The 69,305-nt window shown below is 52.9% G+C and overlaps 2 protein-coding genes and 1 long non-coding RNA gene across 6 annotated transcripts; 2 read left to right on the top strand and 1 right to left on the bottom strand.

Moving 5' to 3' along the window:
- The first annotated feature begins 20,795 nt into the window (after positions 1-20,795).
- LOC107035231 (uncharacterized) lies at positions 20,796-31,426 on the top strand. 4 transcript variants are annotated; one of them, XR_012078014.1, is made up of 6 exons: positions 20,796-20,847; positions 22,388-22,642; positions 24,429-24,467; positions 25,601-25,687; positions 26,096-26,173; positions 31,062-31,426. XR_012078014.1 is itself a non-coding variant. In XM_072972317.1 (6 exons), the coding sequence occupies exons 1-6, from the start codon at positions 22,813-22,815 to the stop codon at positions 31,275-31,277; spliced, it is 768 nt and encodes a 255-aa protein (XP_072828418.1). In that variant the 5' UTR covers positions 22,772-22,812; the 3' UTR covers positions 31,278-31,426. The 4 variants fall into 4 exon arrangements, 2 of the variants coding, with proteins under 2 accessions (XP_072828418.1, XP_072828419.1); XR_012078013.1 differs by lacking the exon at positions 20,796-20,847 and adding an exon at positions 22,148-22,266; XM_072972317.1 differs by lacking the exons at positions 20,796-20,847; positions 22,388-22,642 and adding exons at positions 22,772-22,983; positions 26,636-26,812.
- Positions 31,427-33,579: 2,153 nt separating this feature from the next.
- LOC140699291 (uncharacterized) lies at positions 33,580-36,740 on the bottom strand. Its single transcript, XR_012077338.1, has 3 exons — positions 36,591-36,740; positions 35,236-35,300; positions 33,580-34,254 (listed from the first exon to the last, which is right to left on the bottom strand). It is a non-coding gene; the product is annotated as an uncharacterized lncRNA (long non-coding RNA).
- Positions 36,741-38,688: 1,948 nt separating this feature from the next.
- Positions 38,689-56,577, top strand: LOC140699290 (annexin A8). Its single transcript, XM_072971182.1, has 12 exons — positions 38,689-38,844; positions 43,905-43,995; positions 45,132-45,226; positions 46,571-46,684; positions 47,428-47,518; positions 48,290-48,369; positions 48,807-48,866; positions 49,369-49,462; positions 49,752-49,847; positions 51,572-51,630; positions 52,949-53,071; positions 55,480-56,577. Exons 1-12 carry the CDS (start codon positions 38,824-38,826, stop codon positions 55,537-55,539), a joined length of 984 nt encoding a protein of 327 aa, XP_072827283.1. The 5' UTR covers positions 38,689-38,823; the 3' UTR covers positions 55,540-56,577.
- The last annotated feature ends 12,728 nt before the right edge of the window (positions 56,578-69,305 follow it).

The following is a 69,305-nucleotide window of genomic DNA, read 5'->3' as shown; positions in this document are numbered from 1 at the left end:
CTTTCCAAACGAAAGTAAAACACTCCTGAATTCATCTTATAAGGCTGGTTTTACCTAATATCAAAATCAGAGAAGGACAGCACAAAAATAAAAAATTACAGGAGAGCCTCTCTCATGATTATTGGTAAAACAATGCTGAACTAATAGTAAGCTCAATCCAGCAGTGTTAGAAAAAAATTATTGTGGTCAATTGTATTTATTTATAAAAATGTATAATTGATTTTACATGCATTCCTTCAATTAACCATATTAAAAATTGGAGTCATGGAGAAAAATATATATCCTCACTATATATTCAGAAAAAGAATTTAGATAAATTCAACATTCATTCATAATTTGTAGAAAACCACAAACAGTAGGGAAACATTCTAATCTAGATAAAGGATTTATTAACAAAGCCTTCGATAAGTATTATTCTTAATGGTTACATGTAGGGAGTGTTCGCTTTAAAATCAAGAATGCCTTCATCAAACATCCCAGTCAACATTTCATTGGAGAGCTAGTCAGCACAATGCTTTGGGGCTTTTGTTTTTTATTTTTATGGAAACCTAAAGGATTCTACAGATCAATTTTTAGAATAAGAGAGCTTAGCCAGTTGAGTGAATATATCAATAAATAAATACATTTTTTCACATTGCCAATAAACAGTTTAGAAACTTTATTTTAAAAATGAGACATCAAATCACAGGAAATTATATAAAAATATGACAATACCAAGTGTCATGAAGGATGTGAAGTCAGGAAAACCTAATAGGCTGTTGGGAGAAATGCACCATATTTCTCAATTCCAAAATATCCTTTATTGAAGATATTCCATTATTTTAAATATCACTCCCCCCAAAAAACTGCTAACGCAGTATTTTTTATCACTTATAATTTTGGAATATATTTAAAAGGTCTATTTTGGACTTACTAGACAAGAATTTTTAGCAAGTATCACTCTTGTGCATACAAAAATGAAGAAAATTAAACAAAATAAATGGGTTAAGATATTTCTAAAAACTTCTTACACCCACAGTCTGAGTTTTTGAATCACTTTGACTCAGGGGAGCATAATAAAACGATTCTTTTGTTGCCGTTCAGCTTGGAGTGGTCTGTTACACAGCAGAGGGTAACTGTCGTGTCTCTCATTCACAACGGACTTTGACATCCTTGCAGGACCTGCTTTCTTTTCTAGAGCCTTCCGTGCACTGGGTCACACCGATGACCACTGCAACACTCTAGACTCCCAGTTCCTTGACATCCTCCCCAACAGTGACATCCTCATCCAAGCCACCTCAGCTGCCCTCTTTCAGTTGGCAAAAAGGCAGGGTCTCTCCAGGGTTTGAGGGCCACCTGAGAGGGTTTGGGATGAGGAATAGACAGAGGCCTCGTCCTCCCACCCCTCCAACGATCCTTTCACGCTCCCCAGGATTGTCAACAGGTAAGACGCTGAGCAGAGCTGCAGGTCACAGGGTCACCATGCCAACCTTCCTGTCCATCAAAAAGGACATAACAGGGAATTCTGCCTCCTTGGGGCAGAGGGAAGGGCCACACTGAAAGTGAGGCCATCGCCAAGCTTGCTTCTTCCACCCCCAGGGCAGGGACAACTTGGTCAAAGGGCTGGAGGGACTGAGGGCCCTGGGACTGGGCAGAGGCAGCAGAGGCCGCCTCCTGAGGTGGCCTGAGTGGCCAGCATTCAGTGGGGCCTCAGGAGCGGCCAAAAAAATGGGGAGCGGTAGGCCCAGGATGCTGGGACCCACGCTTTTCCTGCTGCTGCCTCCAATGCTGAGCGCGGGGAGCCTCCGGCAGAGCGGTCCAAGCTGGAAAGACCTGCCCCACCTCAGTCTGGACTAGGGGAACCTCTACCGCCACCTCAGCTAGAACGCAGGAAACTTCCAACACCTCGACGGCCCAAGTGCCAGGGCCTGGAAGAGCCGGGCACAAGATTCCTGCCAGAGCTCATATGACCTCTACTTCGTCTTGGTTTGAAGGGACTTGGCTTAAAGGGACATAGCTTCTGTGAGGGGAGAGGGAGGAGTGGCCTCGGTCAGATCCAAGGAATAGACCTCTGTGGCCTCCTGGTCCTAAGACAGAAGGAATGTCCCAGCCATTTATTGCCTGGGACTTTTCCTTTTGGCAAGGGAAAAGGGCCACCAGTTCCCAGACGGCTCTCAACTTGGCTTGGATCTATGAACCACATGCCTCTTAAACAGCTGGAGAGGCAGGCGATTGCTAGGAGCTGCCTTCTTAGCACTTGTGAGAAGCTCACTTTAGATTTTGGGTTGTGGTTTTTTTTGTTTTGTTTTGTTTTGAACCAAATGACCCTGATTCTCACTGGGCCCCAGAGAGATTACTGTGTTTTCTTGGGTGTTCTCTTAATGTCACTGCTTAAAATGTCCTTTGCTTTGCTGGTTCTGAGTTTTGCTTCTTTGTTGGATAACTTGGACACCCATGGTACAATTTGTTGCACTTTCAGTACAGTTTGGTCTGTCTGCGTGTGGCCCTGGGACAGCTGGGCTGTGCGTGAGGCTCCTTCTGGCCCTCAGAGAAGGAAAGGGAGGGGAGTGGGTCCTCAGGCTGGAGAGCTTGGTTCCATTTTCCACTCCTCTGTGGGGCTGAGGATAAGTTTTACTTATTCGGTAGTAGCAGTGGTATGACTCCCAGTATCAGTCAGGCACTTTACAGTTCCCAAAGCCCTTTACTGCACATGTGTCATTCTCAAAACAGTCCTGGGGTATAAGGCAGGGAAAGTATTTGCATATGCAATCTCCTGGAAAGAGGGCTGGGCTCCCAGAGGTTGGGTGAAGTGTGTGCTGAACACTAAGAACACTGGACAGCTGAAGGAAGTAGGTTCCACTTCCCTATTTTAGGGTGATGAGACTGTGGCTGGGAGTATTAAATGATTTGCTCAATGTCAATCAAAGTTAGTTTGCAGTAAAATACTAAATACTGGGAGGGTGCTCCCCTTTCCTCTCCTCCAAGGACGGTGTGAGGTAGGGGGGACTAGAAAGGCACCAGAGAAATGGCTTTTTGAGCTGGGTTATCCCTACTGACCACCCCTTACCTCCTTTGGTTTCTGAAATGCCAGGAGGCATCGCTGATCCCTCTGACCACAGCTGGCGCGGATGTAGCTCAGAGTGCAGGGTATGAGTCTTGCCACGAAGGCTGAGAGGGCAGCAGGGAAGGGAGTCCCCGCTACCCCCATTCAGGCTCCAGGACTGACTGCTCCACAGACCCCGCCCCCACCTAGTATTGCCCATGAAACGATATTAAGTCTGCTAATCCATGAATATATAACGTTCGCTGATGAAAATTCAATTAACAATCAAGCAAAGTAGAAAAATTAGAGAATTTTATTCTAGCGACGCTGAGGATTATATACCCAGAGACAGACTTCTCCACATCCTGGCCAACATTTGTTACTTGTAGTCTTTTTGGTGATAGGTGCGAGGTGATGTCTCACTGTGGTTTTGATTTGCATTTCTCTGATGATTGATGATGTTGAATATCTTTTTATGTCCCTATTGGCCATCTGTATCTCTTCTTTGGAGAAATGTCTATTCAGATCTTCTGCCCATTGTTTAATTGGAATGTTTGGTGTTTTTCTTTTTATATTAAGTTGTTTGAGCTGTTTATATATTTTGGGTATTAACCGCTTATCAGTCACATCATTCGCAAATATTTTGTCCCATTCAGTAGGTTGTGTTTTCATTTTGTAGATGGTTTCCTTTGCTGTGCAAAAACTTTAAAGTTTAATTAGGTCCCATTTGTTTATTTTTTTGCTTTTTTTCCCCCTTTGCCCTAGGAGACAGATCCAAAAAATATTGCTACAATTTATGTCAAAGCGTGTTCTGCCTAAATTCTCCTCTATGAGTTCTGTGGTTTCCAGTCTTACATTTAGGTCTTTAATCCATTTTGAGTTTGTTTTTGTATGTGGTGTGAGAAAATGTTCTCATTTCATTCTTTAATAGGTAGCTGTCCAGTTTTCCCAGCGCCACTTACTGAATAGACTGTCTTTTCTCCATTGTATATTCTTGCCTCTTTTGTCATAGATTAAGTGACCATAGGAGTGTGGTCTCTTAATGTGTTCTTTTATTTTTTATAAAGATCTTAATGTGCTCTTAAATTCAGTTTGCTAATATTTTGCGGAGAATTGTTGTGTCTATTCATCAGGGATATTGGTCTATAGTCTCCTTTTCTTGCAGTGTCCTGACCTGAGTTTTGCATCATGGTGATGCTGGCCTCCTAGAATGAGTTTGCAAGTGTTCCCTCTTCAATTATTTGGAAAAGTTTCAGAAGGATTGGCATTAATTCTTCTTTAAATATTGGTGAATTCACCAGTGAAGCTGTCCGATCCTAGAATTTTCTGCACTGGAAGGTTTTCGACTACTGATTCAATCTATTTACTCATTATTGGTCTGTCCAGGTTTTCTATTTTTTCCTGATTAAGTCTTGTTAAGTTGTGTGTTTCTACAATTTTTTCCATTTCTTCTAGGTTGTCCAGTTTTGGCATTTTGCTGTTCATATATACTCTTATGATTTCTGTGGTCTGAGTGGTAATGTCTCCTATTTCATTTATAATTTTATTGATTTGGGTCCTTTCCCTTTTTCTCTTTTTTAGTGTAGCTGTAAGTTTGTCCGTTTGTTTATCTTTTCATAGAACCAACTCTTAGTTTTATTAATCTTTTTCATTGTTCTCCTGTTCTCAATTCCATTTACTTCTGCTCTAATCTTTATTCTTTCCTTTCTTCTGCTAACTCTGGGCTCATATTGTTCTTCTTTCTCTAGTTCCTCGAGGCTTAGAGGTAGGTTATTTATTTGAAATCTCTTTTATCATTGTAAACTTTTGTCTCAGAATTGCTTTAGTGGCATCCCATAAGTTTTGATACATTGTATTTCTATTTTGAGTAGTTTCAAGATATTTTTAATTTACCACTTGATTTCTTCTTTGATGCATTCATTGTCCAAAAGTGTGTTGTTTCATTTCCACATATGTAGATTTTTCAGTTTTCCCTCTTGCTAATTTCTTGTTTCATGCCATTGTAGTTGAAAAGATACTTGGTATGATTTTAGTCTTTTTAAATTTGCGAAGACTTATTTTGTTTGCTATCATATGATCTCTTCTGGAAAGCAATCTGTATAGACTTAAGAAGCATATGCATTCTGCTGCAATTGGACGGAATACTCGGTACATGTTTATTGAGTTCATTTGATCATAGGACGGTGCAATTCCAACATTTCCTTGTTGATTTTCTGTCTGGATGATCTATCCATTATCCAATAGTTATTGAAGTCACCTACTATTATGGTATTGTGATCTTTCCCCATTTCAGATCTGTTAGTATTTGCTCAATATATTTTGGTGCTCAGATGTTGGGTACATATTTATATATGATTGTTGTATCTCCTTGTTGCATTGACCTCTTTCATTCTTGTTACTGTTTTTGGATTGAAGTCTATTTTTCCTAAGTATGGCTACCCAATTTCTCTTGGTTTCCTTTGCATGGAATATCTTCTTCCATCCTTTCACTTTGAAACTACATGTGTCTTTAAGGCTGAGTGAGTCCCTTGTAGGCACATATAATTTGGTCTTATTTTTTTATCCAGCCAGTCACTCTGTGTCTTTTGTTTGGTGAATTCAACCCATTTATATTTAAAGTGATTATTGATACGTAAGGACTTAACTAATGTCATCTTACTGATTGCTTTCTGAGTTATTTTTATATTTCAATTATATCTTTTCCCCTCTGTTTCTGCTTATCTTTGTAGATTGGTGTTCCATAGTAATATATTTTGTTTCTTCTTTCAGCCTTGTTTGTTTGTTCATTGATTCCATGGGAAAATCAGGGCTTAGAACTTCCAAGTCTGCCCTTTTGTGGACCTCAATCTGCTACTAGTTTTTGTTTATAATTTCATTTTTACATTTATCAAGAAAACACTTGAACATACATTTAAAGTAAAACAATTTTACAAAGTTGACAACAAAAAAACTGAAAGCTCCTGCCCCATTCCTGCCCAATCTGATTCTTCTCTCCAGATTACACCCACTTTCAAATCCTCCAGATTATCTTCTGGTATGATGACCATGCTTTTAATACCATGCTTACACTGACTGCTATTTCTTGCTATTTGAGGTTGCACGTTCTCTATTCACTACTTACTATAGGGAAAGATAATTTAGTTTTCTTGTAGCTCAGCTCCCCTACATGATTCTGCCTCACCCATTTCCATTCTTCCAGCAGAGTTATATCACTTGGATGTTTTGGCTTCATGTTTTAATGGTAGAGATGTCCTGAAATGCCTGGTGATCCTTAACTCTCCATTCTCATTTAACAGTGGGGCACTGAATCATGATTGGAGCTCTGTGTACCAGAAGCCCACATGGTCGCCCTTGTTCCATACTGCTTCCTTCTTAGCGACCTGTAGTGGTTTTCCCATGACCCATGAGCACTCATGTTCTTCCATGTTCCAGAATCTTGACTTTCCTTCAAAATAATCACAAACTGGAAACTTACCCAGAGTAAGTGAGTTGGTTGAAGACTCTTGTTTCCTGTAAATCTTCTTTGGAAGATCCTTTCACTTAGAGGGAAAGCAGAGGAGAGTAGTAATGAGAAGGAAAGTTTAAAGTGTTACCATTAGTAAAGAAAGGAATTGTCTTGCACTTTAGCATGGAAGCTTCTGAAAGAAAGTTTATATTGTAGGTCTGTTGTCAGAGTCTAGTGTTTGCTACCCAGCAATTGTTGAACACAGATAGCCATGTCACACACGGCTGCCTAGTGCAATGTGTAGGGTATGGGTTTTGAGGTTAGATCTGGGTTCAAATTCATGCTAGCTATGGAAGTATGATAAGTTCCATGACTTGTAAAAGCCTCAGCTTGCTTATCTGTAAAATGGGAACAATGCTGACATCCTGGGGTTATTCTGGAATTGGAAATCATGTTTGTAAAATGCCTGGTACATATGCCTCAGTGAATGATAATCTTGATAATGTTAGAAGAATCTACCCTTAGTTTCATCACTGTCTGTTGACAAATTTAGATGCAGCCTAGAGGAGGCAGAAGGAATGGTAGGCAGGACCAACTAAGAGACTTTTGTTGGAACGTAGTGCCAAAGAGCCCTGACACCACCACCACCCACACACACACACACACCCACACACACACACTTTAAAAGGGCAGGAGAGGAGCAGACAGCTGGGAAAGGCTTGTTCCCAAGGGGAACTGAGGGACTAGAGGAGTCATATCAGAATCACTGGAGGCTTTTCCAACCAGTGTATCCTACATCATTTCCTGTGTGACAGCTCCACTGAGTCTGATCAACCATCCTGGTTTGCCACCAGAAGTCCCTCACCCTTCAATGTTCCTCAGTCCCAAGCGCACACGTCTGGTTGGTCACCCTTCCCACATTCATAATGACAAAGTCACCACCAGGGTGACCCACTGTGGTTGCTAAGGGAGTGTGGCAGCTTGCAGCTATGTAGGGTGGGGAGGAGTTGCTAAAATGTCTGTTGAAAGCTGGGGAGGCAGAAATTCTGCCCACACAATGGATGCACCTCACCCCTCTAACTCAGGTCTTTTCATTTTCAGGTCAGGCAGTGTGGACAACTTCTGGATAGCCATTTACAACCTCATGGAGGATTTGGTCGGGAAGTTCAAAAAGTACGGTTTCTCCAAGTTGCATGGTGTTTCCCCTGCCAGGCAGAGTACACGGTTGTTTAGACTCAGTGGGCATAGGGGACTCCCCCGTATCAGGGAGGTATTCTGAAGCAGAAAAAAAGGACAGAGCACACTGGTTCCATCAGGTCTCAGCAGCCTTCTTGGCTCCTGCCTGGGAGTCCGGCCATATTGTAGGGAACACAATCTGCCCTGGAGGACCTCACAGATTAGAAAACAGGCAAATCAGTGACACAGTGACTAAGCACCAGGTTAAATGGTGCCAAGGGCCAAAAGAAAAGGACAAAGTTATTTATTAATAAGGCAAATTGAAGGAAAAAGCAAGAATTCTTTAAAAAAAATCAGGGATGGCTTTTTAAGGGATGTGGAATTTTGAACTGGGTATTGAAGGATGGGAAAAGACAGGGTAACAGGAACCATCAAGACTTCTTGTGCAGTGAGTGGTCTATTTGGCTGGAGGACAGGGTTAACTCAGAGGAAAGCTGGGAGATGAGGCTGGACAGGACAGACTTGGTCCCAGGCCACCAAGGCTCATAATGCCAAGTCAGGGGGCTTGGATTTCCTGCTGTGAACAATATGAAGCTATAAACAATTCTTGGGCAGGGGTCTGACATGGTCACACTTGTGTGCCAGGAAGGAAAGTTTAATATTGTTGGTAAGTGTTATAACAAGAGCAAGGAGGAGTGGAAAGTTTACCTAGGAACCACTGTAGCAATTTAGCTAAAATATGATGAGGGTCAATGGACCACAAGACAGTGGCCTGGGAGAACATAGGGAGGGGTGTATACGAATAGCTGCCAAGAAGGAGAATAACTTTTCTGAGATGAGAGGAGACAAGGCAGGGAAGGCTGTAAAGAAGGGAAGATGAGTGAAGGTACAAAGAATTTTACAGACCAGGAGAGGCCAGTTGGGAAGTCCTCATGCAAGAGTGCATAGGTGTCTATCTCCTGGTGTGTGCAGTGTGCAAGTGCATGTGTGTGTGTTCGTGTGTGTCTGAGAGACAGAGTGAGATGCTTTGTGGGGCACTGGAGTATGAGGTTGGAGAAGGATGCCATCCTGGCACTCTCTTCCAAGAAGGCCCACATCTCCACAGGCCTCCTTCACCAGGATTCCTAAAATCCTTCATGAAAGTTACAGGAACTTCCAGGGTTTAGGAAATGGACAGCAAAGCAGAAGAGTTGGGGTGGAGAGTAGAGTGATGGGCATGCACCTCCTTCCTGGCTACTCACTGGCTTCATTTTGAGCCTGTGTCATTATCTCACGAGCATGTGCTTCCTCCCCAGCCCTAGGCTGCAGATGTCCTTCATCACCTACTCCACACGTGGCCACATCCTCATGAATCTCACCTCAGACAAGTAAGTGATGCTTTAATCCCCTGAGGTAGGCATGGTGGTCCAGGTCCAGGGAAACCCAGGGAGCTGAGGGTTTCCACTGGGTGCAGGCTGGGCTGTCCTGGGCTCCCCTCAGGGCCCATCCTGACCCCAGCCTGAGAGCCCTGGCTCCCACTGACCCCCGACTGGGTGGGCATTGGCAGGCACCTGTGCTGCTAGGCCATCTCCTCCCCCTCTATGCCCTGCCCTCCACCTGTCCTGTGTCCCCTGAGTGCTATTCCCTTTTCTTAGAACAGGCTGGCTCTGAGGACTCCTGGGATCTGCTGGAGCAGATGTGTGAGCCCTTTATGAACACTGGCCTGTACTGGGCACCTGCTGTTTGTGTCCTTCTCTGCTCTGGGCTAGTGGGGGAAGTGGGGAGGCAGATTCAGAACCAGGAGGCTGGGTTAGGGGTTGTCAAAGTGCTGGGGGCTTCAGTGGATGGAAGCTGGGTCCCTTGGTGGGTCTGAGACGAGGTAGCTCATGAGTGTGGTTCTGAACACCAGGCTGGGCTGGGGTGCAGGAGGGAGGCATGTGGTGCCGGAGGGAGCCAAGCATCCTAGGTGAGACATAGGTGGACAGCAGTGGGCTCAAAGGCCTGGAGATGGGAAGATATGGAGCTCCTGAGTAGCTGTGAGGTTGAGAGTCTCATGATGCAAGTGACTGGATCCCAGTTCAGTGGGTGAAATACCAAAGAGAGTTTGAGGACATCACGGACTGAATGCGTCCAGGATTTGCGGCGCAGAGCCACGTTCAGCACCTTGGAGAGAAGCTCAGACCAGAAGAGGAGCCCAACAGCAAGGCTGCAGGGGAGGGGACGTGGTGGTGCCAGCGCACGGAGACAGCACTCCTCAGGCCTGGCTCCCAAGAGAAGCAGGGGCAGGGCTGGCCCCTCAGTAAGCTGGGGGACGGTGTGGTTCTGTGTGTCCCTGTGGCCTGCATTTCAGAGAGAGAGACCTGAGTGAGTCTGAGGTGGAAGAAAACAAGTCAGTGAGGAGCTGTCAGGCAGGAGGCAGGAGGCAGAGGCAGCAGGGGGCTGGGCGTGGGCCTCTGGTGGAGGAGCTGCCCATGGGGAAGAGGGGACCACGGCCTCCTCCAAGGTAGGGGTTCAGAACCTGAACCAAGGGAGCTGTGGGGAGGCCCTTGAGAGTCTCCCAGGTCCTCTCTGGAGAGTGAAGGTGGGGACACATTCCTCAAGGGAAGGTGTCAGAGTAGGGGTGGGGCTCAGGGGAACGGAAAAGACGTGAAGCTGTCTGTGATGGGTGATATATTACAAAGCGAACGGCTTGATGAGGGCATAAGCAGCCTGGTGTCCTCTCCACCTGCAGAGCTGGGAGTGGGGATTGGGGTGCAGGGGGAAGCGCAAGAAAAAGGCCCGCTCAGGCAAGAGTGAAGCTGGCCGAGCTGAGTCCCAGGCCAGAGACTGTGACATTCGAAGTGCGGTCGACAAAGCAGACATCTTCCCACAGGTGCCAAGAAGAGGGGCGGGTGTTTGTGCTGAGGTGGGCAAAGCTGGGTTTGGCCTCCACTGGCCCTGGGTCTCAGGCTCCTGTGCTCCTGGGTTGGGTCAGGCTGGGCAGGACCTAGGGCCCTGGGATATCACCACAACTTGGCATCTCTTCGGCCCAGAGTGAGAGCCCCTTAATCTTGCTGTGATAGCTCAGTCCTCACACTGGATCAGCCTGATCTAATCCCCCACCTCATGTGTCCCAGCCCATCCCTCACCATCTGCTTTAATACAGGCCGACAGCCCATCCTGGTGAGCCTGAGGTCGCTGCTCTCCTCCTGCGTGGACCGCCCTCAGGCCTCTTTTCCAGCACATGAAGTCCAGGAGCCCCAGCACTCTAATGAAGCGGCCTGGCCACTTCCTTAACACGGATCTCAAGGGGAAGTGGCTTGGAGGGACCAAGTGGACTCAGGGGTCCGTGGCAGGGGCTGATGGGAAAGGGCGGGGTGTCAGCAGGATGCCTTTTTCCAAACTCAGCCTTGTCTGTTGGAGGACCATGTGCCCTCACCAGAGACATTGTGAGCACTGGATTCCCAGGTGCACGGCCCTGGGTGACGCCCTCTCACCACGGAGAGTCAAGGCAGGGCCCTTGCTGAGTCCCTGAGATCTCCCTTCCTGAGACAGGGGTGAGCACGTTGGAAGCCAGACCCTTCCCATGGGACCAGCAAAGTAGCTTCCATCACGCCCACCAGACAGGGGGCAGAGGAGTCCTGAGCGGCCAATTCCTAGCGCTGCCTCTTGGAGCGAGGTCCTCGCCCTCTCTGTGTTGCCACTTCCTCCTCTGAGCAGTGAGGATGAAACCACCCCCAGGAAGCTTTCTGAGAACCAGATGGTTCTTATTAGATATGAGGTGCTTGACCTACAGTTGGGCTGCATGAGACAGAAAAGGGAAAATACAGGGGCCACGAGGAGACAGGGATCAGCTGAGGGAACAAAGGCCTTGATGTCCCCCTGGCTGCCCACACCTGTGTCCACCCAGTTCCAGCTCCACCTCCTTTCCCTTCAGCTTCCGCCCTCGGGTTGACTCTCGTCCTGTGACTCAGTCTCCGCCAGTGGGAAAGGCTGTGCTCGGCCCTGAACCCTCAGCACCTGGACTGCAGGGTGTGGCTCTTGTCAGGAGAGACACATGGGTTGCAGGGAAAGGCAGGCAGCTGGGTGGGGGCTGCTGTCCAAGCGCCTTGACCTCGAGTCCTGAATGGCAGACCCCACAGAGCCTGCAGGAAAGGCCGCAGGCGCCACCCGGGCCGGAGCCCAGCTCCTGCCTTTGCTCACCTGAAAGGCTGGTCCTCGTCCAGGGAGGTCGCTGGAGAGGCCTTTCAGGGCCAAGGCTGTGCCATCTGGTCATAGTGAGGGTTCACCAGGAAGAGCTCTGAGCCGCTCTCAGCCTCCTCATCTGTCAGGTGGGTCCTGGGCCTCGGCCCCTTCTCCCTCCAGGCGCTCTGGATGGCGGATGCTGGGGTCGGGGGGGCCTCTCCCCAGGGAGGGGTGTGGGGAGCAGCGCTGTGGGCCTGGCAGCCTGAGGCGGGGCCCTCCAGTGCCTTGCTGACCAGCTCCCTGCTTCTGCAGACAGGAAGGCTGCCAGCCTGATGTTCACTGTGGCCGCTGGACCACTCCTGCCAACACCTTTATGGGAACCCAAGAGCCAGGTGAGTCCAGTCCATCATCACCAGCTTTGTGCTCCGTGTGCTTGTGTGTTTTATTCTCAAAGCCTTTCTTTCTCTTAGGCTAACAGGGCTCGGAATATGAAGGCCAAGGTTTACTGTCTGGGTGTAAAAGACTATCAGAGAGACCAGGTAATTCAGAACAGGTAAACCAGCTGGGGAAAGCTTTCAAAGGCAGCTGTCCCAGGGTCACCCCGAGGAAGGCCCTCTGCCCACCCCAGTGTTCAGACAGCAGACAGCCCCTGCAGATGAGCAACGAGTGTTGTGCAGACCTACACACAGAGGTGTGGGCGGGGGGCTTCCCGGTCTCTAATGATGGGCTGCTGGCAGATGCCAGGAGGTGGCCCTTGGAGTCTAACATGGCAGGAGGCAGGAGCCTGTCTCCTGGGATGGGACCTGCTGGGTCCTCAACGCCTGGCTGTGGGCCAAGCCACCTCCTCTCCCTTGTAGCTGGGTCAGATTGTTACAGGGGAGGCCCAACTGGATGAGACGCCCGAACCGCTGACGATGAAGGCTTTCTTACGTCGGTGAGTGTGGGCTGAATGTGAGAAGGGGGACAGGGTGGTTTCTCACCGTGGCCACGCCTGTCACTCTCCCTGACCCTGCCACCATCCCTGTGTTCCAGCTGGTGGGAAATTCCTGTAAGGGAGGTATGGGTAGAGACACATTCCATGCCTGTGTGGGAGGTACGTGCTGGGGTCACTGTCCTAGGCAGGATGGTGCTCGGGTATGTGTGGTGTGAATGTGCCTGAGTGTGCCTGCTTGTGTGAGTGTGGTGTGAGTGTGTGGGGGGTTGGTATTGTGTTGTGATTAGTGTGTACGAGAGTTTGTGTATTTGTGTGTGTGTGTGTGTGTGCCTGAGGAGTTTTTACAGAAATGTGTCAGATATGTCATTGTGCCCTGAGTATGAAATTAAAGGTATGTTTATGTGAGGTGCGTCTGCTGGGGGTTGTGGTGTGAATATGTGCGTAACTACCATTTCTTCCGTTTTAATTAAGATACACTTGAAATACGGCTGTGTATAAATTTAAGGTAAACCAGGCAATGACTTGACATACATTTACTGGGAAATAATTACCCCTGTAAGTTTCCTGTAATTACTTTTTTAAAACTCAAAACCAAAAGTTTAATTAAGAAATAAGAAAAGATAGTTTTTAAACCCTGAACATAACACTAGCAAATAAAATCCAACAACATATAAAAAAGACAATACATCGAGACTAATTAAGGATTCACCCTATAAATCCAAGTCTGATTCAATATTTAATTTATCAATGTAAATTACCACAGCAGCAAATGGAGAAGGGAAACATGATTGTCTTAACAGATGAAGAAAAGCATTGGACACAGTTCGATCCCAGCATCATACTAGGAACACGGCCTGACAAAGGCATCACGCGAATACTCACAGCCAGCGTTACACCCAGCGGTTAGATGGGGAAGGCCTCTCCCTGAGGTCTGGAACTGGACAAGGCTGCCCTCTCTCCCCTGGGAGGGTCCCCGCATCAGTGCGGTGAGGACCCTGTGCAGGTCCTTTTCTGACAGGAGCCCTCTCTCTGGAGTGAGCGCTGTGTGTGCCGGCTCGTGTGTCCACATCACTGGGGTTTGTGCCACTGAGGCGGGGGACGAATACACGCTTCCACAGGGACCAGCACTCATCTAGATGCAGCTGGACATGTGTCCCTGGGACACACACAGGCCTATCAAGCCCCATAGAGGATGCCAGTTGTCACCTATGCCCTTGGATGGCCCAGCCGAGATGACAGGTGCCCGCTGCACCCTCTCTGCCTGCGTGGCCCAGCAGCGCTGCTCTGACTTTTAAAACTGCTGCACAGCGTGACAGTCCCTTGGAGGGAAAGCTCAGAGCAGGAGTCTGGACCCCAGTAAAGTCAGAGCTGTTCCCAGGGTGTTACTCTGAATAAGTCAGTGGGCCGGTGTGAGGAGGCTGGGAGGGGGTGAGCAGGAGGCACTCGGCCCCCTCGGCCTCTCAGGCTCCCTCCTGGGCTGGGCAGAGGCCTCTGCTGGCCTCCCTGCCTCCAGGCCTGTGCTCCAGCCCATCCTGTGCCCAGGGCCCGAGGGACTGAGAGAGCCACTTCCCTAACCCAGCCTGACCGGGGAGCCTGAGGCCCCCTAGCCAGACGGCCGGGCCCCCCAAGGTCCAGCCTCTGCTCTAAGCCCACCTGCTGCAAAACCTTCCTCAGCGTTACAGGGTCCAGCCCACCCAGCCTCTGAGACTTTACCCTTTCTGGGTCAGCTGGCCCCTCTGGCTTCCCACAGCCCTGTCTGCGCTCTCATTAGTCATGTGTCACCCGCTGTGAACTATGACTCCTGCTGGCTTGTGTCTGTGGCTTTATTTTATCATTTAGTTCTGTTTATCTTCCAACCACTTGTTATGGAAATGTTTTAAGTTTACAGCTAAGTTAAAACAACTCACAATGTAAACACTTACATCCAGTACCTGGATTCTACAACTAATCTCTGACCATGTTTTATTTCCTCTCTGTCTCTTCATCAATCCACCTTATTTTCTTTTTGATGCATTTAAGAGTAAATTACAGTCATTGGCTACCTCACTCCCAAACCCCTCATTCTGCAAATCTTTACATGAGGAATGATTTTTGCTGAGTTCTCTTTTCAAATCCAGCAAACTTTAGTGTATCATTTGATGAGCTCTGACGCGACACCTATGTAACCCAAAAACCCATGAAGACTCAGAACACTAGAGTTGTCCCCAGAAAGTCCCCTCAGATCCCTTCCCAGGCAATCCCTGCCCCTCCCCACCGGAGCAGCTACTCTCTGATTCCTTCCTCCACAGGTTAGTTTGCTGCTTTAGAGCATCTGCTCAGTGACTCACGTGGGATGGATGCGGTGTCTGGCCTGGGGCACTCGGCTCCGTGGTTTGGGGACTCATCCTTCATGTGTGGTTTGGGGTTTGGGTTTGCTCAGGGCTTTCACCCCAGGAAGCAGGTTGGAGGCAACCCTGGCCACTCTAGTTCCTGTGTGTGACCAGACCCAGTGAGTGTCTGCAAAGCAGCCCAGCAGGTGGGGCACAGCGGTGGGGCCCACAGTAGGATGCAGTGCAGAGCATGGCGTCCCTCTGAGGTCCAGCGTCCAGGTCTGACCTTTGGATGTTGTCCTTGCAGATGATGGTCAATATGAGTTGATGATTTCCAGAAAAGGGTTTAATAACTCAAAGAACAAGGATGAAGTTATTTGTAGGTTCAAGTTCAAAGACAAGTAATTCTTTGGTAAGTAGCCCACTTGGTTACTTCCCACACTTCCCACATCGCGCTTCGTCCCCTCAGCCAGCTCAGCCTTTAAAGCCCGTGCTGACCATTCACTGTGGACACTGTGAGGACACAGGCAGTGTGGACAAGTGGAAGGAGGGACCTGGCTAGGAAGCCTGGCCACCTCTCCCTTCATATCAATCCCCCAGTAAATCTAGAGCATCTTCGACCAGCACTTACCTCTGCAGAGGCTGGGTTTGGGGTCCTGGGCCTCCCTCATTGCTGTACTCCCTTAAACTTTCTCAGCTCTCACTTCCCTTGAGAGGCAAGGACATGAATCGCACGAGTCTGCTGGTGGGGTGTGGAGGCAGCCCCAGGGCCCTGAGTCCGTGTCAGGTGCGCTGGTAGCCCTCCCAGGAGGGTGTGGTCACCTTGGATTGAGAGAAGATGCCAACTGCCGGGCCTGGGCCCTGGAATCCTGGCTCAGGCCCATGTTACATGTGTGACCTTGACCTAATGAGTGTTCTGGGTCAGCCTCTACTATCTGTACTATAAAACGGGGCCAATATGACAGGTGCACTAAGCACTCTCATGTATGTAAAGCTACTGCTTGGAAATACTCAGGCATCAGGTGTCCCTCCACGATGCGTGCGTGGCCTGAGGAAGCACGCGGCTGGGGCAGCAGATGTGCCCTCAGCGCTGAGGTGGGGGTGACCCCCCTCAGGGTGCCTGGGGACAGTGGGACTTTCTGCTTCCCCCTCAGCTCTCCCAGTGAGCCCCCTGATACAGTCATTTAATATGATTAGATCATATTCAGTGAATTCCCATTCCAAGGCCATCTGGTCAACTCAGACAGATTCCTCTCCCCCAGCACACTTCTGGGCCATCTCTCTTTCTGCCATGGGCACATAGAATGGGCAGGACTCTGCCACTGCCACACTCCCCCACCACACAGTGTGTAGATGGCCTCAGGGAGTTAGATGCCCCTTGGTTTATACTTTCTCAGGAGTGGTTAGGGACTGAGTAACTCATTTGCATGGAGAGCTAATGTTAATTGAGCACCTACTACATCAGGCCATATGCTGTGTTACTGTCCCAATTAATTCTCAAAAGAGACTTACTGCTGTTCTTTTGCATGGAACTGGAAGCAGAGTCAGGGGCAGTTGAAGAGCTTGTCCAAGGTCACAGGCTGGTTCAGGAAGAGCTGGAAAGTAGGCAGAGGTGATGTGATTGCCCGTCTGGGCCTTCGACCTTACTGAGCTGACAGTTCTTGAAGGTGGGGCACAACCTCTCCTTCAGGAAATGTGCTTCCTCTGTGCTTGGCAGCCATACTGCTCTCCCACCCCGGACATCTCCAGTGTTTCTATCTGAGCTGGACCAGGACCGGGGCTCACGTGGGAGAGCCCATCCCACAGTCTGAGCTCCTCTGCTGACCACCCCGCTGCACCTGGCGGGAGACTGGCCGGAAGCGGCCAAGCAGGGCTGTTTATTGCCAAGAGCTCTGATGCCCCACTGAGGATTGATTTGGCTCCTTTTAATTACATTTTCCGCTGATTAAAATGTATGGTAAAACATTTTAGAAAATATAGAGAAGCACAAAAAAGAAAAAATTTTAAATTAATGTTTCTATATGTTTTATGTTGTCTGACTTTAGTGTGTGATGCTTTATCTAATTTAAGAAGTTTTTTGATGTGCCATTTGAATGAAGTATTCAGTTAATCAGTTAACATTGATTTGAAAACTCGTTTTCAGTCAACCATGCTCTTCTGGGCCTTGGTATGGGGGGTACCTGCCATCACCTCACTTTCTGTGCTCTGGACCATTAACACCCCACTAAAAAGTTAATTTATACAAATCGTGAGGTTTTATTTCACTTAATTCCTACCATCCTTCTTCTCAGATGCAAAGCCTTTCCCTTAACCATACTTGGTGACTAGTTTTCATTATCATTCCTCATGAAAGACTAATACTGTTCAAAACTTCATAGCTCATCTGACAATTGAAAGAGGTCCCAAAAGCTTTCCACATGGAAATGAGCCATTTGTAGAGAATAGCCCTGACCTGTGGCAAGAAAGATAAAAACGATTTTTTTAATTATTAGAGATTGTTCATTATAAAAATGATACACAGGGAGCAGGTATAGCTCAGTGGTAGAGTATGTGCTTAGCATGCACAGGGTCCTGGGTTCAATCTTTAGTACCTCAGATAGATAGATAGAGAAAGAAAGAAAGAAACCTAATTACCCCCCTAAAAGCCAGAGATTTATTTTCAATGGAAAAGAATCTCTGTCTATATATATATACTTATGTATATGTATAACTGAATCGCTTTGCTGTGCACCTGAAACCAACATTGTAAACCAATTACACTTCAATAAAAAATGAAAATTAAAGAAAGATATGAAAAGCAGGAAAGCAGGAAAATACTAAAGAGTAAAGAATAAAACATCACCCCAAGTCTCAAACCCATAAGTGCCTGTAATATGTCAAATACAGTTTAGTAAACCTCATTTTCCTTGAAAGACAGACCAAAAATTGCAGTGGAGTTAAAGACACTACTGAGCATCACACAGACGTTTCTTCATGAGACAAAATAGTCCCCCCGCCGACGTCGCAAAAAACCCTAAAGTTACAATGAGTCTACAAAACCAATAACAGATTAGGGCTCTAAGTGGAGAATCTTTAGTTTGATTATAATCTGTGTGTTTTTAAAATTTAAGTGTCCAGGTCTATTTTTGAAAAAAATTTAAAGAACGACATTTAAAACTACCTTCACTCTTAGGGAGATTCTCCCGGGGTTTGGCACTGAGTATGGCCCCTCCTGCAGAGCTTCCTCCCCCTCTGATCACAGCCCAGTGGGTGCAGCCGCAGGAGAGACCTGGCCTTTGCTCCTACAGGGGGACACGTGCAGACCCGCATCTGTCCACTGGGGGGCGGCAGGCGCCCAGCCGAGGTTCTGGCCTCCTGGAAGTGGCGGCTTAGCTCCTAGGACCCAGGGAAGCCCGGGTCATGAAGAAGGCCAGGGAAAGAATTGTCCTCCCAAATCACCGATGTCGGAAGTGGTGTGACCCTGGGGGTTAGGACCATTGGTCCTAACTTTCAGAGGAGTCGGGGACCCGGGGAAGCTGGAGCAGGGTGGGGAGGGCACTGGCAGGAAAGCAGCCAGGCAGAGCAGCCGGGCCTCCCTTCTCTCCTTACAGCAGGGACGCAGCGAGTTAGGGCTCAGGACAGAGAAGGCTCCACAGCTGCCTGCTGTGAACTGTCTGAGCCCCGTGAGTGCGCCTCCCAGCTCCCCCAAATAACAGAACACGCACACAGAGGCCCCGCCCCCTCCTCAGGCTCCCTGGTGACAGTAAATGGCACCCCCACCCCCAGGCGCTCAGGTTGCTCACCTGCACGTTATCCTGGATCCCCCTTGGCCCCCACCCCCACATCCAGTCCCCCCGCAGGTCCTGCTGCCTCTGTGTCCAAACACACCCGGACCTGCAGCCCCTCCACAGACTCACTGCACTTAGAGCAAAGCCCCATCCCCTTCCCGGGGCCCCCGAGGCGCTGCCCCCCCACCTCTTTCCCCTCAACCAGCTCAGCTGGGTATACCTCAGGTCTTGGTCACACAGCCAGAAGCCCTCTCCTCGGGGACTTTCCCTGGCTGTCCCCTCAGCTGGCCCCAGCTCCAGGACCACCGCCTCAGAGAGAGCTCATCTTGCTGGGAATTTTAAATAATACACGAAAGTAGCCAAAGTCGTGCAGCGCACTGGGAGCCGCCTCCACCTCCCTCAGTGACGGTTAACCTCGGCCAGCCTGGCTTTACTGACCCCTCACCGTTAGTTTGAAGCAAATCCCAGGCATTACACCATTTCCTGTATAAATATTTCACTTACTTTTAAAGAAAAATTGTCTCTAAAATACAGGACAGGTCACCTGTTCATAAACGGCTGTCCCTTCCCTTGTGTGTTGATGTCACAGCACTTTACACTTCAGCATTTGTTTGTTCATTGTTTGTTACTTCGTTGTCTGTCTCCCTCCCCCGGTCCCTCCGGTGTCAGGCCCTGGAGAGCAGGGTGTCTGCCTGTCTTGTCCCCACTAAAGCCCGGAGCCCTGCACAGTGCCTGGTGCACGGGAGGTGTCAGAACAGGGCAGAGAAGGGAAGCTGCTTCTGCCAAAATGTGAGCTCTGCTCGCCAAGGGCAGGCAGAAGGGGAGGGACGGATGGACGGACAAGTCCATTGACGTTCTTCTTGTGTGGTTGTCTTTTAGATAAAAAACCTATCTCTGTGGAAGCTGCCACCATAATATGCCCAAGAGTAAAGACAGAGAAGCCAGATGAAGTGCCCAGCCCGGAGGCCGCGTGGGCAGGTTTTGCCGCCATGAAGTGTAAAGAATGTGGTACGCCACCTCCCCTGAGGCAGCACGTGTCTGTCTCCAGGAGCACTCAGGGCACCATCCGCACCTGCCCTGGCTGGTTGTCCTCTGAGCTGCTCGGGGATGCAGTGTGGCCCAGGCTCTGCAGAGGAGGGCAGGATGCTGGAGATGATGTGCCCCGGGGATGGTACCTTTGCTCCAGGCAGCCTTTTGGAGCTAAACTCACTTACTCTGTAAATACAGAGGAGTCGGGATGGTGACACTGTACTGCCATCCCTGGTCACTTAGCTCATGGCCAGGAGGACATCTGATCCATGTGGGGCTCCTCATTACCTGGTCAGCCTTCATTGCAGAGGTCGACCTCGCAGTGCTTTGGGATGAGCTCTCCTTACCCTCGCTGTCTGCTCTGCGGTAGCCCCGAATGCCTGATGTTCAAAGTCATTACAGTGAGGAGACTGCGAGCTACAGTGTGAGCCAAGCGGAGGAAGTGTGTGTGTCCAGCCTCGGGGTCGCTGCCTGCCCTTCCTCTGCTGCAGGGAGCTGCGTGTTGACGTTGGCCTGAACCACGGGACCGCCGTCATCAACACTGACATGCGCATCAGCAGCAAGAGCCGTGAGGCCGCCGGGGTGTGGCTCCCAGACCCAGGGCCGCCCTACCCCCTGCGCAGGAGGGCGAGACGCCCCGGGAGGCCAGTGCGGGGAGCAGTGGGCCCTGGGCAGGCCCGGCAAGCAGCCTGTGCAGACAGGCCCCTAGAGCAGCATCTCACAGGCAGCTCAGGGCCCTGAGCCCCACATCCAGGAGCTGAACCCGCATCAGGCTTGGGCAGTGCCCTGGGACTGTTACTAAAAAGAGCACCTGGGGTACAACTTACTGTCCAGACCTTGCAAACCTCTGCTGTCTCTGTGAAGCCAGTGTCATTGAAGGCACTTGGAAGGGACCAATTAGGGCTCTAAACAGACTCCAGAAACGGTGCTGAGGCTCTGCCCACCCCGGACCCGCCTGGCCAACCCCACTGGCCTGAGCCTTGTGCCGGGGAGCTCCGGGCTCCAACTCGGATTCCAGTGGGGTGAGTGGGAGAGGCTGGGACACTGTGTCCTAGGAGACAGAGTCCAGGGCCTCTGGGACACTCGGGCCCTCCAAACTGGGGTCTCAGGCACAGGGGTCGGGAGGACTGGACCAGCTGTGGCCGAACACAGTCAGGGACTGTTTCTGCCGTGTGGCTGAAGCAGCCGGCAGGGCTCTGAACCCACTCCTGACCATCACAGCTCCTGCCTCCTGAGCTTGTCTGGTGACACAAGCTGTCACATTGCAGATGTCATCAGCTTCCGGGTGCCTCTCCTCCTTTCTCATGCTCCTCAGCTGTTCCTCTCGCCTGACTCGCTCTGGTCTCTGCAGGGAGACTCCTCTGTTGATGGGGAAGCTGTCAGGGCCGTGGGGAGGGCGGGGGCTCAGCCTAGGGAAAGGGAGTTGGGAACACAGGGCTGCTGCCCTGGGACCCACTTTTCCAAGCTCTGCATCATCCAAGCACCTTAGCCTGGAGCTGCCCCACATGGACCACAGAGAGCGTTAGGCGGGAGTGAGGTTTCCCCCGGAGGAGGGACGCCTGTGCCGAGTGGCCACCGCCCTGGTGTCCAGTACCAGCTGATGAGGGTTCCAACCATGTGACAGTCTCCCTGTGTCTGTCTCTCTTGTCCCTGCACATCTCCCAGCAGATCAGAGACTGAATGTACACATTTACCACCAGGGTCCCACCCCCTGCAGCCGCCTGTCCACAGGCACATTTAGGAGAGACCTCAGGAGCAGCCTGGGGCTCCGGGCCCAGCACAGGTCCCCTCAGCCTGACTGGGCCTCTCCTTTCGGCCAGCCTGCTTCCTGGGCACAGGCTCTCTCTGCCCTCTTCCTTGCCCTGCTTCTCTCAAGCAGAGCACTTGACTTAGGGAAGGGCTGTGCAGCGCGCAGGTCCTCGGATGCAGCACACGTGCCGTGGTTATGAAGAACAGCACGAGAACAGATCCTGTCCTTAAGCCCCCACGTGGCCCTGGCCTGTGCTGGGACTGCCTGTGATCTCTCTCTGCAGCTCTCAGGTGCTCGCCATTTCCTCACTGCAGGGGTGGGAACAGAGGCTCAGAGACATGGAGTCATTTTGCCCAAGACTGCAGAGAAGTAGGGGAGAGAGGCTCTGGGGATGTGATCAGGGTGTCCTGGCTGTGTTCTTGCACCCCCACCTCTCAGGGGGCCCCAGCTGCCCCTCCGTCACCCATCCGTGTGTCGTAGCTCTTTGTGGTCCTCACAGAACCCCTGTGTGTCATACTAGGCAGGCAGTGAGGGCTGGGTTGCCTCTGCCTGGAGGACTGGACCTCCTTGACAGGGCCATGGGGGAGCTGCTGAGCGGGGGCAGCCATGGGGTCCGTGGCCCAGGGCTCCAGAGGGGCTCTCTGGGTACCAGCCCTGACCTCCCAGCCCCACTGTGGTCCCTCTACATGAGGTAACATGAGGGGAAGGGAGAGGGAGCTGATGGGGGAATCAGCCGTGGGAAACAGTAGGTGGGCACCTGGGAGGAATCACCAAGAGCAGCCCCCGGACTCTGACCCCTGTGCCTTCCTCAGAGTGAGCCCCAGAGACCAGCCCTGGACCAGCGATGCTCACAGTGCCCACAGGTGTCATGATGATGGTCACAGTGCTTACAGTTGTCACAGTGAGGACCACAATGCTGAGGGCTGTCACCATGATGACCACAGTGACTAATGTCACAACCACAACTGCAGTGACTATGGCTGTCACAAAGGGAGAGGCCACAGTGCCTGAGCTCATCCCAGAGGGGCTCTCTGGGTACCCTAACCTCTTAGGATCTTTCTTCTCAGGTAGGGCAACCAAGTCGAAGGGAAACTGGGCAGACGGGGAGACCTGGGATGGGATCTGAGTGGCAGGGGAAGCTGTCACCCGGGTCCAAGCCGAGCCTCTGCTATGTGCTCTTTCTTTAGGCACAAGGGTCAGGAGTGAGCCTCCCAACAGCCCCCCAGCAGCCCCCCCGATGCCACCTCTCCCGGGGGCCTCTCCCCAGGCGGTTCTCACCCCATCAGCGCCTACCCCACCCACCCAGTTCACCCTCTATACCAACCCTCTCTTCTTATCTTGGCTCATCCCGGCCCTGCTCCTGCTCCTGCTGCTGCTCTGGTTCATCTGTCGCCTGTGCTGCAAGAAGGTGAGTGACCCCTGCCCGCACAGCCTGTGTCCAGCCCTCATCAACCCCCCGGGGACCAGACACGTGTCTGCCCCAGGACACTGCCTGTGGGCAGGTTCCCATCAGCTCCAGGTCCTCAACCAGCAAACAAGGCACAGACTCTGCCTTTCATCTGGGACAGACAGCCTGGGCTTCCAGGGGGCCACCTGCCTCCTGCTTTCACAGGGAGGTGGTGGCCTATGGGCTATCCCAGGCTTGAGGAGAAGGGACCCCAGGTCCCTGAGACCAGGCCTGCTTCACAGCAGTCAGGCTTCTGGGGGACTCAGGAGGACCAAGGCTGGAGGGGCCTCTGCTCTTGGGGGAAGAAGAGGGGTCTGCAGGGGGCACCGATGGCCCAAAGGAAGGAGGACCCTGGCCGGGTGGATGCTAACCTTGGGGACAGCTGTGCCTTTGAAGACAGCACAGTCCCTCCACATCTCTAGTGCCTTCCATCACTCCTTCCTCAGTCATGACTGTGTCACCAGGATGTGCAGGGCTCCGTCCTGGGCCCAGAGAGACAGAAATGAAGCAGCCCCACTCCTGCCCACAGGAGCTCACACCCTGGTGGCTGGTCTGGTGTGGAAGCCTGGGGGGCATTGAGGGTAAATGTCCCCTTCAGGGGGTGTGGCAGGTGTCCTTATCAGGACAGGCCAGTAGCCAAGGACAGAGACTGGCCCAGGGAGGGGGCCAGAGAGCTGAGTGAGGAAGAGGACAAAGCAGAGCTGAGAAAGGACACGTCAACCAGCAGAGAAGCAGCAGGTCGGGTTTCTACAAGAGGAGACATGAGGAGAGAGACGCCGGGGGAGGGGGGCGGACTGGCACCCCTGAGGGCTGGGAGGCCGGGGCTGCGGGGATGGGAGGTGAGGGGGGAGGAGGAAGGGGTGGGAGTGCTCTCTTGTCTTCGTATGACGTCAGGGCTGCTGCTGAGACTCCCGGGGGGGGGCTTCTACCAGGGACCAGGTGCCTTAGTCTGCCTGCCTCTCCCTCGGCCCTACAGGGAGGGACCGACTCCCCTTAATAACTGAGGAGCCTGAGGCTCGGGGAGGTGGAGCCTGATGGTTACAAACCCTCAGGCAAGGGACACCCAGACTGAGACCCCAAAGCCCATGTTCTGTCCCCCTGCTGCCGCTGAGCAGGGTCCCCTCCTGTCTGCAAAGCTGAGCCAGAGCCCCACAGGCCCCTTCCAACCTATAATTATGTCACCGTGCCCCACAGTGGTTGTCCCTCTCTGATACCAAGTAGGCAGGAAAGAGATGGATGGAGGTGAGAAGAGCCATCATGGAGGGAACTGTGACCCCCAGGTTGGGGTGGGAGGAGAAGGAGCCAGTCCATGCCAGAGACCTGTCCCCAAAGGTATCACTTCGGTGGAGATAAACTTTATGGGCACTGGACTTTGATCGCTTGAATTTTGATCACTTCCATTCTAGACTGTCAAGGAGCCACCACCGACCCAGGAAAGAGCAAAGGTAAGCGGTGTGTTTGGTCCTGATGTTGTCAGCCTGCCTGATGCACACACTGACCCGCACAGGGAGGCCTCCGGCTGCCGATGGGGATATGTCCCCCCCACCCCCCCCAGCTCCCACCTGCCTGGGCAGGGAGAGCTGGCAGCAGGAGGATGGTGACAGAGAGGCACAGAGGGACCCCCAGGAGGACATGGGACTCACCAGTATCACCCAGACAACACACTCCCCATGTTCCCAGCACGGCCTCATTCAGAGCCTTTGTCACTGAATCAGCAACGCATAGTGGCCTGTTTCAGGAACAGCTATGATCCCTACTGAAATAAATGGGCTTTTTGTCAGTTCCCAAGGGGTGTTTCTAGGATGGTCCTTCCCCAGGACTCAGGTGAGCTTTTGGAAAAGGACCCTCAGGTTTCAGGGACCTGGTCCCCCTTCTCCAGGCTCTGAGTCCTTTGGGCTCCGTTCCCTTGGTCTCCATCTTAGTCTGTTGTCAGCATGAGGGTCTTGGCTGGGGGTGACCTTTAAGGACATGGGGCCGAGGAGAGGGGAGGGAGGAGGGCATTGAGCTGTGAAGGGGGTGCAGCCCAGGCGAGCCCAGGGACCAAGGGGCAGGGGAGCAGCTGTGACTGACCAGGGCGGGTGCCCAAACCAGGGCCCATAAGAGGCAGTTGGAGCAGGGGCACTGTGTCCTAAGAAAGGGGACCTGGGCCTGAGATCTGGTGGGAAACAGGGTCACTGCCTGGGATGGCATCTGCGCTGGTTGCAGTGTGGCCTGGGGACACTGGGTCTGCCAGTGTTGGGTGAGTACCAACCTGTCCCTGCTCATGACCCGCCCCCCACAGCCTCCAATGTGAGACACAGCCCCAGGCCCAGCTTCTCCAACAAGGGCGGCTCCGGGCACCAAGGGGACAGGACAGAGTTTGCTGGCCTTTGGAGGAGGCCCATCTCTGTGAAGCAGAAGCGTGTGTCTTACACAGAGGACACTCTCTTACTGTGCCCGCCACTGCTCATCTGTCCTTGATTCTCCAGCAAACATTCCCTGAGTGACCAGAACTTGACAGGTGCTGGGGCAACAGATGTCATGTGTCTGCAGCCAGGAGCTGCCAGATAAGGAAGCAGACAGGGTTTTCTCTTCCTAGGAGCCTGAGGAGACATGTCCCATGCAAACATGCCCCACGGTGATTGTCCCCTGTGGATGCCAAGGAGGCCGGATGGAACGGATGGAGGTGAGAAGGGCCCTGGGGAGCAGGAAGGGAGGGGAGCCACTTCGTGCACAGGCCTGGGCCTGTAAGGCACGGCCCGAGTGGGAATGAGCTATGGGCTGTGGACTGCAGTCACTGAGTACCAGAGAAGAGCCAAAGGCCTCCTGACCTAGTGGCCCAAGAGACGCCAAAATGTATGCGGGCTCATGCTCGCACCACCACCAGGGTTCCTAGCAAATGCATTTCCCTGTCAGGCTGGGGCCAGGGTTCTGGATGTTCGGGGGGGGTGGCTCCAGGTGGAGGCTATGGTGCTGTCTTGGTGGTGGTGGTGGGGACAGAGCCCTGGAAGGCCATCTCGAGTCAGAGGGGACATGACCCCTCTAGTGGCAGCATCTATGCCTGTAGATTCCTCACAACCACACCTTTTTTCAGGGAAAACTGGATCATTTGTGTGACTTTGTTCAGCGCTGCAGCCAGGCACCAGTGATGTGGCGCCCGCCCAGGGCCGTGGTAAGCAGGGCACAGTGTCACTCCCCGTGGGCTGGGGTCTTGTCTTTGCCCTTGACTGTTGCCCCTGGGACTCTGGGTCAGAGAGCCCTGTCTGGGCATCTGCCAAGAGAGACGCCCAAGACGTGGAGACCTGGTGCTCATGAGCCCCCCCGGGGTGATTCTCAACACATTTCCCCTGCGTCCTCGTCCTGGGTGTGTCAGGAACTTTCTTACCCAGAGCAGCACTCAGCACTTCTGATCTTCAGTAGACAGGGCTGGAGAGGAGGGCAGGCAGAGTCCTGCTGGCCTCCTAGTCCCTCCCCACTGCCCACCTGGCCCTGTGGGACTGCTGGCTGTGCCCCATCCATGAGGCCCTCCCGGGCTGGTCACTCAGGTGCCAGGAGTGACATGGTGAGACATGGTGGGGGACATGGTGACACCCCGCCCCCAGTGTTGTCTGGCAACACTGGCTGCTTTTACCAGACAGTAAAGATGCCCTCCTGTGTCGGTGCCTGTGACAACGGGGAGAAGCCAGATTGTTCCAGCTGTCAGCCTTGGAATTTAATACAATGGCAGATAATTTTACTGAATCCTTTCTGTGGGCTGGGTGCTCGGCTAAGAGCTTCACATGTTTTCACTGCTCTGATTCTCCCAGTAACTGTGAGTGTAAGTCCTGCTTATCCCAGCTTTACCAAAGGGGGACTGAACCACAGAGAGGCTGAGTGGCTTTTCCCAGGTCACTTAGGATGGGAGAGGCAGAACTGGATTTAAGCCCCGAACCTGGCCCCACCCTTTTTACTACTTTGCCCCCTTTTGGATCAGCACATGGTCTCATGATGGTTATTTCCAGACCTCGAGACGGCTGCCCTACTCAGGCCTCCAGATCCTAGGAGGGCGGTGCTCCTGCTTCACCTGGGAGTCATCCGCCTGTACATCATATTCCATGGGGGTGTCCCCATGCTCAGCCCCTCTGCACAGATGGGGCCAGGGGCTCAGAGGACACTGTGGTCCCAGGGTCTGTAATGAGGGCTGAATTAACCGCATTCTCTGAATCATGCAAACACTGGCTTGGTGACTGGGCAAGGGGTATTAAGAAGCTCTGCACAGGCCTGAAAGCCCCTGGACACTGCTGATGACACACTAGAGACGTGCACACACCCAGTAAGACATAGTCTGGTGACAGAGGTGTCAGGGCAGCTGGGACCCAGCCCTGGGTCTGAATTGAGTTCTCAGTCCCAGGCTTACTTACATGGAAGCTGCATTCTCCTGGAGTCTCTCCCCACAACGACAGCCCTATTGTGGTCAGGGGAGCCCCCACACCAGCCTTATGCCCTGAACAGTGGAGACCCCCCACTCAGAGATACCCACTCAGGAGCAGGAGGGACAGAGCCAGACAGAGGGTTGAAGCAGAGGGAGGCAAGAGACCGTGGGTGGACAAGGGGAAGATTTCAGAAATGGCCTCCTGCCCTGCGAGGTGAGGGCAGGGGCGCTGAGCCCCTCTCTGAAACAGGCACATTCCAAGGGCCGCTCTTGGAAGCTCAGGTTGTGAGGGTGGCAGAGTGATGGGTTAGGGGCCCTTACAGCTGCCCAGGGCTCTGTCGGGACCCTGAATGCCAGCTCTCCAGTCCCCCCAGCAGTGTGAGCTCGAAGTGACCTGTGTGCTTGCTGAAGGCAAAACTGAGGCCTGAGAGGTCAGGGAAGTTGCCAAGGCCACCGGGAGAGTAAGTGGCAGCAGCCGGAGCTGCCTGAAATCAACCTGCTCCTCCTGAGAGGGGCTGGGGTCCTGTAACTCTTCTGCCTTGTGGATGTGCCCCCCCAACTTCTCTGCCCCATCCCCCCAACCTCATCCCTCCCAACCGTCATTCTGGAGACCCGAGTGTTGTAGGATTTCTGTGGGTACCCCGAATTCCAGCAGGTGCGGGAGTCCTGGCTCCTTCTCATGAAGCCTTCAGTGCATTGGTCCCAGGCCTTAAAGCGAGTCACGGACTAAGAGGTGGGGTGTCAGCTGGAACCTGAATCTCTGCAAACCAATCAGCCCCAGCCCCAGCCCTGAGTGTGCAGAGTGTTGTTCTGGGGAGAGGCTCCAGGACAAGCAGGTGGAGAACGCTGCTTCCACGCAAGGAAGGCTGGGACTGAGAACTCGATCTGCCAGGCTGCTTGGGGACACATTACTCGGAAATGGCCTCGTGTTCTTCTTACCTGAGCCACAGGCTCTCTGAGTGAGAGATGGTCTGGAGTCAGAGGAGAGAGCACATCTCAGTGGGAAACTCTGCAAGACTGAGTTTGGGGCACTCGGCCTAGCCCGGCCTGGCCCAGGCAGGGGGATAGGGGGCGTTGGTCAGATGTCCTGCCAGGACAGACGTAAGCCATTTGTCCCCTCACTGCAGGCCACCTCATGTGCCCTGCAGCCCCTTCCAGGAGCTCTCCTCAGACAGAACCTCCCCCAGGCCCTCTTCACCAGGCTGTGCTGGAGAACAGAAGCCGCAGGGCAGGCGGTTCCTGGCAGTGCGGTGCTCAGCCTCTCTCTCCTCCATCCGGGCCCTGATCTACAGGGGAGGCGGATACCAAACTGCTCATTCTGGGTGGGAACTGCAGTCAGGCCTGCCGATGGGCAAGTGCTCAGGAGTTAGCAGTGGAGTCTGGTGGTGAACTTGTAGGAGCCATTGCCTTGTAAAAGCCTGGTCCGCTGCTTGTTTCAGTGAATCCAGATGTTTTGTACTTCAGCACAGTACAATGCAGGACGTTCCCAGAGGCTCAGTTTACCAAAAACCTCAGCGGTTTTGCAGCAGAAGTAGTTAGTCTTGTTTGCTATATCTCTCTGCCCGACCCCGCCCCGCCTTCTAATCCCCAGAGGAAGTTTTCTAATAACGGTCCCTTCCAGACCACCTCTCCCTGCACACAGATACGCAATGATGCAGATGATGATGATGCAGATGCTGCTGCTGCTGCTGCTGCTGCTGCTGCTGCTGCTGCTGCAATCAGACAGTCTAATTTCTTAGTCTTGAGCCAAACCCTGACTCCCACCCGAGGTCCTGATTCTCTTCCTTCACCGCCTTTCCCAGGGCAGCCCACTCAGCTCATGGAAATCAGATCTCCTAGATCCATGAGGAAAATCACGTAAAAGTGGAAAGCCCTCCCCTGTCTCACTGAACGTGATGCTGACAGTGATATAAGTGTCCCCAGAGAGTACAGCCTGGGTGATGTCGCCACCACACAAGGCCCTTTACCTGAGGATCTCACTTCATTGTCACAATTAACAGCAGTGGTTTATACGGAGCAGGGATGGCCAGACACTGAGCACTTTACACAAGCTCATGCTTTTCATCCTTCCAACAACTGGGTGGAGGAGGAAGCTGACCCCTACTCAGTGGAGTCACCTGCCCAGTCACACAGCCATGAAGCAGGAAGACCAGCACCAACAGCCCGGTGCCCAACTCCTCCCTGCGAGCGTGGCTGCCTCTCTGTCCAGCCAAGTAGGCACTGCTCTGCATTTTGAAGCTGAACCTGAAGAAACTGAGGCTCTGACATTTCGTGATGAGCTCAACATGACAGGGCTATGGAGGGGTTAGCGGGGCTGCAAAGGACCCCAGGGGAGTCTCACTTTCCAGCCCAGTCTATGTCTCCTGTACCCTGCTGTCAGGGAGATAGAGAAATGTCTGGAAAGTTCTTCCTTCCTCTTGCAAACAATTGTGAATATTAATGTCTTATTTTCACACTGTGTTGTTTGCAGACTACGTCTAAATTTGAGCTCACATGTATTTGCTGGAAACAGTTGTCCAGGGTAACGATTAGAGCTGCAGACAGGCCGTATGATGCGCTCATGGCCAAGGAGGTCCTGAGTCCTTGTGCTTTGACCCCGCCCACAGGGGTGTGTGTGATAAAAGCTGGGACAGGGCTTCAGCCCTCCAGGAAGTCCTAGCTTGACAGCTGTGCTTCAGGAAACTCTCAGATCATGACTTTGGGATAGCGATGGAAGCAGGCTTGACGACCCCTGCACCCCGACTCCTCACACACACACACACACATGCAGGCACACACACACACACACACACACACACATGCAGGCGCGCACACACACACACACACATGCAGGCACGCACGTACACACACACACACACACGCGCACATCCTTATGTAGCAAGCAGGAAATCTAGAATTGGAGCCAAATCTCCAAAGCACTGGAAGTTAAGGTTCAATCAACCACTTGCCAATTGTGTCAAGAAACATCCCTTCGCTGAGGCTGAGCTGGTGTAAGAAGCGATTGGTTACTGGCTTAGATCTCTTCATTAATAGAAAACCAGAGGGGAAGGACACCGTCACTTCCCAAGGCCCTGCTACCTCCCGTACCCCCTTATGTCCACACGGCAGACTCATGGGCCCTGCCATCTCCCGGGGTCTCCACTGCTGTCTGAACGAGGTCCTGAGTTCAACCCACAGTGCTCCCATTAAAAAAAAAAAAGAGCTTGTGAAAAATTCAAGAGGGTTTAGGTGTTCTGTTTTCCCAGTGTGGCTACATTACTGGGGAAAACCACCATTATTCTAAAGGGTTGCTGAGGATTTTAAAACCTGGGGTGAGGAAAATGACAGTCCCAGGAGGAGAAGGCAGCGTTCAGTGGCCTTTGTCACCCACAGGCACTCAAGGTGACACTTCATGCCTAAGTGACAGGTTCATGGAAGCGGGAAGCCTGCACACCACATGGAGCCCCTGTGGGGACTGGTGGGCCTTTCTGGGGACCAACAGGCCCAGACAGACCCAGCAGGGGGATCAGTGAGACTCTGGGCAGCAGGAAAAGGGTGGGCTCGAGCAGAGAAGGCGCTCAGCAGGCCCCAGAGACCAGGGAAACCACAGCCTTCTGCTCCCAATTCCAGCGGGTTCTAGTGACCTTCTCTCTCTCTCTCCCCCCTGCAGGGGAGATGCATCAGTGTCGCCCTAATGAAGCCCCACTGTGGGCAGCTGCCCTGCGGCCCCAAGATCTGCGTTCAGCCCAGCCGGGAGCGCTTCCCCATCAAGAACTTCTGCTCACGGTGCCAACACCCCCTGTCCATGTGCCCCAGGCTTCCCTCCAGGATGCTGCCGCTGATCCACCCCCCTGCCCCCTCGCACCCTATTGTCCTGAGGAAGTAGACATGATGTGTCCCACTCCCAACGGCTGCGTGTTCATTTGTCACCAAGGGCTGTGATGCATGCGGTTATAGCCAAATTCTGCCCTTTGAACAAAGCCCAAAACATCTTTGAAATATTAATACAATCCTGTGTCTCCTTCCCTAATCTTATGCAGAGAGGAATACTTGAATTTCTCACCTCCTTCACTCCGTTTTCCTGGTTTCCGTTTTTTGGCTACCTGCTCTCCAAATGTGTCCCAGAAAGAAATGACGCCCTCTACTGTTCCCCAGCTGGAAGTGCACCTTCTCTTTCCAGATTCCCCCAAACTGTCTCCAAGCCCAGCGGAGTTTTGGAGGAGTCTCTCCATTTCTCTGGAGAAGTTCAACCTCTGTTACTTGCCATCTGCCACCGTAGAAGAAACCGTGCTCCCAACAGAGATGTTTTAGCGTTCAGTGTCCTCCCCACCACCCAGCGTGCGCACACGGTGTCTCTGACTACTCCAAGCACCGCGCACACAGCCCCGGGGAGCACTTCCGGAGGGGCCCCGGGGGGACCAGAACTAGTTGTCCCTAATCCATGTTGATAGTCAGTTAAAACACTCTCCACCCTCCCCTCCAGCTCCTTGACTGTTACATTTCTGCCTTTCAGTTGGATTTCTGTAAGACCACTATAGGTAAAGGTATGTCAGGGTTGGGTTGTGAATATGTACGGATTGAAGTAGATGGACAGTGAAGACCATAACTTTCCTTATGTTCGAAATAAAAAGCAAGGTTTTGCTGGAATGGCCCCTGTATACGTATGCAGGGATTGTCTGCTGGGCTCCCCGTGGTCACACAACTCTCACCCTTCAAAGCATTTGTACCTGGAGTTGCTCTTTCTTGGGACGCCCTCCCCCACTCATTTGTCCTGTCACTGCTTGGGCCTCGGATCAGCGTCCTGCCAACAGCAGGGACAGAGGCGGTGAAGCCTCTCCCACCCCCTCGTGGGCCTGTTCTGTCTCCGCCAGCACATCGGTCTCCCGAGCTGTTTATTAGAAGGCTTTCCCTGGCACAAAATGCCAGGCACAGGCATTTCAGAGAAATAAGCTAATGAGAAAAGGAAGAACTAAGGAGAGTGCTTAACCCCTGTGGGCTGGGACCCAGTGGTTTGATTTGGGCCCCATTCAGAGACCAGAGCAACTGCAGGTGTTTAAAGAGGACGCACACCCACTCTGTACCTCGCTCCCTGACGTCCCTCAGGGAACGGGAGGCCTTGCCAACGTGTTGGTTTTGTTTGATTTTGTGTCGCAAGAGTAAGAGGCAGTGGTTGTGTAAATGCAGAGGATGTTAACAAGGGATGCCTGACACTTGGCTGGGAAGCCATTGTATCCATTTGCTTGGGCTGCTAAACCAGAGACGGAGTGGTTTAAACAACAGATACCTATTTTCTTACAATTCTAGAGGCTAGAAGTCCAAGATCAATGTGTCTGCCAGGTTCATTCTGAGCCCTCTCTGCTTGGCTTGTAGATGGTCATACTTTCCTTATGTCTTTGCACAGTGTTCCCTCTCTAACCATCTGTGTCCTAATCTTCTCTTCTTAAAAGGACACCCAAAAGAATAGATTAAAAAAACAAATTTCTTCTGTATAGCACAGGGAATTATAACTTTTAATGAAAAAGAATATGAAAATGAACAATATGTATGTATATGCATGACTGAAATAGTATGCCATACACCAGAAATTGACACATTGTAACTGACTATATTTCAGTTTAAAAAAAAGATACCAGTTATACTGGATGAGGGCCAACCCGTATGACCTCCCTGAAGTTAGTTACCTCTGTGAAGACCACATCTCCAGTCACACTCTGATGTCCTGGGAGTTAGCACTTCTACAGGTGAATTTGGGGAGGACACAGCTCGGCCCACAACAGCCGTTTATCAGCTGACACCCTCAGGAGCCCCTCTTCAAGTGGTGGGTTCTGGGGGTCAGTGGGGTCCTAGGAAAAGACTCCTACAGGCTTTGTAGATAAAGAGGCCACAGGTCCTGCTCGGCTCCATTGTTACAGAGAGTTGACGACCCCAGGCAGGTCACCCTCCCTCAGTGGAGCCTGCAGCTATGTGAATGCGCACACAGCTGCCTGCCCTCACACACACAGTGGGGGCTCCTTGGAGGCAGCTCCTGCAGGATGAGTTCCTGTAAGTCTGAGGCAATGCTGGGTCAGGACCCACTTTTGCTACAAGATCAGGAAGGACCTTGGAGACTCATCATCTCCCTTGACAGATGAAGAGCTAAGGAAGTGTGGGTGGCAGCCCCCGCTCATGATCCTTGAGATTCTGGGGGCTCCAGTGGCATCGAGATGCCCAGAATTGCAGCCCATGAGCCCCAAGATGACCTGGGGTTCTCAACCCAAAGGTGCAATTCCTTGTAACTGGAAATCCTGGACTTTCATTCTTTATTTCCCTGCTACCCATGGGTGGTAAGCATCCCAGGGAAGCAAACTCTAGCTCAAGGAGCAGATGGCCAGCTCTGGGAGATTCTCATCATGCCATCAGGAGGCCATAATGGGGAAGGAGGTCAGGGGCAGGAGTCCCAGCCTGGGTGCGGCAGGGCTTGGGGCTGTCTCAGAGATGGGCAGCAGCCTAACCCTGGGAGCCCAGGGGGCAGAAGGCTCAGTGGGCCAAATGGGTATCTTCGACAGTGCCCCCTAGTGGCCTTTCTGTGGTATAGACTCAGGTGTCAGGTGTCCAAGGGCTTGTTGAGGACAGGATGACCAGAGGTTGGCATGATACAGTAAGTTATTCCAGGAGATGGCGCTCAGAGCTTACATTTCTTTACTAGCCCAGTTTAAAAATCAGTTTTAAAACATCAGGGTTAGTAAATTCATGGAACAAACACGATGGAGACTTGTCTCACCGCTTAGTTGATTTCATGCCCGCTCTGTGTCCCCTTTTATCAGGTTGTCAGTGGTAACAGCTTTGTTCTTGCTTTCTGGAGGCTGGAGATATTTCTTTAAAACCTGGAGAGATGGGAGAATACTTGGCGCGGTGAGGGGACCTGCACTGCCCAAAGTCTTCAGCGCCCACTTGTCTGACCCACAGGCCTCCCACCAAATGTGCAGCTCCCTGTTACGAACAGCAGACTCCTGGCTGGGGCGGCCAGGTCGATGCCAGAGGGCTGGCCCCAGCCCCTCTGCCAGAGCCCAGCCTGCCCAATGTCAGGGCCCCACGTCCTGTCATTCTTCTCTGCCATCATCTGCCCTTTTCCCCACGATCATCATCTGTCCCTCATTCACCGCAGACTTGGTTACCACATTGACGCTGCCCAAAGCCCAGAGCCCACTACTATCCCAGGGAACTCCACATCCACCGGATAACCCAGCCAATGCCATCACATCGTGGCCTCCAAGTCCCTGCCCTGCAAACCACCTCCATCCCCACACCCACATTCTGTCACAGTTTCCGTCTCTCCCTGTCAGCAAACCCCCGTCTCCCCTCCTACTCACTTGCCTTGTCCTGATGGGCTCTGCCCAGCTGCAGGCCTCCAGAAATCTGGGCCCCATCACGCCATTCCCCTCTGTGCCCTGTTCCTACGGCCTCAGCGTGCTCGGGCTAAACTTGGAAACCTTTTTTGATGACCCGCAAGGCTCCTCGGTATTCGCAGCCTCCCCTGCTCCTTTCCCTGGTGACTCTGCAGCCCTTCTCACCCTGAACAGGCCACACCCTCCTATGCGGCCTTCCCATGTTCTAATGGGTGCCAGCTGTGTCCGTGTGCCTACACACCCCATCTGGACAGGGACCCACACCAAGGGCATCATTTAGCTCTGTTTTGCCTTTCTGCTCCCTCCACCCCCAGCCCCACTCCTGAGCTGACTGTGATGAGTCATCGGGGCCTGTGAGACATCACTTCCTCAGAGCAGCCGCCCAACACCGGGGCCCGGACAAGGCTGGATCCCCTGCCGTATGTTCCCACAGTATCTGCCTTCCTCTCTGCTGCTCACCTGCTTCGTGGACCATCTGTGCTCCCCTGGACCAGGGCTGCAGGTTCTGCATGGCCTGCTGTCAGCTGAGTATTGGAAACAGCAGCACCCATCACTCGTAGCGACGACAAGGGAAATGTGAGGTTGGAGATCTTGCTAACTGCCTCCCCGCCCACCCCACCCACCACACCGTGCCCCCCCACCCACCTGGGAAGAGTTAACATCTCACAAGAACTCTGGCTTGGCCTGGCTAGGTCCTGAGCGCCTCCCAGGCACCATACCCGCTTCTGCCAGCCTGGCTGTCTTGTGTGGGCCACACAGAGCCCGCCTGAGTGGTTGGAAGGGGAGGTCACAATGATTTCACCCATGAGGACCCAGCACAGAGGACTCAGACAGTCACTCCAGTGTGCGGCACGCTGGACCCAGCTCTGTCTGACACCCCGGCCAGGGCTCACTCAGCAGGGCCCAGGGAGCACCGTGGCCTCGGACACCCTCTTCCTGCTTGACTCCCTGACATCACCTGGCCTTCCTCAGCCAGGTGATCCGGGGAAAGAGGATCACTGTACGGGGCCAAAACCCACAGCCAGGGTGGAGAGCCACCCACACCCACCCAGGAGTGAGGGAAAGCCCTTCATGAGGAGGAAGGAGCCACAGGGGCGGGCTACGGGCACAGGCGGGCGAGTGAGAAGTTCCAGAGTGGACGTGGGGGTGACGCAGGACAGCGGAGGCCCAGAGTGACGTGAGACCCAGTGGACGATTCTAGGGTGGGGTTGTTGAGCCGAGGGGACCCTGAAAGAGCAGGTGGGGACCTCCAGGCTCTTATCTCTGGGATGGGAAGGTACCCAGGTGATCCCAAAGGGTAGCCAAGCCTCAGAATCACCAACCAAGGGGGAAGAGTAGAGGGCACAGGGAGGAGCCCCGGGGGACAGTTAGGTGGCAGAAAAGTGATGGATAAGAGTGGCAAGCAGTGCTGGGCATCCCAGAAGCCAAGCAAGGAATGAGCTTCGACAAGAAGGTGAGGTCCTGGCGGCAGGAGCTGGTCAGGGCGGGGCCTGAGCAGAGGGCGGGAGCGCGGGCGGGAGCAGGCTGGGTTCTCCCGCGGCCTCCCGGGGGCAGTGTGTCTGCGGGCTCTCAGAGGGCTGGCCCTGCCTGACATCTCCCTGCACCAGGCTCTGCGTCCCGTCTTGGCCTCAGAGTCCAGTGTTGCTCTCTGGGCTCTGCCCAGGGCCGCCACACTGCGGTGACCTAGCTAGGGTCATCCTCCCGACTAGGCTTTGGCCAGACCCTCCTAGAGGGTGCCCGCTCCCCAGACACTGACCCTCGTGTCATGACGTGGGCGCCCCTCCGTGAGCAGCCGGGGTCCTCAGAAAGCTCACCCGTGAGGATGCCTGAGTGCTGGCCCGCAAGGCCCCCAAGGACAGTGGGGAGTCTGGGGCCACGAGCAGGGGATTTGTCAGTCCCTGCCGCCCAAGACGGCCGCAGTCTTCCTCTTCTGGTGGCATCTCGCAATGTGGTGTGGTGACCGATCCCCAGTTCTCACGGCAGCTCTGGGCAGCGGCTGCCGCCCTGCACAGCTGTCTCCCTGCCCCCTGCATGCTGGCCTGGCTCCAGCCCTACCCACTCCCGCTCACAGGTCCAAAAGGAGCAGCCTGGGGACACTCTGGGTGTAGAGAAGAGAGCGCTGGAGCCAGGGTCAGGAAACCGGAGGGGACGGTTCTTACCTGTAACCCGTGTGAAATAAAATCCACATTTTGCTGTAAGATGAGAAAAATGTCAACATAAAAAGTTTTCCCTCTCCTTTTGTAAAGGAAAAGCCGGGCTGGGCTAACAAGATAACTCACATATCTAAGTATCGGAATACTGATCTGAGTTCTGCTGGACTAACTCATAAATCTAAGTTAATTAGTGTTAGTTTGCTGTTCATGTTTTTTTTGCTAGCCAGCTGGATTTTTAAAGAGATCTATCTGGCTTTGGAATGTTGGTTTGCTGCCTCCCCGCCTCCACTTTTGTGATAATGATGCTGCTAAAGCTGTTCCATGCCTATTGGCCGAATACCCCAAGCTTATAATTTACCCTATGAAACCTCATGCGCACGTCTTGGAGGTGCTCAGAGCTTCGGAGCAGAAGCCCCTCTGAGCCCGCTGGCGTAATACATCTGAGTACTCCAACCCTCCGAGTGGTGCTTGTTTCTTGGCTGGCCTGTTGTTTCCGTAACATTTCGACCTTCTCTCCCCAGCTGCTGTGCGTGGTGTATCTGCATCACACATCGACCAATCTTCCCCGTCGGCAGAAATATGTTCTCAACAAGCAAAAGCAACATTCTCCTAGCGACGACGCTACAACTCCTTAAAAGATAACATTCCTGCTCGACCTTGTAAGGGGCCATGATGATGCTCAGCTCTGGATTCTGTAAACAGTTAATAATACTTCATTTAATGTACAGCCTTCTGTCTCAAAAAACTTACATAAATTGACTTCTAACAGGCGGAACAGTTCTCAGAGCTTTCCGAGATGCTCTTCGTAGGTTATAATCCTCAAATTTCCCTCGAATAAAAATTTCAATTTCTTTCTTAGATCGACTGATGGTTTTTCGTTGACACCCTGAAAGGCTTCACTGAATGTGAAAGAGTCACACCTCTGTGGGGCTGTTTTTCTCTGGGGCTCCAGGAGCAGTGGGGATGCTGGAGGCCCTGAGAGGTCTCCCCAGGATGGAGGGGCTGTCAGGGTGTCTCTGAGGCACAGGTTCACCCTGAAGGGCAAATTAACGGGCGGCAAGGGGAAAGTGGTGCCGAGGAATGTCCCAGGCAGGGGCCACAGGGAGGGCAAACTCCAGAAAGGAAAAAATTAACTTCTTCCAGGCAGATTCCTCCCTCCCTTGGCAGCCAGCTCGTCCTGCAGGGCCCAGGGCAGAGCAGGCAAGTCAGAGGGGCCTGGGGGACCGTGGGGCCTCTTCCCATAAAAAGTGTGACTTATGCAAATTATCTAATGTTGGAGTTTCTGTTTCTTAGTGTATTATATGGATTTTCCACCTGCTTCTTAGAGTTGTGGCTAAGATTGCAGGGGACAGCGTACACCGAGTGACTGAAGAGGGATCTGGGCATAGAGACCCCCAATAAGCGAAGCCTGCCATTATTGTATGCCTTTGCCAGGCCCCCTCATTGCGTGATTTATTGTGGAGAAGCCGTGAAGTTAGTGGATTCCTTTTTTATAGAAATCAGGTTGAGCAAAGACCGAGTGAATAGCCATGTTTACTAAGTGGGGCTTTCAAAGGTTGGAACTCAGAATTTCCAGTCTGCGTAGCAGCCCCAGCCCAAACATTTGGCAGCGAGTGGTGTAATTCCACAGGGCAGGCCCAGGCTGGTGTCTGGGTGGGGCCTGAGAGCCACAGGAGGGACCCAGAGTCAGGCAGAGCCCAGGGGGCGGGGCAGGGCCAGGGGTGGTGCTGGGTGGGGCCTGGGGCCTATTTGCCAGTGCAACCACGCCCAACCCCGAGCACCATCTCTTCTGAGGGCGGTAGGGCCGAGTTCATTTGCAGAGCCTCTGGGTGGAAGGAGGGCTGACCGGTGTATCTTCATCGCCCCCGGGAAAGGCGCCGGCAAAGTGAACGAGATGGCCTGGTGGAAAGCCTGGGTGAGTGTAGAGCAAGCAGAGGCGGAGGGTGCCCGCGCGGTGATGGTCTGGAGGGAGGTCAGCTCGGGCAGCACTCTGCTGCCTGCCCGGCCGGGCACCGCACTGCCCGCCAGACTGGGGAGGAAGACGAGGAGAAACGGCTCCAGCCCTAGAGGTGTTCACGTCCAGCCGGGATGGGAACAGAGGAGATGGGCAGATAAAGGAGCCTTGAAATGCTCCCAGGAAAGCTGAGGGGCTGGGGGACCCCAGAGGAAGGGCGCCTGCAGGGAGGGGTCAGGCTGCTAGAAGAGAGGAGTCATGGTTGAGCCATATGCATGTGCGTGGTGTATGCCCATGAGTATGTGTTCCAGGAGGAATCAGGCAGATGTTCCCTTAAAGACTGAACAGTACGTACAAAGGCCCAAAAGAGCGGGAAGCTTGGCTGTAAAGAGAAGTAGGTCCCATTGGCTTGAGGGTCCTGGGGGGAAAGGTAGAGGGTAGGGGGAGATGTAGGCAGAGGTAGAGGAGCAGGCAGGGCTGGATCCCACGGAGGCATACATAGCAGGCAAGAAGCTCAGGCTCTACCTTAAGAGCAGTGAGGAGCCACTGAAGGAGCTTGAGCTGGAGAGCAACCTGATTTGAGAGGCTGAGGTTGGAGGACGCATCCATGCCCACACCTCAGGGGATGGGAGGGGGACCTGGCCCGCAGGGACCTTGCACAGTTGAAATCCAGGAGTAAAACCTATGGGCCGAGTTAGGGAAGACAGCACACCTTGTCCCCAAGTCTCCGTGTCCCAGCTGAATGAACAGATTCTCAGAGGTGTTTCATACGGGGTTGAGTCTGAGGCGGTCTAATGCTAAGGTGTTGAAAACCCAAAAGGGGGATGAAAATGATGAGCAGGTGATGTCCCCCGGGCAGGCGTGATGTCACAGGCTCTGTGCTCCTTCCTTCCCTTCATCCCCAGGGAGCCCTGGGACATCAGGGCTGCTCTTTCCATTTTTACAGATGAGGAAACTGAGGCCCATTGATACCTAGTGACTTGCTCTGTCCCAAAGCGAGCAGGCAGGGATCTAGCATGAAACTGGATCTCTCTCTGCCCCTGCCCCCAGGCTCTCTGTGAGCCTTAGTGGGTGACCCAGACTTATCCTAATGTAGGAAGTCTCTTTGTTACAAAAGTCACTACCCAGGGGCTCTCAGATTCAGACATACCGGGCCTGGACAGGTGGGATCAAGAGGAAGCCAGGGGCAACGTGGGGCAGCCCCAAGTCTGGCCCCGGCAAAGCAGCCGGGACAGGTCGAGGAGCCAGGGCGGCCTCCAGTTTCGTCCTGGCTGATGGGAATCTGTCTTGAGGAGGCAGACGTGGCAGGGAGAGCCCAGTGCTGGGCACTTTCCAAAGTCAGCTGCTGCCCCAGGTGGCCTGATTCTGGGCCTTGCTCCCAGTAGGGCGGGGGCGGAAACCCATCCTCGGGGCCCCACCCAGCCAGGCAGACAGAGACTTCCTTGTAGGGACCTGGCCAACGTGGCCGGACAAGGATGACACTCACTGAGCAGCCACTGTGTGCTGCACATTCCTCTACGCCCCTCATATTCAATATCTCACCTGAGCCTCGGGCCACCTCTGTATTATAGATACTAATATCCTTACCCACAGACGAGGAAACGGAGGTACAAGGAGGCTGAGACGGTGCCCGAGGCTGCCACACTAGTAAGCAGCAGAGCCTGGGTTAGAATCTGAGCAGCCTGGTGCCAGAGCCCAAACCCTGGGGGCCTCACCACCCACACCCATGAGAGCAAGATTCCAGGTAGACCCCACCTGGGACTGGCTGAGGTACCAGGGAAGAACAAATGACCTCTGAGGCCCTGGCCAGCCCAGGACCGGGACCAGAGCGGGCTGAAAGGTCCGCTCAGGGAGGCCTGCCTGCGGGACGGGGCCCTGTCTGCGCCTCTCTTGTGGAGACGTAGCTCTGTCTCCCGGGTGCCCTGGGTCAGCCCCGAGACGAGGGCAGGCCGAGGTGTGGCAGCTCCCCTGAGAGCTTCACAGACACAATATAGATGTAGTCACTGACTGGCTGAGTCACCTTTCCCGAGAAGACGTTCCTGTCTGGACTAGCCCACTCCACCCGGCCCAGCAGAGGCCTAGGCAGGGCCTTCTTCCAACATGGGGGCCTTAGATCAAAAATCCGGAGCCCCACCACACCATGCTGACATCCAGGGGTCTGACTACCAGGAAACTGTCTTGTTTCCCCCTAAAACCACATCACAGGAAGGGAGACGGAGGCTTCTCCATGCAGTGAGATCACAGCCCCCGGGGGGCTATTTACAGACACGGCCACCCGAGCCCAGCCTCAGACCCGCTGAGTGGCCCGCTCCATGGTGACTGGCACACACAGCCTGGTCAGTCACTGCTGCACAGCCCCTAGAGTGCCATCCTGGGGAAAAGAGCAGAGGGGGAGCCCCTCCTAGGGGGCCCCCAGAGCTCAGCACTGAGGTCTGAGATGACCCCACACTCCCAGGCGACCTACATTCCCTGGGGCGAGGTTTCTTTCAGTGAAGAGTTCCAGGAAAACTCAAAGTCTGGAAAAGGTTGAGTCATTGGTAGATGGAGCTTCGCTTCTGAGTCGAGCTGTGGATTCAGTCTGAGAACCACCATTTACCAGCTGTGTAACCTCGCCAGGCGCTCCGAGCCCAGCCTGTAAATGGGGCATTCGCACCTGCTCAGGGCAACGGGCGGGGCCATCGAGGGAAAGGGCACTGCATCCAAAGCACCTAAAGCAGCTGACGCGCAGGGCCTGGCACACGGGAGGTGTTCAAATCACTGACAGGAGTAACAGCCGCTCGTGATGCCACACACAATGGAGGCAATGTATGCCAGCCCACAGCTGGGCAACATCTGGGACCACGCGGGCTCTTTGGATGAAATTTCCACAAGGAATTACTTAGAAAATTTTCTTCTGTGAAACACGGTGCTAAGAAGTAAACTAGGAAAGTCTGTCACTAGATATTTGAAACTCGAGCAAAACCTATGGAAAGACTTCTTAAATTTTACTCAAAAGAAATATCCTTACAGATACACTGTGGGTGGGAGGCTGCGCTGTATTTTCAGGATCTAACCAGGGCCTAGAAAGGAGGACGCAGGAAGGAAGGAAGGATGGGTGTGGTGACTGGAGGGGTAGTTGGGTGGTTGGATGGATGGATGGAGGGATGGATGGATGTGGTGGTGGGGTGTCTGGGTGGAGAAGGGATGAACAGATGAATGAATGACTTGGTGGGAGGATAGATGGTAGAGAAAATGAGTGGATGTGGGGCAGATAGAAGGAGTGGATGAACAGGTGAGTGGGAGACCAAATGCAATGGGACTAAACTCCCTTCCATTTGAAGGATCTCTGAGTCTCCCTGAAACTCAATTCCCATCTCCAATCTCCCCCCTCTACCATCCCTCTCCCAAATCGCATACTTAAGACGGATCATTCATTTGCGCCTGAGAAACTCTGCAGGGCACACGTCTCGAGAGCCCTCAGACAAGATCTGTATTAGAGATTTGAAGTCAAAGGCCAAGGTACTTTGGTTATCCAGTTAATTCACAATTTTTAAAGCACCAAACTTTTTTATTTTTTCCCTAATCCTCTGCCTCCAAGAGCCTGTAGACTTGCAAAAGCCCTGAGCTAGCAGGATGTTCGGCTGGGTACCCTGGCTCTCTGCTTTCTGGTAAATACCCACTTCTCAGGAAGAGGGCAGACTGAGCTCAGACCATGCCTGACTTCCCAACCTCATCTGCACACTCCCCAGGCAGCATGTTCAGCTCTTTGAAGCCTTTCCTTTCTTGATCACTGTCCTTATAGCTTTGGAAAGGGTTGTCCCTTCCTGCTGCCAGCCAGTGGTGCTGGAGGGAGCTGGGGGTGGCTGGGCCTGCTCAGATGGCACTGGCTGGGAGAGACCCAGCCTGATTCAGAGTCCACGCCCAGGGCAGGGGCAGGGATGGGGAAGGTTCTGTGGCTCTGGCTGACGCCAGCCTGTTAACCAAGGAGCCATTCTGCAGAGGAGACAAAGCAGTCCCACAGAGCCGTGAGGGGAACCAGCGATCCCTCCCAGGCAGGCTGAGCAGGCACGGTCTCTGGGTGGTGGTGGGGGGTCCTCTCATGTATGGAATAGGTTCCCTACACAGCTGATGCCTCTGAGCGGCTGTCTCTGGGTCATCTAGCCTCACAGACCTCCTGTCGCCCCAGTAAAACCACTGCTGGGCTCTGAAGGACACTCCCTCTCTGGTGTCCCCACAAGCCCCAGCTGGTCCTCTCTCAGGCCCAGCCCCCCACATTTGGGGGTTGTTTTTAATTTTTTCTTTCAAGACAATGTTCATCACAAAAATCCAGGAAATGCAAGTAAGGAGAAAACAAATGTCCAGCTGAGGATCTAAGGAGCCAGCGCCACGGAGGAGACGTGGCACAGGACTGCCGGGTGTGCGGTCCCCACGGGGCAGCTGGCCGTGGGAGACACAGGAGGGAGACGAGGCTCCCGACACTGAAGGCTGGAGTCCAGTCTTACACCCTCTTCCTGATGCCCCACAGTCAGCGTCGTGGCTCTGTAAGCGGCCCCGGTACCAGCCACCTTTGAGGTCTTCCCTCGTGCTGTCTGAGCCTGCAAGCCCCAGCTCTCCAGGGCTGGCGCTGGCGCTGGCGCTGAGAGCTGGGGTTCCATCGCTTAGTGTGGCCAGGTGGTGCTTACAGCTCCTCAGGAGACACCTCCTTCCAGCCTGAGGGCCGGGCTGGCAGGACAGGCCTCCCCTTGGCCGACGGGCTAATAGGCACTGGGGGCCTCTGCAAGCCCGATGTGGAAGGGCCACGTGGCCGCTTGATGCGATGTGGAGAAAAGATGCCCCTTCCTCAAGACACAGCTGCTGGAAACTAGCATATCCAGAAGCTGCGGCCTCCCAGGTGCCCCTCCTCCAGGGAGGATGGGCAGGGCCTGGATGGATGGAGGTTCCCAGCCCCTGGTCAGCAGGCGCCAAACTGGTGCTCACCCTGCTGGGATAGGCTGCAAACTGCCCTGCCTTCCGGCTTTGAGCGGGCCTGGGTTCTCTTGCAGATTGAACAGGAGGGTGTCTCGGTGAAGGGCAGCCCCCACTTCAACCCAAACCCCGATGCAGAGACCCTCTACAAAGCCATGAAGGGGATCGGTGAGTTGCCTTTCCACCGGGGCCCTGGAGAGGGGATACCAGGGGCAGCCTGGTCAGGGTTGGGGGCCTCCCCATAACCCTCTGTGGCTGACTCCTGCCACCCAGAGAATCACACAGGCCCCACCTTCCCCAGCACAGGTCTATATACACCCCCAAGACCAAGGAAGGGGGGGAAGGCGGTTGTGAGTAACGGGGGTGGGGGAAGGGGGACATTTGCTGTGTGTCCCTGGGTGTCCTTGTGCAAAGGACTTCACCACACTCAGTCACAGCTTTCTCCCTCGTAAAATGGCCCCAGAAACTCTGGACCCTGTGTGTCACGGTGAATTTTGGATGGGATGATGTTGGGAGTTTTGTGGGGCTGACCTGGGCCCAGGGGGCTCCAGCCACACAGGGGCTGCAGCTTCCCTCCACTATCCCCAACCCCTGCCCCACGTAGGTGGGCCACAGGGCTGGCTCCATCCTGTCTCCAGCATCTGCATTCCTGTGAGCCTGAAAGGGCTGGCCAGGAGCCTTGGGGATTAGGGGATTTGGGTAGCCCGGTCCAGACAGCCCTCCTGTCAGATTTACAACCCCAGGCAGGATTTACCCTCTAACTGGCTCCGACTGGTGAATTGGGGCATTAACAAAAACTGCCATTCCCAGATGAGCTTAGAAAGCATGTTCAGCCCTCGATATCCTGTGAAATCTTTACCATCATCTCCATTTTCCAAAGGGAAAAACGGAGACTGGGGGAGATGAGGCTTCTAGCCCACGCAGCTCCTGGGCCAGGGCTCAGAGCCAGTTTTCTGGCCCCGCCGACCTGATCTTCCCCCACGGCCACCAGCACAAGGCAGGTCAGGGCAGGAGGTCCCACCTGAGCCCTGGGTGATGTTCAGGGGCTATCAGATGACCAGAGGGTCCTCAGTGTTCATCGCTGTGAGCATGGGTCTAGGCCGCGCCCCAACATTGTGCGGGTGGCAGGGTGGACAGAAGGATTTCCTGACTGTCTTGCCTACACCGTGAAAATCATCAGGTTTTGAGATCTTCAGATGGTGTGTCCCCACTGCTTGGCCATCAAGCAGCTGCCCTCCCTCCTCCCTAGCCCTCATTTGCCCCCCCGGGGGGCAGTGGCGGTGCTCACGCTGTGCACCCTGCAGGCACCAACGAGCAGGCCATCATCGACGTGCTCACGAAGAGAAGCAACGCGCAGCGGCAGGAGATCGCCAAGTCCTTCAAGGCTCAGTTTGGCAAGGTAAAGGGGGGGCCTGTGTGCTGAGGGGGGCCATGGGGACCGCCGCTGCGAGAAACAGCCAGGTACGCAGCCCCACTCTGGACCAGGCCCTTGTCCAGAGCACAGCCCACTGGCAACATAGGGTAAATGGGACACACTCACACTAAAAAATGATGTACTTTTTCTGTGAAAATCATATTTCGCTCACCATCCTGTGTTTTATCTGGAAGACTTTCTGATGGCCCTCCACGGCCCCAGCTTGATCCCACTTTCTGTCATCTGGCCCAGCCTTCCTTTCCCACCTTCTCTTTCACTTGCTCTGCTGTATTTGCTCCATGGCCCCATCCCTGAGCTGTCTCCCTCCCTCTGTACTTTGCTGGTCCTGTTCCCTGAGCCTGGAATGCCCTCCTCTCTCCCACATGCCAGAGACGCAGGCTGTGCCACTCTGTGCTGTGCCACGGGGCTGTCTCCCTGTGTTGGAGCTGCCACACCGGCGCCTCCTCCTTCGTGCCCTGTGGGAACTCCAAGGGCTGGGAGCACACAGCCTGGACCCTTTGCCCCTCCTCCCACCACCCACAGGACAGAGCCAGGCATCGGCGTGCTGGGTAAACACGGGAATAAATGTGCGCAGAGTGTGGTGGCCAGAAGCCTCCATCAGTGCACATTGATTATGTGGAGATTTAATCCAGGAAGATGAGTGATGAAGCCCAAACACTCTGTGGAGGAAATCAATGTGCTTTTCTAAAAAAAAAAAATTTCTCTCTCTTAATCTTCACAACTATGCATTATTCTCTGCATTCGATACTGGAGGAAACTGATGTTCTGAGAGGTGGAGGATGTTGCCTAAGATCCCAGGGCCTGTCAGCAACAAGGCTGGGATTTAAATCCAGGTCTGACAGGTCCCCTGGTCCTTCACTGTGCTGTGCAGGGGGATCAGCTGGGTCTTGTGGCTTCTCCTTCTCTTGGAAGCAGACACACGTGAGATAGGTTCCTTAATTCATTCCTCACATTCATTGAGTGCCTATGGGCTCAGTGACAGGGATTTGATGGCGGGCAATGACAAGCTTGTATCTTGGGCTTATGGCGTGCCCAGCACCGCCCTGGAAGCAGAGCTGAGCCACACACATCTCTCCGCCAATCCCCTAAGCGATGGTGTACAGCGGGAGCACTGCGGTCTCCACTTCACGGGATGGGGTAACGATGCTTAGAGAGGCTGAGTTGCTGGTCCCAGAAACCCCAGCCGCCCCCGCACGGCAGAGCGCACGTGGGGATCCAGCCAGAGCCCCCGGGCCTCCGTCGCCACCTGCTGCCTGCACTCCTGCGGGCGCAGTGTCAGAGCATCATTCCTCCTTGCTCCTGCCCTAGGACCTCACCGAGACCCTGAAGTCGGAGCTCAGCGGCAAGTTCGAGAGGCTCATCATAGCCCTCATGTACCCTCCATACAGATACGAAGCCAAGGAGCTGTACGACGCCATGAAGGTAACCAAGCACGTGGTGGGGAGGAGGGGCGGGAGACACTCACAAGGACTCGGTTGGGGAGCGACGCTGGGACCCCTTTTCCAAGAAAGCCTGGCTCTGGGATCTCCGAGCACCCTGTTTGGAATGAGCCCAGCGAGCTTGTAGCCTGCAGCTCAGACTGCTGCCAAACAGACTGGCCTCCACTGTCGTGCGGCCATGGTGAGGCCAAAATCGTTCCTTCCCAGGTCACTGCAAGACCAAGGTGTACAGGAACTAGGAGCCAGCCTCTGCAGTCTTGGGCCTGGTCCCCTGGCTTCTAGTTACTTCCCACGGTTCCTTTCGCATTCGCAGATGGTTAAGAGGGAGTCAGAACCCAGTGACAATAATCATCTCCATTGAAAGGACACTCACTGTGTGGGCCGCCGGGCATTTTACGTCTATTATCCCTGCTCCACCTGCAGGGGGGGTGGGGGCTTGTTACCCCCGTGTCCTGCTGAGGACCCTTAGGCTCACAGTGGTGGAGGGACCTGTTCGAGACCACCCAGCTACGGAGGCTCAAGCTGAGACCTAGCTTTCCCATCACACCCCTTGGCCACGGTGTCCACCACTGGAGACAGACGCACGTGACTTCACTGGTAACATCCTCCAGCAGAGGCCCCCATCCGAGTCGGGCAGAGCAGTGACTGGTCCTTCCTTTTGCCTCTTGCCGTGGGCAGAGCAGGAGGGCACAGGCAGTACTCTGCAGCAGAGGTTTTTACCCACAGGGCTTAGGAACCAAAGAGGGCGTCATCATCGAAATCCTGGCCTCTCGGACCAAGAACCAGCTGCGGGAGATAATGAAGGCGTATGAGGAAGGTAAGGGGCCTGCCGAGAGGGAGGGCGCGGGACCCCGAGGTAAAGGCTAGCTTGGGAATGGCCACGAGCTTTGGCAGCCTAGCAGGGACCAGGGACAAGCAGTGGACTGGCCCCATTGGAAAGGACCCTTTCTGGGCTTTTCCAGACATGGATGTTGAGTGCCTACTGTGTGTCAAGTCCCGTGCCTGACAATGAGACTGGATATGATTCAGGCGCTGTCTCTCATCTCCCTAAGCCCACGGGCTGCTGGGGGGAGAGGCAGGCACCCCCTAACTCTCTGCCCCTTGAGAACGTGGCAGTGCTGAGGGGCACAAGCTGTGTCAGCAGTGGATGGGGCTGGCTCCCTCCCGGCCAGGCACAGGCAGCCGAGGGGACCATGCAGGGGCCCATTGCAGTGGGGAGTGCAGAGCACAGACCAGCTTCCGTGGAGTCTCTGGGACGCAAGGCAAAGCCCATCCTCCAGGAGGCCTGCCTGGTGGGGAGCCTGCCCGAAGGGTCTGGCTTTGTAATGAAATGGAGCTCGACGGGCAGCCCCCGGCTCTCTGGCCTGGCCCATCTTTGTGCTTTGGGCTTGGCTGCCAATCCCCGTTGCTTCCTCCCTCTGAACAACCACCACGGGATGCAACCTCAGCCTCTCAGACGCCTGGGCAGGCAAACCCTCCCCACGGCAAGGACTTGTCCTTCCTGGAGGCTTTAGTGGGGAGACGTGTGGGAAAGAGGGCGGGGAGGAGGAGAGCTGGTCTGAGCCTCATGGTTCTGTTTGCCCTGCAGACTATGGGTCCAGCCTGGAGGAAGACATCCAAGCAGACACCAGTGGCTACCTGGAGAGGATCCTGGTGTGCCTCCTGCAGGTATCCCAGGCTCCTGGAGCCCCTTGTCTGGGGAATCCCAGCAGCTCCCCCCCGGGCAGGGCTGCTGGGGTGCGGTGGGGTGGGGGCAAGGCGGTTGTGGCCCGGGCTCACTGGGTACGTCCCGGTGTGGCTGGAGGGTCCTCAGTTCAGGGCCCCCGCGCCTCTCCTGACTCAGCCACACGAGGGCACCCGGGAAGTGGGAGGAGGCCGGTCACTGAGCAGGTCCTTCTTGCCAGGCCCCAGGCCAGACACTTCGCTCACCTTAGTTCACCGAACGCCCCAGCTCTCTACGAGGCGTCCCTAACTCCTCTCATTTTTCAGATGAGAGAGTTGAGACCTGGAGACGATAACAGTCTGCCCTCTTGCCCGGCTCTGCCCCCTGCCCCAGTGGTTCCACTCAGGCTCCTCCCTTACAAAGCTGCCTCTTCTGTTCCCAGGGCAGCAGGGATGACTTGAGCGGCTTCGTGGACCCAGGACTGGCCCTCCAAGATGCACAGGTGGGGGGGTCTCCCTCAGCAGCTTTCACCCTGCTGGCCACCTGGCCCCACCCTCTGCCATCTAGACCCAGGGGGCTGGTGCCTCACCCAGCCCCTCTGCCCGTGGGGGGCTTCTCTGATGCTAGGCTGGAACCCAGCTCAACTCTCTGCAGACTTTGACCATCTGGTGTCTATAGAGGAAAGTGAGGGTGTAGAGGAGGAAGGAGACTGATTTGGGTGGGGTCCGCTGAAGCTCTGCCCTGGCAGGAGCAACCTACGAACCCAGGGATCCTGGGTCTCTGAGGCCCAGATGCGTGCAATCAGCCTTCCATAGGTCTGCCTGCTGGCAGAGAGCTTAGAGGTGCCCAGAGGCAGAGCCTAGTATCAAGAAGAGAACTTAACCAGGGATAGCGGGCTCCTGTCAAAAATCAGAGGAGCATGCCGACCTGGGAGGGTGGACGAGGGACCATCCTTCACCCGCTTGCTCACCTTCACTGGCTTGTTGTGGGTGTCCCAATGCCAGGATCTGTACGCAGCCGGGGAGAAGATTTGCGGGACTGATGAGATGAAATTCATCACCATCCTGTGCACACGCAGTGCCACACACCTGATGAGAGGTACCGGGGAAGGGAGGCAGGGAGGCACTGTCAGGTGGGACCTGGTAGGGGAAGGGGGCGGGTGGAGGCGCTCTGGCCACAGGGCCTCTCCCTTCACACTGAATAGCCAGTGTGTGGCCTTGTCAAGTCACGGAGTTGAAGAGAGAGCCAGGGAGCCCTGCATCCTTTCCCCGACAACCAACTGGAGGTCAGGGTGGTGCACTGATGTGGAGTCTCTGATCTGAGATGCTGGTGAGGGCGGGTCACACTGAGATGCGCATGTCCCCTAAGAGAAGGCCTCTCTCCACAGTGTTTGAGGAGTATGAGAAAATCGCCAACAAGAGCATTGAGGACAGCATCAAGAGTGAGACCCACGGCTCGCTGGAGGAGGCCATGCTCACAGTGGGTGAGAGACGGAGCCCCGTGCTCAGACTCATGTGTGTCCGCCGGCCCCGGGGCTCTGTGATGGGACAGCGCCAAAGGCAAAGGGCCCAGGGTGCAGCAGCAAGAGACGGGGTCCCCATGTTCACCTTCAAGGTGAACCTCCACTCCAGCCCCCACTCTCAGCATGGACCCTTCACCCAGGACACGGGAAGTCTAGTGGGGGTGGGGGGGACACTAGTGTCCTCAGTGAGCTGTGTCCTGCCAGATTGTTCTCTGGGCTGCTCACACAGTGCCCAGTGCTGTGTGTAGCCGTGTGTGTACGTGTGTGCGTGAAGGTACGTGAGACCGTGTAGTGCGTGAGTGTGTGTACATACGCACACGTGTGCAGGATCGTGCCAGGCCCAGGACCTCTGCTCACTCACGGCAGCCACACAGAGAACGTTCTGGTTCTGACTGTGAAGCCCTGAAGAACTCACCTGTCTGGGTCTTTAGCCAGGGCTCCGGTCCCCGCCTCAGCTGCTGATTGAAGAAATGACGATGTGCAATTGGTCCAAAGTGAGGGATTGGTCGTCCGATGCTGGGGTAATGCTGAGAATCTTCCCCAAAGCATGAGGTCAGGTTCATGTAGGAGGACCCGTTCCAGAGCACATCCTGGGGTCCAGAGCTGAGGTGACAGGGAGAGGAGTCAGTGCAGAGTGAAGAACTGAGCCCCAGGGCAGGGGGACTTCCCTCCTCCATCCCAAGATGGAGCCAAGGTCACCTCCACACCAGGAGGTCCCCCATTTGGTGCCGAGCAGCCAGGAAGCCTGGAGAGCTGCACCGTGTGTCCCAGTCTCCAGGGTGAACTGGGACATCTGACACTCCCCAGCCACCCTTGCCGTGATAAATCCAGTCTGTGTGAGCATCTAAGTGTGCCCCCCACTCCAGTCCCAGCTTCCAAAGGCAGCCCCTGGATCCAATTTAAACTCCTGAATAACATCTTCAGACAGGAAAAAGTGAAGCCATGTGGTGCCCTCGGGTGCTGGGCGCTTCCTGTCTTTCTCCTCGAAGACTCCCATCACTCATTCCACAGGCGAGGACAGAGCAGGGCAGGGAAGTCAAGTCACAAGGGCACACGGTGCCCTCAGGTGGGGTTTGAACTCATGCCTACCTCCCTCCAAGCCCTCACTCTTTCTGCCGCCTGGGTTAAAACGCTAGCCTCCCCACCTGGACACCGAGTCTCTGAAACACCGTGCATGAAGGCAAGCCTGAGACCAGATGCCCGGGCACCTGCGTGCTCTGGGGCCCAGCCCCACCCTCACAAGCTGCAGGGGCCCTCTGCTAAGTGACATATAAAGCGGGCGCTTAGAGGCCAGTGGTCATCATGACAGTGGCTCCTCCCCGGAGCTGAGTGGCTGGACTCCTGGGGAAGGCGGCTCTGGAATGTAAAATCCCAGGAGCTCCCCTGGGCGGAGCGGTGCTCTGACGGGCCAGCCCGGCCCCGTGCGCCCCAGTGTGTCCCACGCCGCGCCCTTCTGTCTGCCTGCTCTGGGCTTCGCACCCGTATCCAGTGCCCAAGGCCTCCTTCCCTGCCCCACCTCTCCTGACACAAAGCCTCTCATTTTAAGATGAGGCAGGGCACAGATAAGTAGGCTAGGACTTGCACAATGCTAACCTTTAAGATTCGAGGCAAGACTTAAATAAATAAACACATACACAGTGCCGCTGACAACCTCTGGTTGCTAACACAACTTTCCTGTTTGCCAGTTAAATGCACCCGGAACCTCCACAGTTACTTTGCGGAGCGACTTTACTACGCCATGAAGGTGACTGATCTGTCTGCTGTGCGCCTTAACCCCGACCCTACACGGCACCAACGGCAAAGCCAGGATGCTCAGAGCCACCACCCAAGTCTTCGACACTTGGGTCTCCTCTTATCCCAGCCTGTCGTGGGTCAGAATAGTTTTAGTTCTCAGAGGGCACATCGAGGCTGGAGAGGGGAAGCCACATCTCCTGAAGGCTGGCTGTGAGCAGGTGTATTCACAGGTGTTCATTGCGCTGAACTTTTACAACAACCCTGTGAGACCCATGTCGTAACTGCCCTCCTAGAGATGGTGAAACCAAGGCTTGCGGTCCAAGGTCACGCAGCTGGGAAGTAATAGAGCCTTGATTTGAGCCCAAGCCACTGCAATTGTCCTTTTTATGTATAATTTTATTTATGTCTAATTGTCCACATGGCCTCCTTGAGAAAGCCCAGGTCAGGATTGCCAGGAGGTTAAGGCACCCTTTGAACAGACACATTCAGAGGAGGATGGCCACACATGACAACTCAACTTTCCTGCGTGTGTCCAGCTGCTGGTCTAGGGTCGCCTGCTGTCCGAAAGCCTGCACTAGCTGCTCAGACATATGTTCAAAACACTCATATCAAGTTGAGGTTCTGGTTCCACCAGAACCACAGTGGAAAACAGACAGATGAATTCCCCGGGACTAAAGTTGGTGCCCACCTTCTGTGATTGATGGTTGCTATCATCACCTAAAGCTGGAGCCCCAAGGTCTCTGGCTACATCTGGCCAGGAAATGACAGAGGGTGTGGGATCCCCTTGGCCACGTGGCTCCCTCTGACATGAGAGCATCCAAGGATAAAAGTGAGCAGGAAGGTCCTGCATGTGGGTAGGCCAGTTAAGCGGAGTTCATGTGTTGCTGCCCTAGGAAGAGGTCTTACTCCTGGAGCTGTAAGCATTTTGTGTCTAGAATCTGATGTGGCCAATCACACACTGCAATTTGGGGGCATTTGGCTCCTAATAAGGGAGACACATGGGCAATGAGTGAGAGGAGAAAAAGGGATCCCTTAGCACATCCCTCTTAGCGCTTCACTGCTAAAGCAGGGGCTCATTCCTGCATCTCCACCCCCTGTGGAAGCCCCTGGGACCCAATATAGATCTGTCCATCATCACAGAGATGGACAAAGGCACACAGTGATGGTTGGGGGGAGGGTATAGCTCAGTGGTAAAGTGCATGCTTAGCATGCACGAAGTCCTGGGTTCAAAAACAAGTAAATAGATAAATAAACCTCATTACCACCACCCCACCGAAAAAAAAGGAAAAAAACAAAGAAGTGATGGTTGATTGCTGTGTCTTATCCAGGGAGCAGGGACTCGGGATGGGACCCTGATAAGAAACATCGTTTCAAGGAGTGAGATTGACTTAAATCTCATCAAGCGTCAATTCAACAAGATGTACGGCAAGACCCTCAGCAGCATGATCATGGTAAGCCACGAGTTCCCAGTTCTCCCAATTCTAACACCAGTTTGAAACAGAGACCTTACTGGGAAACCTGAATCCTGCAACTAATGTCCTAAGTCACAGGTGCCCATCCCTTCCCAGTGGGCATCAGACCCTTGCATTGCTACGTGGTGTGTGCAGGGGTCAGCAAGGAGGTGGGTGCGGCTAGAGCCTGGTGGGGAGTGGAGGCCCCTGTACATTTCACACAGAAGGTTAGCTTTGCCTTTGACTTACGGTTGCCCCTCTGAAAATGACACACTGAATCATCAAGAGTCAGTGAGAGCAGATAGTTTGGTAGGAATCGAGGCGTGGCAGTCCCATCCAGATTTAAGTAGTTCTGGCAGCAAAGTTTTACGGAGATAAATCAGATGGGCTCCAGTGGGTTGCCTAACTTGATTCCAATTAGTGAAAGTTCTGGAGCTGAGAAAACGCAGAGTGATTATCACTTCCCGAGAAATAGCTCTCCCGGACATTGATGCCAATTGAGACCTTGACAGTTTCATTACCAGAAGTCAAGTCACGAGAAACACATCCCTAAGTCTTCACTGGCTATTAAGTCAGGTCTCTAGTCATTCTACAAACATCTACTGTTCACTACACTTTCTGAGAAACACATAGCTTACCGTATGTTAAAAAGACATTTCTGCTTTAAGATATTTCCAAATGGCCCAGTAGGTAGGTGGGGGTGGGAAGGGTGGAAATTATTCTTGGTTTTGTTTTAGGAGGGCTGGGTGAAAATCAGCGGAGGCTACAGCTGTGTCACTCAAAGGGCTGGCTTTCCCAACACTTAGTCCCAGCCAGTGTCACAAATTCCTACAACCCCACGTGGTTTCTGAGGCATCAGAAAGATTTCTATTCCTTCTCGCCAATCCAGTTAGGTGGAGCCACAGTCAGACTCCAGAAGGACAAAAGCACTGCTGGGTAAAAATGATTACTTTTGACCCAACTAACATGTAGACCTCATTATGGAGAGAGATGTATTAGGCTAATTAGTGCATAATCACTAATACAGCGCCTTATTTAAACCTACATGAAGCCCATCCTCTTAGGTTTTACCTAAAGTTTACCTAAAGAGAGAATTTCCTAGGAACCGTGAGTAAGTTGACCAAATATTTTCTTTTTAGCATAGACCACCCCCTGCAGACGTCATCAAAGCAAAAATGATTTCCAAGAGCAATACCAGCATTAAAAACTGGCATAGAAATTAATAGAAAAATGTATAAAAATCCCATTATAACTTTATACTCATATATTTGAGAGGGTAGACAAAATGAATGGCTTTTTAAAAAAACCATATTACAAAAATCTTTTGGGAAGTAGTGAAAAAAAGAAAAAAGATATTTAAAATCTCCAAGAAAATTTCAGGCACCAATGAGTTTATGAGCAAATTTGACAGAACAGTCAAGGAATTAGATAATTTCCATGAGACATAAACTGCTGTAGAGAATAGAAAGGTGGATCTAGTCCCCAGCCCTCGCACTTACTCAGCGAGTGGCCTTGAAGAAACCCCATACCCTCTCATGGTCCCATTTTCCTCAACCACATAGAAAGGGAGCTTTCCTGTTCCCCCGGCTCTGTGTGTAGATCCTTGGCTGGCCAGTCCTATCAGGACCTGCCTAATAGCTGGGGGGGCCTGGGAGACCACAGAAAGGGGTTCAGCCACTCGACCTCTGGGGTCTGCCCTACTGGCGACCAACGTCACTTGACCCCTACGTGAGCCAGCTGCTATGCAGTCAAGCTCATGTTTTTCCTGCTATTTAACTCTCGCCACATCTCAGCAAGGTTCATATCATCATCAATGTCATATCATAAATGAGTCTGAGTCTCAGAGTGACGATGAGGCTTGACTCAGCCACGGGGTCCGTGAGTGATGGAGCTGTGATCCAGGTTCTGCGTGGGCTCAGAGCCCAGGCTCTCTCTACCGCACCCTCCACCTCCAGGTTGGGAACTGGGCACCCTGCTTTCAGCCTCAGTTCCCAGATCTGCAATAATGAATGATGGATCATGTTGAATAAATGAATGGTTGGGTGCACCTGGGTCTTGAATGAAACATGGGGGTGCCCCCTGGGGCAGCGGATGGGGTAAAGGGGCACCAAAATGCCCATCTCGTTCAAGAGCAGAACTGTCTCTGTGACTCATTGGCCACAGTGAGCCCCCCTGCAGTTAGTAAGAGAATCAAAAGGAGACACAAAGGAACAGCCTGAAATGGCAAACAAGGAGAGATGGGTGACCCAGTGTGGGGCCTGTGGCGTAGGGCTCAGGAAGTGCCAGGCCTTCCTGCAAGAAGCATCACTCCAAGGAATAAGAGCAGCTGCTCCTAATTGGAGAGGACTCCAAGCCAGGCCAATGCCACAACCACCGCCTTCTAACTCTCGTGTCCCTCCTGTCCCCAGGAAGACACCAGTGGCGACTACAAGAACGCCCTGCTGAACCTGGTGGGCAACGACCTCTGAAGGCTCAGAAGGACAAGCGCAAAGGCCAAGAAGGCGGAGGCGCTGGATCCTGCTTGCTGAAACTTGGCCGTGGATCGGGGTGGGGGTGGGGGGGAGCCAGAGCACACCCTTCAGTCTTCTATCTCCCAGCTTCCAGTGTTTTCCAGCCAGTTCCTCTGACCCAGGGGGAAGGGTCAGCCTGGGGCTCCTACCTCTGCCGAACTCCCAAGTCGATTTCAGGTGTGAGCACATGGCCAATATCTCAGCACAGATCTGGCCTGACAAGTGCCTCCGCCTGAAGGGTCTGCAGGTGCTGGGCCTCACTTCTTCCTTCCTGCACAGAAGCTTCCTCAGCCTGGGTCTCAGAGTCCCCTCGGCGCAAGCTACAGAGAAACTCAGCCCCACCCTCATCTACTGATCTGGATCTGCAGAGAAGGGACCAGGGAGCATGGAATTTTGATACGTCTCTCAGGGGGAGGGTATAGCTCAGTGGTAGAGTGCATGCTTAGCGTGTGCAAGGTCCTGAATTCAATCCCTAGTACCTCTGTTTTTAAAAAATTAAAAATTAATAAATAAACAAACCTAATTACCTACCCTCTCCCCCCTCCCAAGAAAAAAGCTAAAAAAAATTGTTTTAGTAAGTTTCTTGGCTGAGATATTTCTCTTTCAGGCAACCAGAGAAGGTTGTGAGAGCCCATTTGTCTCACAGCACATACTTGTGGGCAGCTGAGAAAGGAACACGTATATCCGGGCCAGCTGGGCTATCACTAACATTTGTTCACCGGCTTCATCTGAGATGCCAGGCTAGAGGTGGGAGAAAAATGCTCTCGCCATCCTGCCAACAGAGAAAGCTGCAGCTCAGTGTCCTGACCCAAGGACACCGCGTCCTAAGAGGCCCGGGCTTCTCTGGTCCTCGATCACATTAGCCGTTTTTCCTTCCATGACACAAGCCTGGAACATCTCTAATCCTGATCGAATCCTGCAACAGCAGCTGGTTAGAGGAGAAGCTGAGGTGCCTGTGTTGTGCTTTCCAGAATAATAAAGATTTGTACATTGGAATCTAAGTGTCTTTGGATTTTTAGTGGTGACCAAAGTAGCACCAGTTCAATTTGTCAGTGGACATCAAAGAAATGTGATTAAAAAATCCTGCTGATCAGACCTGAGCACACAGGTGGGCATCTCCCTGTGGGGACACTCTGCGTGGGCCTGCTGTCACCCGAGGGATGGCTCTTCTAAACCCCTGGCCTCCTTGGACGGCCCGGCCTCTTCCCGGCAGGTGTGATCAGCGGAGTTCTCCCTTTAACTTAGCCGCAGTCTGCCCCACGGAGCCTCCTGCTCCTGAGGGTGCCGCCTAGGGCCCTAAAGCTTAGCCTTTCTCACCAACAACTTTCTGATCTCTGAAGACAGCCCACATATTCTGCCAAGACTTCTGTCAAAGCTGAATGTCCCCAGTCCCTTCCACTGCCCCTCCCGAAGTCTCGTTTGGGGCCAAGCCCTCTGAACATGCCCTCATTTACAAACCCCCTTTCAGAGTGCAGCCTTGAGGAGCTGGGCCTGTGGTTTCATCTTTCTTTCTTTCTTTTTTTTTTAAAGGGCTGCGAGGCCAGGCTGAAATCCTTAAAGCTGGATTTCAGGGATGTCTGTGGCGCCCCAGGGAAGGCTGCCAGGTGTGATGATTCCTTTTTTGTTTGGCTTTGTTCAAGTCCCACCCCGGACTTTCCTCCAGTGCTGAGTCACTGCGTCATGTCCTGCCAAAGCCCTTTAGAAAGGACTTAGAGGTTCCCTCCGCCCTGTGATCCTCTGGGAAGCTGGTCCCCTGGGCAGAGAGCTCCCTTGCAACCTGCCCCCAAACTGGCCTCACACGTCCAGACAGGAGCCTGGAGAAAAGCAGCAGCCAAGGAGACGGCCCAGGAAACCTGGTTGTGTCCAACTATGTGCCCAGCAAGGGAATCCCAGAACCATGCAGTTCACCCATCACTCCCGATGGAGCAGAAGGGAGCGCTCCCCATCCCCCCAGGGAGGAAGCAGGAGGTCCCCCTCAGATTAGAGAGACGCTCTCTCGTCCTGGGTTCACAGCTGGAGCACCGAGGGGCGTCACCTGGCCCCCTTCTGAGGTGGCTCCGCTCTAGCGGAGGGCCTTCTCCTGAGAAGGGACTGGCTAGGCGTCATTAGCTGGCTCCCCCGGCAGCTGGGGAAGGGGGCACCAGCTGGCAGAGGGACTTGGCCGGGACACTGGTAGCGTCCTCTGGACTCCAACTCATTTCTGCTGGAAAAAGCTTTGGGGAACTTCTGACAGACACGTTCCTGAGGCGCTTCTGCAGTTGCTCCTCAGGGCTCTTGTTTGTTTTGTTTTTACCACATCTGTGTTCTTGAAGGTAATTGGGGGTCTAGTCATTCTGATTTCAGCGAAGAGGGAAAATAAGAGGGTATCTACGCCCTGCTTGTAGCTCTATAATGAAAAATGCTGTTTTGTTTTGTTCTCTAACTCTCTAGAAGACGTTATGTGTTCATGCTCTCCCCCAGTAGCCTCAGACCCACGGCTTCTCACTCTCTGAAGCTGGATTCGTTTTCTTCCATTGCAGTGCCTGGTGGGGAAGGACAGAAACTGATCTAGTAAACTGAGTTCCGAGTTTATCCCACAGTCTGATTTGATTCCTTCCCCCCACCCCCACAGCGGGGAGGTAATTAGGTTTGTTTGTTTGTTTGATTGATTTTTTAAATGGAGGTACTGGGAATTGAACCCAGGACCTCAGGCATGTTGGGCATATGCTCTACCACTGAGCTATGCCCTCCCCAGCCTACAAGTCTGACTTGAGACGTTATTTTTGTTCGGCACAGGATTCTATGAGTTATCCAAAGACCTTTCACAAATTCCTCTTTGGCTTATACTATTCAGGGTAGATGCTCTTGTGAGCGACGAAGAAGTCTCTCTGTTACATAGAATCACTGCCCTGATGGCATCAGAGGGTAGTTACCCGTTTGTGTGCCTCCTTCCGAAAAGCTGTGAACCTCTTGAGGCAGGAACTGGGTTTTGTTCATTTGTGAATAGCCAGCAGCTGGCACGTAGCAGGCATTCAGGGAAGGTTTTTGGATGAAAGACAACAAAGAAGAGCACAGACTTTGGGGGGACAGAAAACCTGACAGCCAGTGAGCCCCAGCCAATCCTTCATCGTCTCTTATTCTCAGAAGGTGCACTGGACCTTTGGGCTCCCCCGAGGAGGGAAGCCCTGTTTCAGGTTCTGTCACTGTGATGACAGACAAGCCCAGCAGAACCAGTCCTTGACTGAGCCCTTTTGTGAGAGCTGCCACCCCACCCACCAGGCCCGTGGGGCACGTGGGCAATGGCCAGAACCAGGACACGCCCACCAGTGTCAGTTTCTGGCAGCCAGGGGGATGGGCTAGCATGCTGGGCGCGGCCTCTTCCCAGTTTATCCCTGAGCTCAGCGAGGGTAACTTTGCTGAGGGTTGACTAGGGAAAAAAATCAGGATCCTCTTGGTAAGAAGCAAAAGGCAGAATAGATTTGTGGTCAGAACTGTACATTGTCTGTTACCGCAGTCAAGCCTTCTACCTGCAACCTGGCTGGAGCTGGTCAGGGAAGTCTTCACAAGGAGGGCGATAGTCTCAAAGGATGACTCAGTGCTTATCAGTTAGACAGGGTGGGGAAGAACATTCCAGGCAGAGGGAGGACTGCAAACACACCAAGAATGTTAAGTTCATGCCACTGGAGGTGGGAGTGTCGGAAGATAAAAAAGTTGTGGGGGGCAAGTGAGGGGCCTTGAGCTATCAGGCTGAGAAGCTCAAACTGTTCCCAGGGACAATGGGAGCCTTTAAGGGATCAGGCCGGGGGCATCCGGGACAGATCTCAGTGAGAGTTCCCGCAGACTGCCGAAGGTGAGCGCGCCTGCGTGAGTCCAGAAGCAGCGAGTCCAGCGCTGAAGCTGCTGCAACTACAGCCAGCCGTTCCCTCTAGCCTCCCAGTCTAGTACTTTGCTGTCCAGGGGATGACTCCCGAGGAGGAAGGTGGCCTTGGCCACTTCCTGTCCTGCCCTGGGGGGTCTTTCTCTGTAGGTGTGATGTGGCACCAGGCCACTGCATCTCTGTCCCTGTGATGAGGAGCAGATACTGGTTTCCACAGCTTTCACCCTCAGCCCATAAATTCTGAAATAGCTCTGTGAGCCCTGGGCCTGGGTGTGAGTTTCTGGGGACTTCCACGACCCTGTGTAAGTGTCCAAGTTCCCTCATGGCACTGGGCCACAGTGGACCCTATCTGATGCCCCAGTGACCTGTGACTACCTTCCTTCCCTGCCAGCCCATTCTTGGCTGTGGACCCAGCCCTCGGGCTGGGCACTGTTGGAATTCCGGGGCCACTGGCCTGGAGACGAGGGCTTATGTGTTTCTGTGATGTGCTCTAGCCGAACTCCAATCAGCATCTCTCAGACCCACACCCCAGGAGTGCTTGACACTCAGCTTACCTGGACATGCCCGCCTCACTCTGTCTGGGCCAGTCAGCTCCCACCCAGGGCCACAGCTTTACAGCCAAGCCTTCCTCTCTGACACTCAGTAGTCCTCTTACTGCCAGAATGCCTCGCTGCTGGAGTGACCAGGCTGCCATGGGTGAACCGTGGCCCCCCCACCCCGTTACCCCTGTGCCTGCTGTCTGTAGCTCCCCACAGGTAAGTTTCCTACTCCCCACCTCCATCCCACCCTGTCATGAATTGATCCTAATTGAAACAGCAGTCAGTCATCTACGCTCAGCCCCTGGCCTGGTGGGACACAGGCCATCACCTCGTAACCTAGGGTGGACTGACCCACTGCAGACATCAGACTCTGTCCTGGTCCCCATGTCTCCCTGTGCCAGTCTGACTGGGGCCCATTGTCCCACGTTGCCCCTCATTTCAGCCCCTCCTCCCTTCCCGGGCTGCCTCTGTCCCCCTGACAGATCCATTCCCAGGTCTGTGTTCTGAGGGAACACACCAGCTGGGGCAGACCCTTCTACACCTTAGGCGAAGTCACTGCTCTGCCCCCCTCCCCACCTCCCCGTGTGACCGTACATGACATGCAAAGCCCCCTCTGCCCCCAGAGAGCCAACACCACCCTTGCACAAGCAGGCAGGGACCAACCCTGCATGGTCGCAGCTGGCAGAACCAAGCTGGCCTAGAAACCTGCTGTCACAGTGCCCCCTTGTGGCCGGCTCCAGCTAGCAGGAAGGCTAAATGTCTGCCTCCGGGCGGCCACCCACTGCCCAGGCTGTGGAGGGGGACCCCCGGCCCTCGTCAGCACTGGGCGCTGGGAGTTCCACATTTGCTTGTACGTCAGCCTTCTGGAGAGTCATGTGTCCTCACTGCTGAGCAGTATCTCCAATTAGATTTCAAAGACACTTCACTGAAAAACAAAAAACACACAAAAGACAATTGTAGGGGTTGAGTATAGCTCAGTGGCAGAGCACATGCTTAGCATGCCGAGGCCCTGGGTTCAATCTCCAGTACCTCCATTTAAAAAAAAAATACACACACATGCACTGACCTTCAGTGGGTCACTTTGTTCCCTAGATAGGGACCTGCCCAAGGCCACCTGGCTGGACACAACCAAGATACACCTTGGGTTTCAAGGCCAGTAATGTTCCCACTGACTCCTACATGTTTTTCTTTAATTAGTTATTTTTTTAATATTAAATGCAACGTATGCATCTGGTAAAAAAAAATATTAGAGACAAATCATAGATATAAACTTAAAAGTATCTAGAATAAAACCGAATATCTTCACCAACTTAGGATAAGAAAATATTTCTTAGGCAAGACACAGAGAGCAGAAACTACAATGGGAAAACATTGATAAATTAGATCTTACCAAAGTTTTAAACTTCACCAATAAGAGAATTAGTAGATAAGTTTAGGACTGGGAGAAAGCACCCACAAAACATACCCAGGAAGGAACTTGATGGAAGAACGCTTAAGAATTCCTACAATTCTTAGTCAGAGTACAAACTTCCAGCTATAAGGTGAGTACGTTCTGAGACTCGCAGACGTAGTAAACAGTCTTATGGTTACCGGGGGAAAGGGGGTGAGAAGGGATAAATTTGGGAGTTCAAGATTTGCAAATGTTAACCACTATATACAAAAAAGGATAAAAAAAAGTATCTTTTCTGTATAGCACAGGGAACTATATTCAATATCTTGTAATAACCTTTAATGAAAAAGAATATGAAAACCCCTTGGTGGGTTTGGTGGTCAGCTAATGACTGGACAGAGATTTCCTTTAGTGCCGGAACCACTAAGTCTCCCTACCTTTTCTACGAAACTACTGTGCATGCTGGGGGTCTGCCCTCAATACCCCAGCAAGCAACTTTCACCTCTGCCTCAGGCTTTACCTCCTGCTCTCCCAGAGCCTCACAGTCAGTCAGCGGTTAAGGCCAGTGCAGGTCTTTCCTAGGCACATGTACAACTCCGCACAGGCATGAGGCCTTCTAGAATTCTAGGAATACGCTTTTCCAAGCCCTTGTGAATATCTTATTCCCCAGTTTTTCCTTTTGAGTGTTTTGATCAGCCTCCTATTAGCCCCAACTGGTGTTACCACCCCAGGCTGCTGATTGGTTTTGACAAAAGGCCAATTACAGTTGTTTGAACAGAACAAGCTCTGAGCCATGTCAAATAAAATAATCCCTAAGATGGGAGATTTTCCAGGGCGCTGTCAGATCAAATAGTGACAGTTCTCTGGGGACAGCATCTTTTGGAAAGCTCCAAACCATTCCGTCCTGTCCAGTGGCAGTCAGGCTGCGGGTTTTCACAGCTACTGTGGTAGTAAGGCCTTTAGTTTTCAAGTCTACCATGGAGCTTGAGTGAAGGCTAGAAATAAGGCAAATTAAAACAACATAAAACTTGCTATTCTTGCCATGATTTAGCAATTTCCCTTCAATAAATGATACTCAGGTTGCTGAAAACCTTTGGTTATTTCCAGAGCTCTGAAAAAGTTGATTTCAATGATTTTTTGCCAGTGTTCTCATTGTTTTAACGGAGGAAATGTTTTCTGAGGTCTCTATCTGGCCATTAAAGTGCTTCTCTTGGTTTGAGTATTTACGTGATTTTTTGTTTGTTTGTTCTGGGAGTTCTTTCTTAACTTGGCTTTTAAAGGGGTAGTTTTTCACTGCACACCCTTAAAGTTTTTTTCTCTAAAGTCAAACATTCATTTATTGGGATCTGTCTCAGTGCTGACCACTCCGTATCAATTTCCCTTCCACTCAGTAAATTCAAGTCTTCCTTTATTTCAGGAAAGTTGTTTTGAATGTTGACCCTAATATTTTTTTCTGACCCATCGTTCAGTTTCCCTAACCAAGGGGACAGAATGTCCTCTTCCGTGCTGAATGGCCTCTGTCTTCTACTGAAGACCGTCTGTGTAGCTCTCTCAATGCGAAACAGGCCTCTCTGCGGAGCTTCTGTAGGCCGAGGTGAAGCTGAGAGGCCCGTGTGTGCTTCCACACCAACGACATTGTAACAGTGATCCCTGCTGCCCGGTAGGCGTCCGATACATAGACACCTGACAGCATTTGATGACCACAGCTACCTTGTGAGACAGGTGTTCTCCTCTTTTCACAGACGAAGGTGTGTGACTCGGAGCACGGCCACCCAGCACCTAAGTGTCAGAAGCAGGCTTCGTACCGAGGAACGTCCAGCTCCAGAGCCCATGTGCTTGGACACCGGAGCTGATGTCTGCCTCAGCCAGGGCGTTGTCCACTGACCGGGGAGCACTTGCTGGCGCACCGTCCCTGCGATACTGGGAGCAACTGGAGAGTCAGCTCTATTCATTTATGCTCAGGGCCCCTCTCAGTGTTTAGAATGGCTCAGCGCAAAGACAGCACATCACGTCGCACAGGGGCCACCTCTCACCCTCCAGCAGGCATGAAGGGCTTTGCTGACTGAACTTGGCCTTCTTCCCCTCTGTGCCCAGTGAGGACTCAGACTCCTCCTAGACCCAGTTTTTAGAGCAGCCACCACGGATCACCTGGAGCCGACAGGCAAATTGAAAGGCATTTGCTGTTTCTTATCTAAATAGTTCATAAAATGAGGAGGCTGAGCTGTGGGGGGAAAATGTAGTAGAACAAATGATGTCCTCAAAAAATGAGGCGGCTGAGCCCACGAAACAAGTGTATCCGTCAGATATTTCCCACGGTTGGGGGTGTTGGGGGAACCTCAGTAGTCCTAGTAATGGGGAGGCGAGTCTGAATTTCAGAAAAATCTCAGAACCTCTTGATCTTGCGGCCTGATGCAAAGCCATGCGGGCCTTATCAAATAGCGCACTAGCATTTTTGTGTGAATGAAGCTGATTAAACCCTTGGGGGTCCGCTTTCTGTGCTGTGAAAACCCTGTCTGATTTTCTAACACTCTCCATTTCAACATTTGTCGCCGGTAAGCAATGCATGCAGCCTCACACGAGTGGCTCTCTGGCCGGGGGAGCTTTGAAAACCCCCGGGACCCCCAGGACTAGGTGGGACTGAGCTGAAGAAGTGCCACCAGTCACTGGAGGTCTGGAATTATCCTAAGTGCCCCAGTCCCAGGGACCAAGAAAAGCCCGTCCCCTCGAGCTTCGACTCCAATACCCGTGGCCACTGTGAGGCTCAGGGGAGCAGCCCGGGGCCCCAGTGGGAGGGTCAGAAGTTCGCCCTGCAGACCGCAGGGAGCCTCAGCCAAGGCAGATGGACGGTCAGGGGCTGTGGAAGGCCGGGTGAGGGAGGAGAAATGATGCAGCCCTCCGCCCTAATTGGATTCTGGGTTTCCGTGGGGTGTGCTATCGCTGCTTACAAATGCGGCCCAGTGGCAGAATTGAGTTATCAACCCAGCCGATTCCTGAGTCACAGATCATCCTGTCCTCCACAGCGTGATTTAAGACTCTGCTGCCCAGGAGATCTCCGCGGCTGTGGGCTGGGAGGGTTGCTTTTTTTTTTTTTTTTCCCTGCTAAAGCACAAGAAAAAAGAGGCCAGCAAATATTATCTTAGGCCTGGCTATGCTCCTTGCTGGCTCCAAAAGTTGAGACGTTGGGGGGGAGGTGTATGGGGGGCCGTGTGTGTGTGTGTAGGGGTGTGTGTGTGTGTGCACTCTCACACATGTGCACGTGTGCAGGCAGGGTCACATAATCAGGAGGAAGAGTGAAAATGGGCGCCCCCTACACCTCCCCCACTCTAAGCGTCTAAGGAGTGTTTTTTGAGTTTGAGAAAGTAGGAAGAAACACACCCCCACACCTCAGCATTCCTGCGGTCACTCAGCACTCTTTGGTAGCGTGCCAACAGCACCTAAGGCCCTGAACTCAGACATCATGTCCCAGACCAGGTGATGGAAGGGGAAAGGAGTGGCCACTCGTGGACGGCTTCCCACATACCAAGCGTGTGCTAGTTCCACATTATGCCATTGGCAGGCTGTGTCCACGCCACACATATCCCTCACTTCCACCTTCCATGAAATTCCGCCATTAGTGATGCATTCCTTTGGGTCCTTGCAAGTTTCCTAGAAGGGAATATAACCACAGCAGTGGGCAGAGCACTGAGGGATCCCTTGGGAGACTACTCCAGGTCAGCTGTGTGACCTCAGGCAAATCACTCGCCCTCTCTGGACCTATTTTTCTCCTTTACAAAATAAGGGATGGTGTTCTCTAAGTTCACCTTTAAAACATGGCTCCTTGTTTTTCATTGTTTTGCAAAGGGCATGTCTCACTCCTGAGCGCACCAGTGTAGAGCCAGGAAAATGCTGGGTGTTGGGAGGGGACAGGATGCTGGACTCTGACTTTAAAAGCAGAGCCTAGAGGCTCAGGCACTGGCCTGCCTGGGCTTTAACCTTCTCCACTGGGGCTCCACATGCCGGCAGCACCGTAGTTTCTGCCCTGGCTCAGACCCTCATCTCAATAGGTTGACATAATGATGAGGACAAAGTAGAAAAGGACAACCCACTAACTAGCCCGGCCATTGCCAGGAGGTGGCCTGGGGGTGAGTCACCTCACTTCTCTGAGCCTCAGTTTCCTCCCCCTCGCTCCTTCGCAGAGACCACTCCCCATTTCCCTCGCTAAAGTCTAACCCACCCCTTCCGCCATCATTTTCCTTCCATCCCTTGGTTTTTCTCTGTGGGGAAGTTACTTCGTTTTGTACCCGTTGTCTGTTTATTGGCGCTCACTGGCCACTCACTGTGGGCTTTGTGGGTTGGTCCTGCTGCTGGTGTGTTCAGCAAACCGATCATTGCGGCATGATGCCCTGCCTCTGGTGTGGTGGGCATCCGGCTGGCCCTCCCTCGGTGAGCCTGGTCCCCACCACCCTCCTGAGAATACTGCCCAGGGCTGTTTTGTTTATGAGCCCAGAATGCAGGTCCTTCGAGTTTTTCCAGGGCCTTTAAAAACGTCTGAGACATGAGAAACCTTGGGGGTGTGGTGCTCTGAAATTCTCGAAACTAGAAAGACATCTTTTGATGCAAGATCCCTTACAATATGTAGGGATTTTAATCACGTGCCCACAGTTGGCTAAACGCCTACAACATGTAACATGTCAACTGGTGAGCTTGTTTGTCGTCATTACGTGTAACTCCTACAGTTACGTATAAACTGCGTTTAATGGCGGTGGATGGGGTGGTTTTATTGTCTGAAATGGGGTGGGTGGAGCCTCCAAGGAATAGAGGGTAGCGGGCAATGACTTTCTTAAAATGGCCCTGACCTTTCAGCTCAGTCACCAGGAAGCTGTCCCCTGCGGGGGGACACACCTCCTTCCCTGGGACATTCCTCGGCACCAAAGCTGGCTTGGTCAGACTGCTTCAGGAGTCACAGTGAAGGAGGTCTGCGGTCGCTCCTCAGGAGTGTGCGGCACCTCCCAGTGCTCGCGTTTGACCAAAGTGCAGGCGTAAAAGCAACAAGAGCCCTTAACTGGGCACCTCTCTGTGCCCGGCCCCAAGCCAGACCCCTCGCTCACACCGGCTCACTCATCCTCTCGGCCACACTGTGAGCTGCCAGGAGGACTCCGGGGCTTGGTGTGAGCACACACCCACCCTGGCCGCCTGTGAGTGACGAGGAGCAGCGCCAACTCACGACTCACGACGTCGCACCAGCGCCGCCCAGAGCCAGAGTCCAGGCTCTTCCCACCGCACGCCTTTTAAAGGGACCTCGGAGTTTTCTGTTCCTAACCTTCCTTCACCTCCTCTTCTTCTGAAGATATCCTGAAATTTAATCCTGTAAGTTTTAAATGAATAAAGCCCAGAAGGCAGCAGCAAAAAGAAGGGAGGGCCATTCGTGGATGAAAGAGACCAACGTGTTTCGGGAAGACAAGTCCATGGGAGAGTGTGGAGAGGAGAAGTAGACTGGGAAGATCTGCATTCTGAGTGTGTGCGAGGACTCCAGAGGGGGCGGGGGAGGCCCTCTTCACACACTTAACAGGCGTGAACAGAGGCTGCAATCAGGCAAGGTTTCAGCATTTCATCCAAGATGGTATAATGTTGATACTAGTAGACTTTGTAAGACATACATGTGTATCGTAATGCCCAGAGTAACCACGACACAAAGAGATACACTCCAGGGGAGCGTGTAGCTCAGCAGTAGAGTGCGTGCTTAGCGTGCATGAGGTCCTGGGTTCAATCCCCAGTACCTTCACTGAAATAAATAAACCTAATTACCTCCTCCCCTCCCCCACCAAAAAAGCAAAACAAAGAGATTCATTCTTCAACATATTAAATAAATCAGTATGCAATGCTAAAAAGTGCTCAAGTAACCCATAAAAAGGTAAGAAAAGAGAAACAGGAACAAGAACCATAGAAAACAAACATAAAACAAATAATAAAATGGCAGATTTAATCCCTAACATCTCAATAATTGCCTTAAAGTCAATGGTCTAAATAACACCAAGCATGACAGAACTTAGCAAAGGGGATTTTAAAATGAAAAAAAGACCCAATTATATGCTGTTTACAAAAAATCTCACTTCATATTCAGACCCCACCTATGTACCTCTTCATCTAACTGCTCATATGATATCACTTATATGTGGAATCTTTAAAAAAAAAAAGATACAAATTCTATTTACAAACCAAAAACAGTCTCACGGATATAGAAAACAATCTATGACTACTAAAGCGGAAAGGGCAGGGAGAGACAAATTAGAAGCTGGGGGTTAAAAGACACACATTACTATATACAAAATAGACATACGATAAGGACTCACTGTTAGCACAGGGAACTATATTCAATTTCTTGTCATAACATATAATGGAAAAGAATCTGAAAAAATATATATGTATATAAATGTATAACTGAATCACTTCTCTGTACACCTGGAACTAACACTGTAAGTCAATTACACTCCAATAAAAATTCAAAAAAATAATCCCTGAACAGAAGTGTTTGGAGGGCTTCCAAATTGGTGCCCACATCAATGTGCTAAGAGGGTGATGCATCTCAACTCCGTGGGGACAGAGGCTCAGGACCCTTTCAGACCCCACCTATGTACCTCTTCGTCTAAATGCTCACTTGTATCCATTATAATAAACTTGAATAGTGAGTAGAGCACTTTCCTGAGTTCTGTGAGTTGTTCTGGCAAATTATCAAACCTGGTGGGGGGAGATCCCCACATCTGTAGCTGTTGGACAGAAGGGTGGATTACCTGGAGCCGTGGTATTTGTGACTGACAAGTGAAGTGAGATCAGCTCTGAGGGACTGAACCCTTAAAACTGTATGGTCTGTGCTAACTCTGGGGTAGTTAGTGTCAGAACTGAACTGCTGGACATCGAATTGTGTCAGAGAATCAGAGATCTGGTGTTAATCTTGGAGAACTGGAGAACTGACTGGTGTTGGAAAAGATTCCACACACTGGGTGTCAGAAAGAACATCAGAGTGGCAAAGGGAAATTGAGGTAGGAAAAGAGTCTCCCGGATTATCCAGTGTAACCCCAACAGTCCTTAAACGGGGAAGATGGAGGCAGTAGAGGAGGTCAGAGTGATGTCAGGTGAGAAGGACTCAGCCCACCGTTGCTGGGATGGAGATGGATGGAGAAGGTCACAAGCCAAGGAAGGCAGGCAGCCTCTAGAAGCCGGAAAGGGCAAGAAAACAGATTCTCCTCTGGAGCTTCCAGCAGGAAAACAGCCCTGTGGACACATGAGGCCAGTGAGACCCCTTCAGACCTCTGACCTCCAGGACTGTAAAATCTGTGATGCTTTAAGCCACTAAACTTGTGGTAATTTGTTACAGCAGCCATAGGAAAATAATACAGGAAACAAGTTGCTAATTCTCATCTTCCATCCAGTGGGGTGTTCAGCACGCCACCTTAGCCCTGTGTTAGTCAGGGAGCTGATACAGTTGGTTGAAGCTAATGATGAAATGTTCAGGCTCACGTAGCTGTGAAGGTCAAGAGGTGATCTGGGCTCCAGGTGAGACAGATCCAGCAGTCTTTCCCATCATCAGAGCTCAGTCTCTCACTCACCACTGTTGGCCTCTGGGTTGGTTTTCCCAGGCAGGATTGCTCCATATGGTGGCCCAGAGGGACCCGACAAGAGCAGGTGTTCCATTTCCCTGCTAGAGGTAATCCCAGAGAAAAAGAGAGCAGTCTTAGTGGTAAAGGCTTGGGAGGATGCTTAATGGCCTGGACTGGGGAACATGCCCGGTATTGAGGCAGTTGCCATGGCTGAGATGGGGTGCATGGATTGGCCGGCCAGGAGCAGGCTCCAGCCCAGCCCAGGGAGACAAGGAAAGATTCCTCCCAAAAGAAAAGAAGAATGGGAAGTTCAGGAAGAGACCAAAACTGGCTGTCACAGCCCATTACCTTCACTGAGGCTGATG

This window comes from Vicugna pacos, chromosome 11 (assembly GCF_048564905.1).
Source record: "Vicugna pacos chromosome 11, VicPac4, whole genome shotgun sequence".
Taxonomy (NCBI): domain Eukaryota; kingdom Metazoa; phylum Chordata; class Mammalia; order Artiodactyla; family Camelidae; genus Vicugna; species Vicugna pacos.
This window is presented reverse-complemented; position numbering and strand designations above follow the sequence as displayed.

Bases quoted from the DNA above. Each gene is read 5' to 3' on its own strand.
- LOC107035231 (XM_072972317.1), top strand. From the start codon at position 22,813: ATGCCACCTCTCCCGGGGGCCTCTCCCCAGGCGGTTCTCACCCCATCA. The intron at 24,468-25,600 runs GTAAGCGGTGTG...TTCTCTTCCTAG, and splicing joins CGACCCAGGAAAGAGCAAAG to GAGCCTGAGGAGACATGTCC. The intron at 26,174-26,635 runs GTAAGCAGGGCA...TGCTTTTACCAG, and splicing joins GGCGCCCGCCCAGGGCCGTG to ACAGTAAAGATGCCCTCCTG.
- LOC140699290 (XM_072971182.1), top strand. From the start codon at position 38,824: ATGGCCTGGTGGAAAGCCTGG. The intron at 45,227-46,570 runs GTAAAGGGGGGG...CTCCTGCCCTAG, and splicing joins TCAAGGCTCAGTTTGGCAAG to GACCTCACCGAGACCCTGAA. The intron at 51,631-52,948 runs GTGACTGATCTG...TGTCTTATCCAG, and splicing joins GACTTTACTACGCCATGAAG to GGAGCAGGGACTCGGGATGG.